At 38.5% G+C, this 72089-nt stretch overlaps 1 protein-coding gene across 2 annotated transcripts; it reads right to left on the reverse strand.

The window, feature by feature from the left end:
* Positions 1–4414: 4414 nt before the first annotated feature.
* GNAI1 (G protein subunit alpha i1) lies at positions 4415–37978 on the reverse strand. 2 transcript variants are annotated; one of them, XM_059471513.1, is made up of 9 exons: positions 37554–37978; positions 18429–18471; positions 18209–18350; positions 13651–13808; positions 12011–12139; positions 8879–9008; positions 7519–7672; positions 6313–6527; positions 4415–6213 (listed from the first exon to the last, which is right to left on the reverse strand). In XM_059471513.1, the coding sequence occupies exons 1-8, from the start codon at positions 37669–37671 to the stop codon at positions 6337–6339; spliced, it is 1065 nt and encodes a 354-aa protein (XP_059327496.1). In that variant the 5' UTR covers positions 37672–37978; the 3' UTR covers positions 4415–6213; positions 6313–6336. The 2 variants fall into 2 exon arrangements, with proteins under 2 accessions (XP_059327496.1, XP_059327495.1); XM_059471512.1 differs by having other exon boundaries at positions 4415–6527; positions 37554–37975.
* Positions 37979–72089: the final 34111 nt, after the last annotated feature.

The raw sequence follows: 72089 nt of genomic DNA on the forward strand, positions 1-72089 counted from the left end.
GCTGCATTTCAAAACTTCTGGTGGTGAAGACAAAACTCATTCAAGACTGGCAAACTATTACTCTGCAGCTCTACTTGCATTTTTTTCGGACACAGCTTTTAAGCAGAAGAAAGATCTTGAAGGACTGAGAATCTGGATAAGACAAGATGCTCCAAGTTTAAGTGTACAACATACCAACAACTGTCTCCTAGCAGCACCCAAATACATCATCTCTACTTGTAAAATTGTATTAAGTACTGATAGCATCTAAATACAAACTTAATAGACATCAGAAGTGCACCTGTGTCCCTCCTCCTCCTCCACCTCTCTTCACTGCTGAAGAATGCTCCCTGTCTCCTCTCTCAGGGTGCCTCCCGCCCATTTCTTTTTGCTGAGGAGCTCAGACCCTTTCCCTCAATACGGAAGATCAGGCTCCATGGGCCTTTACACACAGACATCAGCAGCCTCACCTGGGAGAGGGATAAGTAGTGAGCAACTGCACATACCTCACTGCTACTGCCTCACTAGAGCTCCAGACAACAAAAGCAGGTGAGAATATACCCAGAAACAACTTTATGCCACAACACTCTCAAAGCTGCTTTCTTCAAATGTCGGACAGAGCTGCGAAGATCATCACTGATTATTTTCTTTAATGCTTTCCCAGAGCATTTATCTCATACATGCCCAAACAAGCAAAAACATTTTGAATTTTTTTTTTTTGTCTCAGTAGATAATAAAATTTATTACTTTCTTCCATTCTTTAAATTGAACCAGAGGTCCAAAGACTGAGAACTTTACAAAGAATTAAGTTAATAGGTAGAAAAACAAGGCAAACTAATGACATTTAAGCTAAACCAACATTATTTGGCTATAAAAGATGTGGGCAGAATCTATATGCAACAACTTTAGAATTTTATCAAACACATTCATATCTATGTGCAGTCCCAAACAAATTCATTTTTTTTTCAATAAACTGCACAGAATTATGAAGGATTAAAATCACATTTTTTGTTAAATGCCAAAAAAATAGTAGAAAGGCCATCATTAGAAACTGGATGTAACAAAATATCCTTGTTGACTTCCAGACCTACAGGCCAAATTCACATCTTCAGCATATGTTCTAATGTTTACAACAATAAAACCGCAATGTAATTTTTTTTTCAGGTTGTTGTGTTCAGTTTTACATTCTAAATTATGCAGTTGATAGCTACAGTTAGGTTTTTTTTTAATAAATTCACCTTTAGTTCTCATTAATAGGAATAGAAATATAAGTTTTGGCAATTCACATCAAGTCAAAGTTAATAGCATTCTCAGAAAAAAATTCTGTGTTTTAATAAAGCTCTTGAAAGTCAGACAAAGTATTACAAGTTTGTGATTTATAGAATCAAAACAGGAATAGCTTTGTTTTAATCTACCAAAAAAAATTCCTGACTTACAGGACAAGTATTAGCATTTTTTAATCAAAACTATTTAACATTCTCAGGATGACAGTTTCATAGCGTTTTTAGAATAGATTTTGTGGGTTGGGGTTTTTTTAATCATAATTCAAGAGAATCATGACACTGAAACAGAGGAAGAGTGAAAATTTGTGGCCGTACCACCCCATATTTTTTCCGTAGGAAGATTTTATAGCTCCTGAGACAAATTATTGTGAAACTATGTACAAAATAGATGGTTTATTCATTTGATTTAGTCTAGAAAATTGTTCCTTTTTTTGACAAATGGAGAAAACCTAGAGGTATGTTTCTATTGGCAATGTGTTTCCCTCTCAGTCACTTGTACAGTAGTGTCTCACAGTGCATTCGCATTCTGATTCTGTAGAGAGGAGCACACTTGTAAGAGATATTTGAGATGTGCTTGGTGTGATGCTGTAAAGATTTCTGACCAGACTGTGGATCACTGTGGAACTGTAAACTACAGAACTAAAAAGCTTCACCTGCTCAGGTTCCTGGTTTCCTAGACTTTTATTCATGCTTTTCTATACAAAACCATGCAGTTTTAAGTGCACTTATTTTCTAATCAATCTGCATATTCTCACATTACCATACTAATAATAATCTTAAATCAGGCATCTGCATATTCTTTATCTGCAAAAGAAAGTACAGATCAGCATATCTGTAGCAGGTTCCTCAGATGTCGACACAAATAGCACAACCTGTGAGGGAGAGCACAGTGACACTACCTCTCCCCAAACTTCTCTTAGTGGGAGGATAGAAAAGGAGGAAGACTGAGGTAGCTGAGAACAGCTAGTTCTGTGAAGCTGCAGTGACTTCCAGTGACTTCCAGTGTATTTGATTTTAAATGCCTTTTGTTCCACTGCAATTAAAAAGGATCAATTTTCAGATGGCACATTCTTATCAGTACATCCTTGCATGCATAAATCTTTCTTTTGTAACACATGCTCTGACATTCCTTTCAGAATTTACACAGTTCTACAGACATGCATTTCTACACTGTAGTCTCAATTTTTCCTGTCCTAATACCCAGAAGGGGTATGCTATATCAAGAATGGTATAGCATTACACTGCCCTATATAGATCTCACCTTACTCACTTTTGAAAATAAGCCTAACTATGATTAGATCAAATAAATTACTCCTGCAATAAACTGCTCAATAATCCTGACCTCTGTTGTGTCAGGTAACAGTCAAAGTCTCACTACCACAAAAAAGAAGACACAAGCAGAGCAAACCAGACAGAAGCACCTGGACCAACTTTGAAAAGCACTGCTTCTAAATACACCAAGGACAAAAAGCTTGATAAATGCAATTTAACAGCCATTTTTAAGTACATCATATTTTCATTATTTGGAAATACAACTAAATAAAACTCTGGTCCTAGTTCCCTCCATGTCAAGCCAGCTTCTTTGCAAGAACTCCAGAGGCAAAACCACAAAATGGTTTTCTTGCACCTATGCAACTGAATTTTCAATATTACTGTTCATTAGAGTATAAAAACTCAACAGTTTTGCAAAAACTACAAGCAGTGCTTATAGTCCATGACTGATTAAGCTCCACTTTTACCAATCTCATGCTCCACATGCATGGACCGTGAGTGCACTTCCACAGGCTATGAATTATTCAAGGCTGAGGTGCTTAAAGACTCTTGTTGTACCTTCTACACTTTTTTAAAAATGAAATATAGTCAAGGCTTTGAAGCTTACAACCCTGGCATTACTCTTTGACCCACAGGATCTTAGGTACTAATATGAAGTATAACAACTTCAAGACACATTCACACAGTAGGATAGCTAGTATCTTGGCAGGGTTTCCTTTTTGCTTGATTTGAAACAGACAATTATCCTTTAATTCTCCCCAGTTCTGAATGAACACCAGCCACCATGCTGTTCAGCATGCTGGAGATGGATCTCTTTTGCTCCCTAAGGTTTAATGTAGACTTTAAATCATGAAGCTGCTAATTGCCTACACGAAACCAGAAACAGCAATCTAGAAAATCTACACTGTTCCCATGCTGTGATCCTCGACCTTGTTTTACTTAATGAGAGATTACTACATTTAACACCAAATTAACCTCCAGATTCCATAGGTGGCATAATGAAGCCAAACAGCAAATTTTCCAAACCACCCTTCCACAGTGTTAAGCCTCTTAAAAATAACTACATGTTTAATGACAGCTGCATTTTACTGAGAGACTTCAACCACACGGCCGTGCATAAGACCATGGGGCTGGAGAAGTCTCCACAAAGGACTGGTTTTTTTACATACAGTACATTTACAATATCCTGAAGGAATTTCTTAGGTAATAGAGAGAGCTTCTTTGTGTCATGCTACAGAAAGCAGTTTGCCTGCACACTCTGCATGACAAAGTCAGAGGAATGGGGAACTGAAGAGAGCAGAGCTCAGGCTGCTGAGGGCCAAGACTGTCCCCCTTAGACAGTGGTGTACCTGCAGCATTTCCTCCATTCTCTGCAGGGCTCTCACAGAGAAGCAGGCTCCTGATGGAACAGAGATGTGGAGCCTTACTACAGCTGCAGTGAAAACCAAGTGCGTGGCTCCCACCACAACTGCATGGAAATCTTCTTGGAGCGTTTCCTAGAGAAGAGGCCTAGGCTGACAACTTCATCTCTGGACAAAGACTGACCTACCAGTGCAGCATCTCTACAGGGAAACATCCCTGCTGACTATGCATCAGGTCAGTAAAAACAAGCTTATCTGTGGACTAGCAAGGAAAATTAGTTCGCAGTTTTGTTCTGTGCTAATATAAGAATACTTGATAAACCACTAGTTAGAAAATTCCAAAAATTCTCCAACTGAAGGTGCTAAGAAAAAAATTATTAATTAATAAAAAAGCCTAATGCTTCTAACACAAAGGTTTTTACATTTACTCTTGACTTTCTATCTTCTCATTTTTACTACCTAGTTACCTCCACAGAATGGATGCAAAAAGATTTCCATCAGCACACTTAATGAAAAACATTTCTTTCAAGCAAGGCACAAAATTTAGATTTATTTAATTTGATTAATCCCAATTTTTGTTTTACATTAAGTACAAAAACCAGCTGGAATGTAGGTGTAAATACAATTCCACAAAGTAGTTCAGTGAGATTTAAAATCATATCCAAAACCATAAAGCACACTTAAAAGCAGCCCAGGATATACAGATTGCTTACCATAACTGCTGAAAGAGCTCATAATGTATCAACATATCTAACAACCTCCAGCAATAACTTCTCCTTTCTAATCTTTCACTTAAAATGCATTTAGCAATTCTGTACCTAACAAAGAAAGCATTAAAGAATGAGAAGGGCAGGTAAGTTTTACTCAAGCAGAGGCCTAACTTAAACACATACACAATCAAAATTTAAACAACAGAACAATGACTTCAATATTTTGAACATTCTAAGAACATAAATGCTAAGATAATATAGAAAAATAGCCACAGGCTCCAAGACTTATTTACTTCTCAAAGAACTTACGGTGTACTGTAGCTGCCTGAAATATTTTAACAATTATAGAAAATTTTATCTCCAGGTTTGGTATGTTTGTGTTTTCTAGATGACAACATACATTTAAGACAACCATCAACTTATTTACATTTAGAAGCTTATTCCTTTCAAAAACTGTATTAAAAAAATCAGTTTTGGCACTATCCCTAAGGCAATGGATGATAGGTACCTAAGACAGCAAATCACATAATGAAAGCATAACCAGAAGAAAATCATCCTTAACTTATAAGAAATTCTGAGGCTATAATTAAAGAGGAAATCAAAAAATCAGCACTTCTAACTCACTAAAACATCCTACCCAAAACACTGAAGAATCTTGCTATATGCAACAGGAATTTGCTTTAATCTGTGAAGCCCCCTTGTCTTGTGGGAGAACACAATCTTTCTATGATTATTAAGTTATCCAACTAGGTTTATTACCAGAAAAGAGCAAAAAATTTAAGGAGAACATGAATTTATGTTTAAAGTAAAATTACTCTGAACTCCAGCCTTTGCTGTCTATTTAAAACACCCCAAAGGTAATTTTTCCATTTAATCCACTCAGTAAAGACCACAGTATAATTTTTTATTGATATGAATAGTTTTAACAACTTCCTTTTTGCATTTCCATCGGCTTCAGTTGTAGCTGACCCTCAAACAAAAATTTCCCAGTGTTGCCACATTTCCACTGCAAAGACTGCAAGCCTGGATTTCATAAACTGTGGATTTTATTTAAATTTTAAAATAATCTTTGTGTTTATCCTAAATTTATAAAAAGATTTTTTTTCAAAACTTAAGGCAAAAAATAAGTTTATTGGTTATGTTTCTTTAAGTCTGAGAAAGTGTTATGAGGCTGTTTAAATATCAAAAAAGCTAACGCCATATACAGTATTACCAACAAAAGTAAAGAATAAGGCAGCATGCACCCTTAAGATGAAAAGAAAATTTAATTTTACAAGATGTTTAAATAATCCAAAGGCAAAAAGTGTCTGTCTCCTCTAGAAGTATCTTCATAAAACATGGAAATTTTAGAGGAATGTTTTAGAGGACAAGAAGTTACTAAAATATTCCGTTCAACGTTTATACAAATACATTACTACAACTGTAAGTTTACATACAATCAACTGACATCTCAGTGTTAACTAGTTACTTAAATTTACAAGACAAACATAAATAAAGCTGTTAAAACAGGCAAGTACAGTACTGATCTATCATTGAGCACAATGCATTTTGTACTTCTTTCACCTTGAAAATAGTCAGATTAGAATTGTGCGAAGTCTATCTCCAAACCTAAAAATAAAATAAAAGAATTAAGTATATCTATGCAGGTTTTACACAGCGTGGGCATATTCCAAATGTTTAAGTCCTGTTTTCAGGCATGTAATTTACCATTTAACAACCTTTTGTCTGTTCTCAGAAGAGGCCACAGTCCTTAAGGTTATTTTTAATAATGACATCAGTTACAGCATCAAAAACAAACTGCACATTTTTTGTGTCTGTGGCACACGTGAAGTGAGTGTAGATTTCTTTTGTGTCTTTCCTCTTGTTCAGATCTTCAAACTGACACTGAATGTAAGCAGCTGCTTCTTCATAAGTGTTTGACCCTAGAAGAAGAAAATTGCTCAGTAAGCAGATTTCCAACAGAGGAAGATGCACACTGTCTTTGAAGGAAGGGGTTCTTTGGAAACAGTTAATCTAAACCTGAAGAGGAGAAATTCCACAGCTATTGCTTTAAGATACCATTAATAAAACCTTGAAAGGAGACCTTTTGGATGCATTTGTAATAACAAAAACTTAGCACTCAATTCAGTTCCAGGTGCAGGAATAGTCTTTCTATTTACTCCAGTGCCAGAGGAACAAGTCACTAACGAACCATCACTTTCCCAGTTTAGGACATTTTGTCTCCTTCATTTAAGTTACTTGCTTTAAATTTTTATGTTTTTAAAAGCTTTGGGGTTTTCTCACACTCAGTTACAGACACCTGGTATACAAATTTCTCCCAAGCTTTTTACTTCCAACATGCTATTTTCTGGTTGAAGTTACAATGAAAGTGATAAATAAAAATGCTAAGGCTTGCTAAATGAATAAATGCTCTTTTGCTGAGTATTTCCTGAATAAGCTACAATGTCAAAATGTATGTATACTCCCTGTCCAAAAACTTCTCATGTATCTCAGGAATTCCTACTTATATCAAAACACAAAAGCAGTTTGTTATTTTCTTAGAAATAACTGGCTAAATAAATGAGCCTGAACAGTTGCAGCAGTAACATGTAAATGCTATCAGTGGACCAGCATATTTCACCTGGTTTAAAAGACTTAAGCACTGTTTATTTGTAACCCATCAAAACAACCCCCACCAAAATTTTAGGTCATATAAATATTTTAGATGCCTGAAGTTATACAACTCCTCATGATCTGTGCATGGAAAATTAGGTATTTAACAAAAAAAAACAAAAAAAAACAAAAAAAAAAAAAAAAACAAAAAAAAAAAAAACAAAAACAACAAAAAAAAAACCAAACCAAAAAAAAACAAACAAAAAAAACCCAAAAAACAAAAAACAAAACAAAACCTTGACATCTCCACCCCTCCAATACCTGCATATTCAGGGTAGCAAATAGTGAGAGGACTTCTTTTGATTTTTTCTTCAAAAAGATCTTTCTTGTTCAGGAATAGAATAATAGAAGTGTCTGTGAACCATTTATTGTTGCAAATACTGTCAAACAATTTCATGCTCTCATGCATCCGATTCTGTAAGTGAAAAAAAAAAAGCCATCACTTTCTATTTTATCAGACTTCAGTAGTAAAATAAGGAGACATATTTTTAACTGCTTACAAATGAACCAGTTACAAAACTAAGTTTTTAGCAAACTAAATCATATTTTACTGCAAGGAAACACAGAGAAGCCAAGACTACCACAAAGATCACTTCCACAAGCAGGGTTTAAGCAACTACTTTTTTCTCATTTCCAGGTTTAAGTTTTCAATATTTCATAAATGTTTTGTGTGTTTTGACATTTTGCAGTACACATATTTTACAGGAATTGTTGAGTTACCTGTATTTGTCTTAACACTGATTAGATCTTCTGGAAATTGAAAATAAATTCTGCACCTAGCTGATATTCCAGAATAAGGAAGAAAGTTCTACAAAGCTAGAGAATCAAGTAAGCAGGTATTTTAACTCTTACCATAATATTTAACTCTGTAGAAAAATTATCCAACATGTAAGTACTTTGGCCAAGTTCCCGTCATTTAAGTAGCAGGATGCTAGCTACGACCTTCTTTGACACTATATTTGACTTGAAAGGTTTTCTTATTTCTCTTTCCTCCCCAAATTATATTTTATAGAAAGTTGCAGAACACAAGGAAGAGCACAAGAGTCTGTTAATGATTCACATACAGAGGTAAGCATCACTTCAGACCACTCAAGAGTAAAATGCACCCTGTGCACAGTGACACGGAAGGAGTAAACTCTTGAAAGAGGAGAAAGGAGCCGAGGGTGTTGGAAAGGAAAAAGAAGAGAAAGATTTCTGCAACTAAGACAAGAGATTGGAGAAACACAGTTAGAAAGAAACAAAAACTGAAGACTGAGGAAGGAAAGGAAAACAAAATGTGGCAAAGCAGATACAGGTAAGTAAAAAAATTTCTTACTATATACTTCTAGCTTCCATAAAGAGAATAAAATGTGTATTACTGACAATGTATCTTCATTAATTTATGCTTCCTTTAAAACACGAAAAGTTACATGAATACTTATCTCTTAGTATTCCTTATGAGAATGTGAGGAAATTCTTTGGAACCCAAAAGCATGAATTCTCTCACCATTTCTGAGACCTTCTGCACAAACCCCATACATCTTACAAAGCAGTAATACTTCAAAAGACCCATTTATAGCTTTCCTTCAAAGCTTAGCTTCTCTGCAACAATTATTCCCTTCTTCAGCATTATAGTACTTGCCATTTCCTCGTCTTCAGCCAAGACCAAGTCATAATCACTCAGTGCCACACAAAAAATAATTGCTGTAACACCCTCAAAACAATGAATCCACTTCTTCCGCTCTGATCTTTGGCCTCCAACATCAAACATTCTGCAAAACAGAAGCAAAAAGGAGAATGAACTTTGGAATTTTTAGCTTTCTGAATATTAACCAACAACATCTGGAATTATCAGCTGTGTAAGTCTGATAACAACATCTTAAAAAGAAGGCAAAAAGCCCTGTATCTTATATTTTCTCAGTATACACCTCAATTTTAATAAAGCTTTGAAAGCCTTCCTATACATTTTAGAGAACATGAGAAAGTATGAGATGAAAGACAAACAAAATTAACTATTTACAATACTATACTTCATTAACAAAGTTAATTGTAATCTGTATAAAATAAAAATATACAGTTAGCTTTACTAAAAAGTCTACCATAATAAAAGATACTGATCAAAAATATCCTGGTGAATTTTAGCTCCTCTCTCTTCTAAGTCAAATTACAACTTAAATCTGTTCTTCAACTGGCTATATTTATATGGGATATTTTAAAGAGATTATCTTAGAAGACAAAATAAGCATTATATAGTAAAAAACCCTTCATTTTCCTAAGAATAAATGCATTTTTTGAAATGCAATTAAGTCTCACATATGACACTTACTGAAGCTGACTTGTGTTTTTTATTAGCCCCCTTTTCTGTTTTCCATGAGTTGTAAGGTTGCAAGTACAGAGCAGGTAAAAACCCAACTGATTTAATGTTAGTGCACTGCAGAAACACTGTGAATTGCATTTGAAGGGATTCAATTACAGTTGTTATTTTTAGATATCTTCAAGTGTTCCAAGTTGCTAGGTTTTAATTTGAAAAAAAACCCACAGTAAAAGTAAGTGGAGAAGGAAACAAATTAGAAGAAAAAAAAAAAACCCTTTGCTTTCTCATGGAAAACTGTCAGAAACACTGTAACCTCTAACAAAGTCTTATACTTGGAAAAACTGCAGAAGTGACAATTCTCACTGCTGTTTTAAGGTTCTACATTGAGATAATGCCATGTCAAAAACACTTGAAAGATAATTCCTGCTGAAAAAAGGATTCATTAGAGGTGTTCCTTACTTTCAGAAAAGTCTTTGAAGGGAGGTCTTTGGATATCACTCTATACAAGTGTGAGCCAGCCACCTACTACTCAGTTCTCAAATAACTAGCAATGGCTGTACCCATAGAATATATTTTGTACTTAATACTGTACTTTGTACTGTATCTTAATAATGAATCCCTTAAATTTTAGTAATTACTTCTGTTAATTCTAATGCTATGCTTTGTAACTTTATACTGAGATCTGATTTTCCATAAGAATTAACACTTCTACAAAAAAAGTGTTCTTTGAAAACAGAACTAGTAAATAATCAGACTCAACTTTTGGATTAGACTATAAAACAGGAAGAAGATGACTTGCTATTTGCAATTCAGATTGAATCAATAATCAAAGCTATGTTAATTGCTTTATAGAGAAGGCTGAATTGAGGCCCAACCTGCAGGAAAATAAACACAAAGAGCAGAAGAGGAAAGAAATTGATTCTGTGCAGCTAGTCATACTTATGTACCCTTGTCTTAGTATAATCAAGCCTTCCATGTGTTTGGATGATCTTAAAAGTTCATTTCAAGGTTATGTAAGAGTGTACTGCACGCCCTCCCAATAACTCATTAAGCCTATTGATTGCCTAAGGCACAGGTACAGATGTTTGAATGTACAACATGGCAGCTAAACAATTCCACAGGCCTGGCTCAAAGACACATTCTGCAGAAGTGTAACCATATGGTCCTTGTGACAGCCCCAATAATCTGTGAAGACTGGACCCATCTACAGCAGGGAACAAGAAACATGTAAACATGTAAAGTAAGTGAGAAGCTGGAGAGCTCCTGAGATAGTAAAGTTCTCTCTTCAGGCTTGGCTAAGGACTACTCTTCTTGGGTTTGCAAGAGATTCATTACCATTTATCAGCTATTTGTTTGTGGATTAATACAAATTTTATATTCTTAAACCCTAAAACAAAAGATTTTTCACAGTCCTGAAGTATCCATATTTCAGTATTTGCCATGCATTTCCATAGAAAAAATTTCTACAAAGATACTAAACAAATATATAATACAGACATGCTGAACAATTTCTGCAGAATCTAAATCCATATTTAAAGTGTTTTTTACTGAGTTTTCTTCTCATCCTTCCTCATCAGTAGGAGGTAGAGTACACTGATGGTTGACACTATCATGTGTTTTCACCTTGAACGCTGTACACGCATCAGGGAAAACTTTTTCCAAGAGCATTTTGTGAGAGGACAAGGGGGAATGAGTTCAAAGTGAAAGAGAGTAGGTTTAGATGAGGTATTAGGAGGAAGTCCTTTATTAGAGGGTGGTGAGGCACTGGAACAAGCTGTCCAGGGAAGTTATGGATGCCCCATCCCTGAAAGTGTCCAAGGCCAGGCTGGATGGAGCTTTGAGCAACCTGGTCTAATGGAGGGTATCCCTGCCCACTGCAGCAGGGTTAGAACTAAATCTTTAAGGTCCCTTCCAACCCAAACCATTCTCTGATTCTGTGTGTTTAGACATAAAATGCTCAGAATATTACCATTATTTTCTAAATCTTGCACCGCAGAAAACGTAAGTTACATTCTCACTCCTTCATCTCTAAAATACTGCCTTAGAGTATAGGACATATTTGAGTTCACCTCTTTTGGAAAACGGATTTACTCTTTCATACAACACCACGAAACTCTTACAAGCTTCCAGTTCTCCAACAGAATTTAAAACAAGAATCCAATAGAACAGCTATTTAACATGGCAGAAAATGCAATATTTTGTTCTGAGATTTAATTTATATCAAAAGTATCCTTGCAAAACTTTTTCAAAATGACACAAACATTACTGGAGCTCCAACAACTCTCACATGCCTTCAGAAAATTGAGTCAAGCAAAAGTTGTTTTTCTTTTCCATAAAAAGTGAAGGGAAATAATCAAGCTTGTGGTTAGACAAATTTGTTAAATTACACCATTGAATGCCATATTCCATTATTTTACTGAACTTTGATGGACAGATAACCATGCAGCATGATTTACATACTTAAAATGAAGATCCTTGAAAGTAAAGTGAGTTTCCACTATTCCTGTAGTTTTCACTCTAGTCCTGAGAACATCCTGTTGAGTTGGAATGTAGCTGGTTTGTGCTATCCTGTCCAAGTCATTCAAGTAACTAAAGGTAAAAATAAACACTGCTTTCAGTTATTCATAAAACAGCAAGAAAATAATTACAAAGAATTACATAAGTTTTAAGTCCATTCATTACACTGTCCTTGAATTTTATAAAAGAGTTTTCTCTGCGAAACAAGACACAGTACTCTACTCAAATTTCCAAATTTCCAAGTTTTTTCAAAATAAGCTTTTGAGACACAATGAGATTTCATCCAAGATGAAAGGAAACTTTAGCAATTTATTCCGTTACAAAGAATTCTTCTTTAGAAAGTCCTACATGCAAACATGGCTCCATAAACATCCATGTTATTGGCTCTAATTAGAACATCTTCATCTTTGCAAGCTACTGAACTGCAGATTACTTTGAACCATAAACAAAGCCCAAAATCACTCTACTTGATAACAGATATGAAAAGAATAACTCAGTGTTTTGGCCAGAATTGATGTGTCTAAGAAAGGGCCTAATACATGACAATTAACTTTCTATTGAAAATTCCTAATTGCATGTATTTTTTAGAATTAGTATGCTTTCACTGCCAAATTCCTTGCAACATAGGCCAAGTCCAGTTTTTCCAAAAAACTATACAGCTCTTACTTGTACTTTTCCCACAGTAAATAGGGAAGGCATTGTATTCTATTTTCTGTGTAACAAGATGTTAACAATTTTACCGATACATTTATATGTCCAGAAGAACAGTTTTCTTAAGAAACTTGAGTCACAGTGGTCTAACACAACAAAACAGACCACAGAAGGTTAGCACAGGAGAGTACGTGTGTCCCCAAATGAAGTGTTCATATGGAAAAAAATTTATACAACTGAGAAACAGCTTCAAGTACTACAAAATACTTCAGAATCATAAAAAATGGCACTACAAGGCACTATCACTGCTATTGCCACTCTAACATCTTACATTTCCTTCAGCAGACTCTTTTCCTTGACTGACTTGCCATTACTTATTGCCACACCATCTTATTTTTGCCTTCCTAGTTCCTTAATGTTTTCTTTTCTTACTTAAGTGCCCTAGCATAAAAGATACATTTAATTGCTTCTTGGCTCAACACATTTCCAATAGACAATATTAATTAACAATGAAAACGTAGCAATGTTGAAACAGGGAAAAACTCTATTATGCAAAAAGGATAGTATCCTTGGTAATACAGATACAGATCATGTAATCACATTTTTTTGGACACATTCAGATACTAAAAAGGTACTTTAGTCATGCTTCTGTAATGGAAAACCTATTAAAGCATCTTAAATCAATCTTTGTCTTCTTTAAGGGAGTCAAACACATGGTCAGAACATGACAAGTTCATAATTACACTACACTTTTCCTTTCCAACCTCAAAGCTTTGCTGCAGCATTTTGTCCCAAGCAGACACTATCTTTGTCCAGGATACTTCTGTGGTTTCCATCTATGTGGGAGCAGAACTTGTCAAAACCTGACAGCTCACAGGGCTTTATCTCCTCGCTAGCAGGCAGAGAGAACCCTGTCTGTCCCCTGTACTCACTAGGCAGCAGAGTCATTGAGCTGGTACTCTCGAGATCTGTTGAAACAGGCTTGAACCCCGGTGTCCTTCCACAGCCTCTTGATAACTCCTGCAAGCTCTGAAGTCATAAACCCTTCTTCTGCTGCTCCAGCCAACACAAAGAGCTGACGAGCATCATCCTTTAGGATGGAAACACAGGGTGAAGAGAAATATTGAGAAATACAACAGAAGTATTATCACCTAAGAACTAGATTCAGCAAATGCATTATTTAACCTGATAAATGCATATTAATCAAACAAAATGTGAAATAACACAATTTATTTTAGTGTTCTGCATTAGATATTAATTCCCACATTTTTCAACAACAGAAAAAGACTAGTAATGGAATTTATCATTAGCTGACAAAGTTTCTGGTCTGTTTATAACCTGAGTGAGGCTTTTATAAACAGGACTAGTAACATATTTTGTGCTCAAACCTAAAGCTAACCATATATGCTCATATAATACCACATACTGGATAAAATGCTTACAATACAAACTAGAACCTTCAGAAGGGTAGCTGCATACTGAACAACTAAAGAAAACAAATTAAATGCTTAATTTTAATTAATTATACAACTTTGAAAGTGACAAATAATCACTTCTTCCCAATCATACATCAGGAACTAGAAAAACACTTCTAAAAATCTTTTCAGATGAATCAGCTACAAATACGCAAATTATTCTACTGAGACCAGGTTCTCTTGGTAATGCAATATCAAGCAAACATCAAGATTTTTAAGAGCAAATGCTGGATTTTAAAACTATGTACAATAACTGGCTTTGAGAGTGAAGCTAATGGAGTACAGGATGTAAATCCACCACTCCCCTTTTATCAGCATTTGACCAGTTCACCAGCGACATCCAATTTTGCCTGAGCAACAAAAGTTAGTATTTTATTTTCTAAAGTATTTCTCTTATATTTAGACCTGTAAGGCACTAAAGGGACAACAGCAGATGGGTATAGGGAAAATCCACATTAGTACTCCCCTGTGGGGAGCTGCTTGACCTTGGATATTAGGAGAACATGATCCAATGCCAAGGTACGTGAGCCAAAAAAATCAGCTTGTAACAACTACCCACAGCATGCACTGTTTGTCCAGTAGTTAAAAGAAAGAACAATGAATTTGGAAAGGAGGAAGGATAAAAGGGAGGCTTGGACATGTCAGCTGGGAACTGAAAGTGTTACAAGAAAGAGGAGGATTTAAAAAGGCAACATATGACGTTATTCTCACAAAATGTAAGTGAAGACACATATGCAAATCTGTAGAAAAATCTGTCACTTTGCTGTTCCAAAACAAAGCTGTGGGGAAAATAAAGCCCATTTTCAGGATAAGCACAGAAAGCAGTGATTGTTCTAAAGATACTGTCCACTGCAGACTTAAATAATCAAAGACTGTGTAAACTGACAGGGAAATTGTTTACAGATGGATTGGGTAATACTGCATTTCAGAGGCTGAAAATGAAAGGCTTGCAGTTCAGTGAACTCAAGCCAAACTTGAAGAGATTCAAACATATATATACACATTTGTAGGTATACATAAGAAGAATGCGTTGTTGATGTATTGTAGAAAGTGTCTTTTGAAAGCTAGAATAAGTAGAAATCTAAAACAACATTCATCAAACAAAAATACTGATTACTATACATTCACAGAACAAACTGTGAACAAATAATAAAAACTTAACAGATTGCAATAATAATTACATATAAAACCCAGAGCTGCGAAGATCAAAGGGGTGGACAGTCAGATTTAATTTGAGCTTTAATTTTGAACACTACACCTGCATAAAAGAAACCTGAATGAGAGTTCTGGTCTTGAATACTGTTTGTGGATGCAAATGCAAGGACTCACAAAAGCAGCAAATCTTTAAGAAGGGACAATATATAAAGACACATGATGAAAACGTGTCATTTTATGTGTCTACAGCTTAGAAACTGACAGTTTTGTCACAAAAGATGATGACATTTTATACTTAAGATGGTCTGACTTTCATGTATCTCTACATGCTCTCAAACAGGGGAGTGGGGAAAGGGAAGGTAGAAGAAGATAATTGATTTCAACTTTTTTAAAGGCCAAACATTAAAATGAAAAATGGTCTCTGTTACCCCATCTTCCTTTTGCTAAAATGGCAACTACCACAGACACCACATGTGAGGCAGTATGAAATGATCAAGTTCCACTTTAATTATTAATCAATGCTAGGGACTTTCCTTCAGTTATACTGAAATAGGGAAACTTCCTCTACCGTGTCATTTTTTTAAACAGATTCCATACATAAGGTCATGTAAAATAACCCATTTAACAATCTCTCCAACTGGTGCAAATCTCACTTTCAGAAAGTGGTCTACAGTCCTTAGAAGCACATTGACTAAATGCTTCTACTTAAACTATCCTGTAGCACAAAGATACACCAGATTTACAACTGACCTGCTGGTGTTACCTGTGCTCCTTTGATTGAATAACTTGAAAAAAGAGAACATTCAACTCACTGCTCTACCATTAGTCTTATGGCAGAAATAAGAGTATGTGATTTTTAAAGACACCTTACCCCATTTTAGAGCAAAACCATCAGAAATTCACCTCATAATTTTAAGAAAAACAATCTGAATGTAACCATTTATACCAGGAGTTACAATTTTGAGCTATTTTGTCTGCTGAAGACAATAAAATTAAAATAAAATTTAAAATAATTAAGGTATGAACACAGTACTACTAACATCTAATGCTAATGTTCCATAGCAATGTTCCTGTGAAAAAAAAAGATTTTGGACCACCAAGACCTGACTACGTACAAAGGGATGGACAGCTATTTTAAGATTGTTCCTGACAGCACTTCGCCTCATCATTTATACAGCTCTCTGAAGTCGAAAAACTCAGATGACTTAAAACTGACATCATATATAACATGGCCCTCAAAATCTTCTTGTTAGTCATTTCATCTGCTAACACCTAAATTTACTGCTCCTCCGTTTTCTCTTACTACGCATTCAGTAACATGAGTCTACCATCTGCCTCTTCCAGCACCAACTGCCAGACTCCAGAGAGGATGCACAAACACCAACTAACAAGTAGTGAAACACTGTTGGTGCTATAGACAACTTTGGTCTCAAGGGCAGACTACAGCAAACATGAGAGCAAATGTAGAGAGGAATAACCAGTGAAATTGAAGCTTTTACTAGTTATGCTTACACCTGAAGAGACATCAGGTAGAATTAACATATGTACATAAAATAATGGCCATAATTGGCTTGCAATCAGATTTAGATTTCAGATACAACTTTATGACTCACTATACATCATTTTACAAGCATCTTCCTTATGACAACCATACATACTGCATTTCACAAGGTTACTGAATGAATACTGTCTAACATTTATAAACTGCTTTTCAAACAACCAATAAAATCTTGAAGACTGTCAAGAATAAAGAATCTACATACTGCTTTTTTTAAAAATCCTCCTTTCCTCCCAAACTGTAATTCCACCTTAAAGTGATGGAAAGAACTTATGACAAATATTCCTGACTACCTTACATATACTTATGAACATGTTCATGAACAACAAAATCCTTCCTCCATCTTTCCTGTGAGATAGCCACAGTGTGGCAAGTTCTGGCTTCCAAACCAGCACTGGTGAGCATTCTGCACTGTGATTTCTGTGGGGAGGAGATAAAAGCACATGTCCTGAACCAAGTGAAACTGCTGTTCAGACCAACAGCTCTGGGGATCAGTTTCAGCACTGCAGCACAGACTGTATAGAGTTTTGTAATGAGAAGACAAGCAAAAAAAAAAAAAAGATAAACTGAGCATTTTACAGAGATATTCCAAACATCTCCCTGCCTGACCAGATGTGGATGTAATCAGGATAACCATAGGTAAGAGCACAGGATTAGGACTGGAGATACCATTAGGTGGGATGGCAAACAAACTCATCAGAGATTTGCACATGGGACATTAGATGAAATAAGATGGAAAATGTACAGAAAAGCTTAGGAAAAGGTCTCATTTCTTGGGAAAAATCCCAGGATTAGTATAATGAAAAAACGGGATCCCAGCAGCAGGTCCATGCCCATGTCTCTTTGAGCAAAACAAAGACCTCAACACTGGAAATCAGTATGAAACAGGACCCAACTCAAAGGCTGGCAATGTTCCAGGCACTGCTGTGTCTATGAGCTAATAGAGAAGTGCAGGCAATACACTGCAGAAGTAGCTAGATGCCTCCCTATTTAAGCTGTATTTTTCAAGGTGCCTAGTTTGAATTACCTCCTTAGTAGCCCCCAAGTCCATACAAATAGAGACATGACTGTGGACTTCTTAAGATTCAAATGTTTAGTTCTCCAAATTTAGACAGAATTCAGAAAATAGTATCTAAACCAAATAGTTGCTGTGAATCAACCCAGTGCTGACTGCTCCACAGGTAACCTTGTGTGTAAAAACCAAAGGTATTTAGTTATCAAACACTGTAACTCACAAAGATTTCTGAAGGAAACAGCATGGATATTTCAGCTGTATGTCTGTGTGTGTATTTCAATACTCACAGCCCTGACTGGATCACCAAAGTCTATCTTCAACCTCCCCATTGCTCTTATGATAGCGATAATGGACTGAATGGTGTTACTGTAGACAACAGCTTTGTACTGTTTACATTCTTCTTCTGAATAACCAGCTTCATGGATAATCCTATGGAAGATAAAAGTAAATAAATTCTCTATTCAAATTTAAAAATATTTATCTATCACAGTATTTCACCACACTTACTTCATTTGCTTGACAATTGTGCTTTTCCCCGATTCACCAGCTCCTGAAAAATAAACATATGAAAATTCACCATTAGGCTTTTACTAATCTTTGAAAATACAATTTAATTCTATCCTTCATGTATTTAACCAATATAAAAATCTTCAACAGGTTACAACATGTTGAACATGCTACAAACTGATTTTTAATATAAAAATGTACCTTCATCTGATAATTTCAAAATCACGCCATTTTAAGAACAAATCTCAGTTCTAAAAGTCTTTTCTTACAGAAGTGAGCATAATCTTTACACAGTCTGCTGGGGTTTCTAATGTGAACAGGTGATAAGTTGCTCAACTTCAAAGGGATCTAAAGCTTAATTCCTCTGTCTTTTTAACCAAAATCCACTCTTCACACTGTATTAATGGTCTTTCAAAATTGCAAATGAACACCTTACAATTCTTCAAGGCTTCAGTCCTTGTAACGAACCGTCTTTTGACCCTAGCATGAATAAACCAACAGTCAGCCTACTTTTTGTTAGAACAGATGGCATGAAGTTTGCAGTCAACCTGATATAATTTTAAGTGCTTAATAACAACAGAAAACAAAAAGCCATGTTAAAATACAAAGCCTAGAAAAACAGTATCTGTTAACAGACAGGGAAAAAGATGCACTTTTTGCTGTCTCAACAATCGATCTTTAGTCTGCTTCTTACCCTAAATACATGTGGAACTCTTACAGCTGCGGTCTAATCCCTTTAGATAGCACACTCCCAGCTTTTCTGTGACTTGTGCTGAATTCTCCCTCTCACAGTTCCCCTTTCTCAATATAGCTTTGCAGAAGTGAGTACAATCTTCATACAGTCTACAGGTATTTCTAATGCAAAGAGATCACCCATTGTCCATCTCCAAAATAACCAAAAGAAAACTCTGACCATAGAAAGGCACTGACAAAGGCTGTACTTATTTGTCTCCAAAAAAAGTGCAAGAACCTGACACATGACAGTCAACCTCATCTTGGATAAAATAAAGGTCATTTTAGTGCCAACACACGTTTACAAAGCACAAACTGTACTAAGTTTTCATGAGGAAACAGGGTTTGGGGGGGAAGGACACTTAACAGATGTAATTTACTTTGACTCCAGTAAGGCTTCCAATGCCACTGTCCATGGCAGCCCTTGTACCCAGCTGGGTAAGTACCAACCTCAGGGTGTCTGAAAATCTGCCTAGACAGCCACACTTAAAGGCCTGCGTCAATGGTTCAAAAATCCAACTGGAACATCTTTAGGCAGTCTGCAGCAGACAACACTGGGCTAGCACAGTTTAGCATTTTCACCAATGACCTGAAAGCAAAAGTAGAATGCTGACATCAAGGTTGCAGCTGACATGAGCCTGGGAGGCCAGGAAGTGGTTACCAGTGTTAGATGACAGGTGTTGTTCAGAGGGTTCTCACATGCTAGAGGACTGAGCTGAGGCATCTCAGAACACAGGCAATTGTGAAGTCCTGCAAGGGACACACAGTAACACATCCAACACATCAGATTTGGCACCAGTGGGTTAGGAAAACTGTGGGGCTCAAGAAACTGAAGAGTCAGCAGTGGGGCCTTGTGGTGATAAAGATCAACCACATTACAGGGTGCTGCACTGGGTCTGTCTGGGACAAAGTTAACTCTCTTCACAGCAGCCCTTATGGTGCTGCACTTCAGGTTTGTAGCTAAACCAGGGCTGGTAACACTCATTAGTAAGAGAAAGTGATGGTTCTCTTATAGCTGAAAAATGCATGCACAGCATCAAGGCATTTTCTCTTTTCCACCATGTCCCCAGCCCTAGTGAGTAGGCTGGGTGTGGACAAGAGCTTGAGAAGGGACACAGCCAGGACAGCTGACCTAAGTCAACCAAAGGGATATTCCACACAACATGATGCCATGCTCAGCAGTAAAAACTCAGGGGAAGGAGGAAGAGGAGTAGTCATTTGTTGTTACAGTGTTTGAACATTTTTTTGTTATAATCTTCGGAAGTGTGGTTATAGTGAAGGGTCTGGGACATAATTCGTACAAGGAGAAGCTGAGGGAACTGGAGGTTTTAGCCTGGAGAACAGGAGGCTCAGGGGAGACCTCAACACTTTCTACAACTACCTTAAAGAAGGTTTTAGCCAGGTGGGGTCAGTCTCTTCTCACAGGTAATAAGTGACAGGACAATAGTAAATGGCCTCAGGTTGCATCAGGAGAGGTTAAGACTGGCTATTAGGAAAAAATGTCTTCATCAAAAGCATTGTCAAGCATTGAAACAGGCTGCCCAAGGAAGTGGTGGAGACACCACACCTGGAGGCATTTAAAAACTAGCTCAGGAACCTGGGGACATGGTTTAGTGGTGGGCTTGACAATGCTGGGTTAATGGCTGGACACAATGACATAAATTATAAGTTTTTCGAAACTAAAGGATTCTATGATTCTTTCCACACAGCCATTATGCAAGCCAAGGCCCTGCCTTCCAGGGGCCAAACACCAGCCTCCCAGTGAGAAGGGAGGAATTAACTCTGCTCTTTGCTCTGCTAGTGTGTGCAAGCCGTGGTTTTCCCTATTAAAACATCATTATCTTGATCCATGTACCTTCTTGCCTTCCTTCTATTTTTTCCTTATCCCAAGGGAGAGGAGAGTGATCACACAGCTGTGTGGGTGCTGGGGTTGATCCTGGCCAACAGCTTCCACTGCTGCAGTGGCAACAGCGCAAATAAGTCACAGGACACTGTTCTTTCCCAGCAGTCAGTATTCATTATGCTGTATCCAAGTACTGTACACAATTCTCAGCACCCAGTAAATGAGATAAAACAAAAAAACAGTTGAAGGTCACTTAGATGTTTAGAGGGCACATGACATTCGAGGAAAAGTTACAAGGAGCTGGGCATTTTAATCCTAGAAAGACTGGTGTGGGGAGAAGGTTTGATATCTGTAAATTTCTGTCCTTTCCATAACACCCACTTAAGACAGCTTAAAGCAGAAGTAAACTTGTCAGACCTACACAACAAAGAGGTGTGAGGCAATTAAGAACCTCTAGCACAGCCAATGGCAGAGAGACAGGGGAAGGAGGTGCAGGGAACCTGCTCAGTGAAGAGGCTGCACTGCCCATAGAGGAAGTAAAAACTGAGCCTTGGAGATCTTCAAGGTTCAACTGGACAAGGCTCCAAGCAAACTGATCTATTTTGATGTTAGCCTGGCTTTTGTTTAGCCAAGGCCTAAACTAGAAACCTCTAAGAGGTTTCTTCCAACTGAAGTATTTCATTTCTGCAGAAACTTCTATACTCAAATACTACAAAGTTATGCTTTTAGGATATTCCTCTTATTAAACCAAATATGTAGCTTCAGGACAGGCTCAGCCCAATTTAAGACTGGCTGTCAAAGGTTGCCCCACTGATGTGGTTACACCTCTCTTCCTCCAACAGCACAGAGGAGACATTGAGCTCAGAGGAACAGAGCTAAGGAAGAGAGCAGGCCTGCCAGCATCAATCCAGACTGCTTAATGCCATCTTGAGCTCATGTCAAAGCAAAAGACTTAGTTCTTTATAAACCTGCAAGTTTCTTTATAGAGCAGCAATAGTTCTCAAGAATCTGAGAATCTGGCCATGGGAGTACATTAATATAAACAGAAATCAGACACCAGTACAAAAGTCAGTTGCTATTTAGACACCTGAAGCATTTATAAACCAAATAATCTCAAAATAGCTAATTATGCACTTAAGCACAAATAGGTGACACAAGTTTAAGATTAGCTTTATTAATGAAATTACTATAATATGCTTTGGACTAATATTTTCATTCAAATAATCTGAAGATGTTATATTCCCTTCATTCAACAGCAATTTTGGAGATATTAAGAAATATACTACAGCATTTAATTTACATAATCTCATAAAATGTTCAGTTAAAAATTCATCACATTTGACTAACCAAGAATGTCAGTGTCAGGGCTAGTTACAGTTTAAAAATTTAATTATTTTTGTCATACACTTTGTACTCCATTTTCTGAGTCAGATATGCATGATTCTCCATGGTGTTAGAATTCACATGTATCAAATACCTACAATTATCATAAGAACATTCTCAGTTTATAACCACATACACCCATAATACACAAAGAATAATTAAGTAATTTATTACAGAGCACCTAACATCAGCAGTGAGTTCCTGGAAGGTGCATTTCCCTACGTTATTTAATGGAAAATAGAAATAGTTACATTTGGTTTGGGTTTTTCCTTTAACCGTGCACTGAAATGACTGCAGCATTCCTCATAATCTTTGCAAAGTAGACAGGAAAATTCCACCTAACTCATTGAACCATACTGAAAGGAAATTCATTATTTTTGCACTCCTGAATGCAGAACTCTGCCAGGTTTTCTGACAGATACACTGTGTAAAATTCCCTCTTTTATCTCAGCATAAATAAGTTGCTCATACAGCAAAATGAGAACTAACTGTGGTTTAGGAAGTTTTGGACAGAAGCAAGCAGCATTAAATATTACATGTGACAGCTGTGTATGAAATGTCAGAGCTAGCTATACTGTCACAACCAAACACTATCTAAATTTAGACAGATTTGATTGAATATTCCTCAAGCATCTAGTAAATGATGCTATTTATTGCTTGCTATTTAAGTGTGATACTTGATTTTAGATCACTACTATCAATAATTTGAACAGTCTTACTGGCTCTGCTACTATTTATTTATAACAAAAATATTATTTAAAAGACATGACAGTTCTGCTTAGACTATAAGAACAGCAGCATGTAATTTCTGAATTTAAAAGAGGCATTTATTTGTTTGTTTACTTTTAAATGGAAATTTAAGTTAAACTGTCAGGCATCACATTAATGGAAGTTTTAATAACTGATTAGTCCTTTCTTCCCCTTGCACACTTTGTCTTTGGTTGCTCCTCAAAGAGGGCTACACAATCTACAAAAATCTAATTAAAAGAATTTTAAAACTTTTGTTCATGTAGTTGAGTAAGAATATAACTTGAATTAAATCTAATAATCCTCTTACACCATCTTGCCAGAAAGCAGGTAGATCCTTATGCTTCCTTATGCAGACACCAAAGCATGGGAGCAAAGCACATGAACTTAAATAGCAAAATTTCCTGTTATCCCCATAGATTCTACTAGAATCTGAAGGGCTTCTGCATCAAAGTTTAATACCTTCCCACACCATTATTTCCCAGCTAGAACTGTGCTATCCAGAGCAGTATTTGCCTGGATGCCACATGAGTTCTGACAGCACTCCATGAACTCAGAGCCAGCACTTAAACCCAGGCCTGTGACCGACCCCACCGCAGCACCCACAGCACGGGGAAGCTGACACTCAGCTCAGGAGGGACTGAGCTCATATTATGATTTTTCTTTCGAGGCCAGCTCTCTACTTCAGAAATAGAAAAAAAATCAAAGCATGTTCATGTTCAAAAAAAACACCCAAACAATCAAAAAAACTATTTAACAGATCAATCTCAATGAATCTTCCTCTTGCAGGAACCTAGTAAGACAAGCAGAGCTCAAATAAATTTAAGAAACAGCTAAAGCAATATTTGATTCTCCAAGCTGTGAATTGGTCAATTCCAAAAAGAAATTTAAAAACAATTAAAAAGACTGGGTTGGACTCGATCTTAAGGTTCTTTTCCAACTTAATGATTTTATCATTGACTCATTACTATGAAATTGTAGCAAACACCATCTTAAAGTCAATATTCTTTCCAAATGGAGCAAATCTGTGTTTAAAATGAACCGAAACATTTAATAATTTGATTAAAATTAACAGGTAAGCAAAAATGTTACTTTAAACTACTTAGAATGTCTCATGACTCATTATCCCACACACTGCCTACATAGGAAGCATTCCAGAACTACTAATATCTGGAACAAATGCTTTATGCACCCGTGTAGCAAAAGGAATGAGATCTTAACAGTAACATTTCTAACCTGTGACACATTTGCTAATTGGTCACTGAAGAAACCAATCAAATACCAAAGCAAAAAGCAAGGCAAGCTTCAAGTTCACAGTATCCCTCTTTGGACAAAACCAACTCCCAACAACTATTTCTAATAGAATAAATATAGTCCTCGTATTACTAACATAGAAAAAAAATGCAGACTAAATAAAATAACGGAAGCATTAGATAAAAGCTAAAGAGAAAAATTGGGCTGGCTTTGAAATAACACCAAATAAGTCAGACTAAGGAATAGAACCCACAAAATGTATACAGCCTTGTATGTTACTAGAAGAGAGTTCAAACAGGACAAGAGTAATTCATTTAAAACCTTCAACAGATGTTTGCCAGCTTTTCTTTCAGCCTGTAGAATAGGACACTTAGACCAGACTGACTTAAGCATAAAGACACACATGAAATTTAAAATAAAATACATGGACTTGTAAATTTTTGGATTCAGGTGCTGTAAAGCTCTCTCTCCACAACTTTCCTATCCAATTCTGTCAGACTTGAACTTCACAGTAGAAAGCACAAGCTGAATTGTGCCTGTTTCTCAGCTGCCACTGGTCACAGCACAAACTAAATACCCAGTGATTTCTACTCTTTCTGCTATGGGGTCAGGAATCTCTTGCAAAAATCAAGTGGCTTTGTACCTTGGAAGTGTAATCTCTTAAATTTATCACTTCATGACACATCAGACATGAGATTAAAATTAGAATGCAAGCTGCCAATCCATGCTACTGTACTCAAAATACATCAAGGCTAGTACAAGAAACCCACAGTGGAAACTTTGCTACAAGACACTGGACAGGTTGAACAGCAAATGAAGCATTCTCCAAAACCCATACTGCTCTGCCTGAATTTTCTTATTTTGTCCACTCCCCTTTTTGAAGTCTCCCAACAGTAACAGTTACCTACCACCATCTGGTGTTCTTGTTCTGGGGCAGCTGCTAGCCCTTGCAGTTTATGTCCCTTTTCCCCTTCCCAACTGTTTTCATACAACCAAAGGGAGATATTACTCATTACTTCTAAGGTGGCATTAGTCTTGGAATTTCCACAGCTACTGGAATTTGAATGTGCCAGGAATCTTTCAATGAATTAAGAATCTGTATGATTAGTGTCTGGCAGAAAATACTTCAGTAAATTAGCCATGTAGTAATAGTGTGAATCACAGATTACGTCACTGATTTAAACCAGAGAAGTGACAGATTCTAAAATTATGGCACCAATCTCTTTTTAGAGATAAAAGAACGGAGATAATTCTCAAGGTTTCAGCAGCTGCAGGCTTAGTTCTACAGAAGCAATACCATTTATACCCAAAGGCCACTGTCACTTTTGTAAATTCCCTAAGAAATCAAAAATTAATTACAACTAAGTATTTCTTTCCTAGGTCTTCAGTATTGCTCTTATTAGATATTTGAAATCAATATTGTTTCAAGATGTTTGTATATAAAAAAATAGTCCATCTATTGTACATAAAACATAATTTAAGAAAACTGTTAAGATAAAATGTCATCTCAAGAAGCAATCAAGTATAAACTCATGGTAGCATCCTGTATGTTTATTCAGGTCTAGGTATCTAATACTAGATTGCTCTGAGTTTCTTAAATTGATATTTAGTCTGTTACTAGAACAAACACTTAGGCAAGTGATAAAGACAGTGTTAATTAGTTTAGTATTGAAACAACAAGGACAAAATATGAGTTTACATTTAATATAACCTCTGGAACCCAATGAATTCTAAAAATAAATCTTATGGTGAAACAAGGAGGGCACAGACTCCATTTTGCAAACCTTAAGGTAACTTCTATTCACATCTTTAGAAGTATGAATTGAGTTTTGAGCTACTTGCAATCTTCAATTAGTGCTTCATATCTTTTTATGACAAAGTGTTATGAAGTGTTCTTTTTGCTTCGAATTCAATCATGTGATAAGCAGACATCTAGCAGAAATTATGTGCAATTTTATGTACCATACAAAATTAAATGCAGGCAGCTTTTGAATACAAATTCTACCCAGCTCTTCAAACACATTTCTATGTTCCTCAGGTGTTTTAAATTACTAGCGCCTGCTACTGCTACATAGTAGGAACCCTTTTATGTGCATCACTTATAACTGTACAGGGAGTCATCTCACTATAAAGGAGAGCACCAATACAATGCCAAGTGTGAAATTTCAGAAATTTTGTGAAACATTCAAAAGGAAATGTGGTACCTTGGAATTGAAGCTACTTTAGAAAGGTGTATCTGTTCAGAACATACAGGAGATCTCTTAAACACCAGTACCACTGCCTTGGACAGGGACAGTGCCATTGTACTTTTTGGTTCAATTAAGACAGAGGTGTAGCTTCCTTCTTGTGAAGTGCCAAACCCAGCAGGACCATGACAAGCTGAGAGTCAAAGGCTTGGAAATAAACCTCTCACTTGTGCCAGAAATTAAATACAGGTGCTAATGCACCTTTGGAGATGCAAACCACTTGGTAATCGTGCTTGCTGCCTGACAACTACATGGCACATCACCAGCAGCTAAACATGCATGGCTTCAGGTTTATCTAAGATGCCAGTACTGACAGCAGCTTGATAAGATTAGCAGTTGGCTATTTAAATGCATCCACACTAATGTCATCTAAAATACTTGGAAATCTCTCTCCAAAATTCAAAGCCCAAAAACTTGTTAGGATTTTGAATGGAACTTCAATATAGCAAATAACTATCTGCTCTACAAAACTGAAGTAAGATTTAAATTTGCTACTTCAAAAAAAATCAAGTGGCCTTTTTCTCCCATACTAAGTAGTGTGCTCAGAAACAATTACTACCTAATTTAAAATCATGGTATGAAAGAATTTGATTAAAGATCTTCTTGAACACGAGTTTCAGTGGTTGTTGTATGTGAGCCCAATCTAGAAGATCAATGCTGACTGCTCCAAAACACAGAACCAAGTCCTTTACTCTTATAATGTCTACCAAGAGAGTTACCATCAATTTCTGTCAACAGAGTACAGCATGCCTCATCCAGTCTTTCAAATGTATATCTAATAAACCTCCCAGAAAACCACAGTGCCTTGACATTGCTCTCCACAGTGTGCTTGGCCTTCATGGCCTTTTACAATGCTCCGTGCTATAAATACGGCATGCAAAGACCGGCAGGTTCAGAGGTACCAGGGCAAACTTACTAAGCAGGCTACCATTAATCACAACCAAAAATGCTTTATAAAAAATTCTCCTCTGCAACAAAGGCACACTTTATGGAGGTTGTTCTGGCAGAAAGATACAACAAAACAACTTGAAATAACAATGTATTTTCATTGCAAGCCCCATTTCCAATTCAGAACAAAACTACTGTTGCTCTATCTACAATTTTGACAGAACCTACTGTCCCAGCTACCACATAAAACTATGTAACTGCAGAGCTGGGACAATCAGAAAACTGAGTGTGCATTTCTAGCAAAACAGGAAAAATATCTCTCATGTAAATATCAACTGATTTTATTCAAAGCTCTACTTGTTACATAACACCAAGGCATTCGTTGCAAATGTGATAAATGGGTACTGTCAAAGTTCATATCAGGGAAAATGCAATTACACTAAAAGCTCTCCCATTCTTGTAGAAACAAAGCAATAAACTTCAGTTCATGTAAATTTTCAATATTCATCCACACCTAACTTAAAAGAGTTTTTCATCCTGTAGCTCAAAGACTAAGATCTACAAAAATAAGGAGAATAAGAATATTGATAATTGACCTAAATGCACTTCAATGTCACCAACTCCACCAGAACTCAGATGGACTGAAAGTGACAGAGATTCAAATGGAAAAAGTTCCTAGATATCAGTGGACAATTTCTTTCAAATACAAACATTTTCATAACTCCTATTTATATCTGAAGCAAGAAAGAAAATTCATGAGCATAGTCCACCTTATTTTTTGTTACATGCACATGCATTTTACACATAAAACTGCCCTGAAGTAGGGTGAACAGTACTTAAAAATACAGCTTTTTTTAGGTTTTGTTGTTGTTTAAACAGAATTAGTATTTAACCAGTCTCACATTAAACTGAGACAGCTTTGAAGTATATAAAAATTTCAACCCCCTCTAAGACACCCAATAATCCAGAAGCAAGGAGTAAGACAGACACCTACATAAACAGGTGCTGGGCTTCAAACAAGAACGTAATCAAAGGCTGATCTAACCTAACCCCAAATGCTGCTCTTTCCAGAACAGCAGATAGAGAAAATAATATAAATAGACCCTCATCTGGGAATTAGATGACAGCTTTTGCTAGCTAACACTGCAGCCCTAAAGCATATTAGAAGGGATCCATGTCAATGATTTAAGAGCCTTATGCTTAAGCATTTATATGCTTTAGAAAGAATATAACACCTTTGCCAAGAGTTTACCAGACTTATTAAGGATCTGCACACAGCTGAGAAATCCACTTTCAAAATGCTTCAAGACATATTTAATGCATCAAGAATACAGTCAGCACTTCAATGAGACTTCTCAACTTATTTTCAGTCCAGCACTGTATAAACCATTACTAGCAGACATGAAATCAAGAGGATTCAAAATAACATTTCTTTAAATAAAACCTATAAATACTCAAAACAATTGTCTGGTTTACTCCCAATTTGTTTATTGCAAGACCCATAACTCCAGCAATAGAAAGTTTTAAAATTGCATTCCAATACTGCATTCACACTGTGTTCTATTTTAATATTACTACAACTTTCCTGTTGCCTCCATTCTCTTCTCTGCTGTTTGACACTGGGCTGGCAGTTGCACCTCTTGCCCACAAGCATCTTGCATTCACCAAGTGCTAGGTAGAAGAGGATTCTTCCTAGTCAAGCCTACAACCTACAAAAGAGAAGAGCATGAAGAAGCACAGATCTGATGCTCCCTGTATTTGGAACAAAAAGAAACTCCTACCTCTAACTGGCAATCAGCACATTCCTTAATGTGGGCTGCCTCTGTCTCCCATTGTAGCAAAGAAATCTTTAAAAAGTGGGTTTTGAATAGACTTTAATGTGTCTACCAAGTGGACCTTGCAGGTCCTGCAAATTTCACATTATTCCTAATCAAATTCTACAGTGAACTGTGACATAGAAAAACAGAAATTTAAAGCATCCTATTCTGCATCAATTTTCCCCTCCACCTGCTACTCTGCATTTCCAGCACATATCTCTGCTCCTCATTATGCTTTTAGTCAGGTCCTCATCAGACCATTATGAAATACCAGTTGAATTGACCACTCCAGCAGCAAACTAAGTCTAATCAGGACAGCCAGTCTGAATACTCAACCAGCAAAAAACCCCTGAATTAAACATTTAAAAGGGACAGGGACAGGGCAAAGCTACTCAGCCAGATGCTGCAAAAGCACTTTCCTTTTTAGCAAGACAGAGCTTCTAGAATAGCTCTGCTGCTTGTAAGACAACATCCACTGCTTACTTCCAGCATTCCAACACAGATTTAGAAAGCAGGCAAGAACCTCTTTAGTTTTGTTGGAAACTATTGAAAACCCCCAGAGATTCAGAATGTCCTTACAACAGTGACCAATAAAAAACTTGCAGCATGATTCAAACAACTACAACAGCTTTGTCATGTAAAAAACCCCAAGTCATATGCAAAAACATATTTTATCAACTTTGCAAAAGGCAGATAGGATTACAAGTAGCCATTTGATTGCACCAGTACTTTCAAGTCAAGAAACAGGTCATATTAAATTCTAGACTATTAATTATAAACCCACTTCACAGTTTCAACAGGAATTTTCATTACAGTACATTGATTACTTCTATAAAAACAATCTGCTTAGAGCAATGATTGTAAAGCCCTCCCATCCATTCTGGTTGCCCAGATATTGTTAAATTTCACTAAATATTTAATTTGGTACCTTTGCTAAGTGTATTACTCGCTACAAGGGCAACATTACATTTCTAACCAGAACGTTTGAAAAAGTAATGAGGTCCGGTCGATTTCAGAAGTTGAAGCACAGTATATATGAATGTGTTGACTCCTTTAAATAAGTTGCTTCACAAAAAGAATTTTCTAATTTCAATACCAATTTTATAGGGACATACAATATTGAAGTTTACATGTATTGGTAAATATAAACACCAAGTGCCCATGTAGGCACACACCTATCAGTCAACACAGCAACTTGATTATCAAGTTGTAACAAACCATACCAGAGGTGGTCTTATTTAAAGCATCAATGACTCTTAAATTACCAAAGCCAGAAAACCAATTTATTTACTTATCACATATTTAACAAGAATTTACTTGCAAATCTCTTATTAAAAGAATTGGTTCTTAACTGCTTCATGGCAATTAGCCCCATCAGCTGAGATCCTGAAAGAACTATACTAAAAGTAACTTTAAAAAACAACAGAAATATGTTTCAAAGGAATTGAACCAAAATGAAAGGAAGTCAAAATCTAACCTCAACAGGTAACACACTTTCAAACCAAGGACTGGTGCAGACAGGTATCTGTGACTCGAGGTGATAGCCAGGCCTATAAGTTTAAAGCTCCAGAGTTTTTAAGAGTGTAAGTTTTTAACTTCAGAGACCTTGAAGCTGGCTCCACAGCTTTGCAAACTCTAAGGGCAAAACCATGATGATGGGAAGCTTCTTCCAGATCCCCAACTCTAATACTTCTTACACCTGTACAATATAATGACTATAAGCAGTGACAAATATGGCTAATTACTCTACAAAATCACTCCTTTACTTCCCATTCTTGCTAAGAAATCTTATTTTGTCCTGTCTGTTCCTACTTAATGCTCAAGAACAAAATATCTAGCATTAAGAAAAAGATGAGTTCAAATCTCTTCTTGCAGAGGCCTACAGTCCTGGTACACAAGTGTCCCAGCAAAACCAGTTTATTTTTGTCCTAATAGTCTAATTTCAAAATCTCAGTTATCCTTCCACTCAGAAATGTCACTAAGTTAAGCCACTAAAAGAAACTGAACTTCTAAGAGTGAAAAGTTTTGAGTGAGAAAAATCCAAAGTTCTGATTTTTCCAACTACTCTATATCCCTTACCAACTTCAATACTTTGTCAATACAGAATCTTTCAGGTAAAGCCAACCAAGTTCCATTTACAGAATAATTATGTAATTTACACAAAGCCTGAGGTAACAGCAGGGCACTGAGCAAACAAGGGGAATGAATAGAACAACAAACCTAGGTAAAAGCTGGACAATGACTAAGATTCAGAATTGGAAGGTTTTATTAATACAGGTTCTCCTATACATGTCTTGGGAAAAAAACCACAAACTTTTAACAGCTAATTATCAAATCAGTTAAGATCTTTATTTCAGTGTTTCCATGGCAAAAAAAAAAACAAAAACAAAACCCACCCTCAGACTTAACAGAACATCTTAAATATCTATTTTCTACACCCAGTTTTGCTGTACCACATTTGCCAGATAGCATGTTACAGGAAACACTGCTAGACAGCAAAACTGACTTCAGAATTTTATGCCCTCTGAGCCAGACTCGTGGCTTGGTTTCAAATTATTTAGCCAGATTTATATGCTGGCTACTCAATTATTCCTTCTCAGAGGATCAAAACAACTAAAAGGTTAAATGTGGCAGCAAAAGAACCCACTTTGGCAATATGAGTATTTAAATCACTGCAGCCTAACTACAGCACAGAGCCCCAAGTTCAAGTTGTGCCAACACAACCATGCAGGAGCTGCGCTGCAAAGTCTGGTTCTGATGGGAGTTAAAATTAACTTCACAAAAAGAAGCTAGCTGAAATCCACAACAACTTTGGGAATATAATACATAGGACAGAATAAACTGTCATATACAACAATGATGATACAATAAACTGTGCTGCAGAGAAAAAGTAAGAAGACACTAATTACATCATAGTTTCTTACAAAATTTATGAGTGATCTTGAGGTAGCACTGCTGCTGGGAGTGGACAGCTTACCAAAAGTACCTTACTAGAGCCTCTAATTCAGAAGGAACACAGCAGCAGCTTTATGCTGTTTTTGAATGAAAAGTTCAAAAAAACCCCATTTCTCAAGCTTAAAATGTTTTCTAACTCTTAAAATATTTTTAAAATCCTTAATACTTCCTATAATACAACTAATGTTATGTATACATGACTAGACTTTTAAAATCAAAATTTTATAAAAGTAAAGTCACTGTTACTAGTACCATAACAAAGCACATAATGGACAGTTTCTCTTTAACTCTTTCTAAAACAATAGGCACTAAAGTAAATTTTGTCTTAAGAATGCTAAAGAACTCACATCATGATATAATCATAGTGACTTTATAAAGTAACTTCCAAAAAGAGGAAATACAATAATGCAACAGAAGACCTGATATCACTAAAGATAATTTATACTGAAGTCTATGCACACATTAAAGACCAATATGATGATGTGAACTTTTACACCAACATTCAAATAGACTGAGACAAGCACAAAAGAACTCACGCTGCAGCAGTACAAACACAACCATAACTCAAGTATGAGTATGCTTACTGCACAGCCCTGAGTCTCCTCTCACAAAGGCAAGGGGGATTATTACACTGTGAGAATCAAGTCACTCCACACAAGCAACGTCCTGATTGGCAGAGTCCAACTGCACCATAATATAATAAAATGCAAGAGAACCCAAATAAAATGCAAGAGAACCCCTAGTTCAGAACTCCTGCTAAATCTAAGGAGACAGGCAGGAATGGGGGGCAGGGGTGCTCACAGTGACACAGACAAGACCAACAGCAACCAACCAAACCCAAACATTAAACACTTCTTTTAGGTATCAGAAATCAGCTGTAAATAAGAGGCGAACTTCGTAAGCATCTGTAGATGGTTGTCTCTGAAGGCACGACAGGAAATAGTTTGGTAGAATGGTTTTAGACTAGGCTGGCATAATTTATGAAGATAAGGTCAACAACTCTGAAATCTGCCATACTTGTGAGAAAAAAGCTTTTCTGAGAGCTCTCCTAAGTTCAGACTCCTAAAGTCTTTCTTGTCTGCAAGTGTGGAGACAAAGAATATTCTGGAGGAAAGGCAAAAGAAGCAATGGTACAAGCAGCATAAATGTATTTTTTCAGTGCAATGTGGAAGAAGCCAGGTACTGCCAAGCACTGTGAGGATGATGCTGCTGAAAAGATGAGTATGCAGCAGGAGTCAGTTTGGCTGAGCAGACAAAGATGCAGGTCTGGAACAAAAGAAAAGCAGACAGAAAAAGATGCCTGAGATGTGAAGAACTAGAAAAACAATTAAATAGAATTGTTCTAGTTACCATCTTAAGGAACAGGAAGCTGCAATGGAAAAGATTAAATGCAGCACTGCCTGCTAAATGTCACTTATCTTTAAGAACATGACATGCACACGTTCCAGTATGAATCACAAGGATCTATTCAGGAACAGAAAGTGGCTCTGCTAGTCAGGAGCACAAAGGTATCCACTGAACTCACATCTACAGCTGTGATTATCCAGAAAGGAGACACACAATGGCAGCTGTCAAACACATGGCCTGTGACTTCCTGGAGCCCAGGAGCTGCTCCTAAAGAATGTTTAGGACATATCTATTGCCTGTTTCATCCAAGATAAAAGAACCTAAACACCAATTTGCTAAGCTTGGTGAAGGATGTGATAATTCCAAAGACAAAGTGCTAATCCTATAAAGTCATGGTGCCAGTTTGAATGTATTCATAAAACCTGATGAGTTTAACCTCACACCAGAAGGCATTCCACTAAATGAGGACTGCCTGTTCTCCTGCAGTTGGCACAAACTCAGTCTTATGTGCTCTAGCTAATTCCACAGAAATGTGCTTGGGGATGCACACCTGACCAGGATCACATGTCCATTAATGCAGCCCACGGACTGGTCACTCAGAATCACCACCTCCCAACATAAGAATTACATTCATTCTGCAAGCATCACTACAATTTTTATTTGCTGAATATTAAAAGTTAAGATGAGGAACCATGGAAGAAAAAAAACAACTTGGATCTACTACTTTGTCTGGAAGACAGCCAAAATATAAACTGCTTTTCAGAAATCTTACACTAAGTATATGAGTTTATCTGTTAATAAAATAGAAAAAAAGAAAATATTACTTCAATTAGGACACAAGTTTTGGAACTGTCAATTTGTCACAAATAAACTGCTTAACAAAAAGTTAAGTATACACTTTAGTATGTTGAACTTTTAGTGTTGGTCATATATTATATTGCACTTATATTTTTTGTTCAGTTCTCATGAAACTTAAGTTACACATTGATTGAAAATAGTATTAAAGTAAATAAGCTTGTTTATGTAATGGTTTTAAAAGATAAAATCATCGAATCCCATGTATAAACAAGCATTTTCCATCTGGCTTACCAACTACAAGATCAAGTTCAGCTTATTTCTAAGAACGATGGGTCTCAGAAATTTTCCAGGAAAGGCTCTCCTGCTGTTGGGATAGCACATTGAAGTGCACAGAATTACAAGGTTCAAATAACTATACATGGATAATGCTTGGAATCCAGCATTTTTATTCCTAATAGCAGCACTGAAAATTTTATGAAGTGATGAATCAATTTATAGATAGGACAAAAGAAGGAAGACAATCCAGTTCAACAGTATTTTGTGCACATTCAATATATCTGCTTATTCCTAGAGACAAGAAAACAAAATATATATCTAACATGCATCAGTGATATTGTTCACAGTGATGGTTCAGGTACAGCAATGCCACATCTCTCTCAATTAAATCCCTGCAATATCCTGCTTTAGAAAAAAAAAAATTAGAAAATCATATGATGGAATAAATTAAATTTCCAGTCTAGAAATTGATTGATTTTATGAACACATCTTCCCTCAACTGAGCGTTCTAGCTCAAACTTCAGCAGGATTCTCTAATCACCATGCAAAAAAAAAATTTATATATGCTGGAATAAATCCAATTTAATGGGTCAATTATAATAATAATAGGTGTACAGCCACATGACCTTTTTCTACATATACAAGGTGTCTCAGATGCCACTTGCACATTGCATTTTTCTGGCAGCAGACCACAATTTTTACTTTTCCTTTTCCTTCAGTGTCTTTTTAGCAGAACAAACCCATAAATAGATGCAGGAGTACAACTGAGTAGATGATAAACTCTGACGTGTGGGCTGAACAAGCAACTGGGAAAGTGAGTGGTGAGAAGAAAGTGACTCTAGTGGAAATAACTTTAAATACTTTTGCCACCAGATAAAGCCTTCACTTCACATTCAAGACACCTGACAGACTTGCAAGGAAGAGGAAGGGAAAATGCTTTATCTCCAAAACACGTGAAATACATATGAGCATCCATGGGTGTATGCAAAAACCTCATCCAGAGTTCACTGAACATTTAGGTAACCATTGTTTAAACAATCATGCCAGCGCTGGTCCCAGCAGAAGCCAGGCTGCCTTCACACCTCATTTTAGCAGGGGAGAGGGAAACGCTGACCCAAGAGAGCTGCTGCTCACAACACCCTGGGAACCCACATGCATTTGACCATTTGTTCCATGTCCTCAGATCTCATGGGAGCCCAGCAGAGAGGCTTTCCAGCCTTAGAAACAGAGAATTTATAAAATTTAAGCTCATAACATAGGACTTAGTACATAAGAGCATTAAAATAGTGACAAAATCCATTCTTAAGTTTAAAGCATCTTTAAACAGACGTCATCTGTACCCAAGAATTAAAATGAAAAATAGGAAAACAAGTACCAAACTACATGTACTAAAAGTTCCATAGAGAACACCAAAAAACCTGAAAATTAATTTCAAATGCCAGATGACACAAAGTGTTATATTGCCACTTTTTAAAAAGGCAGGAACATCTGCAGTATTGCTATTATCACACACAGGAAAACCTTTCCATACAACAAGCTGAGGATTCCAAAGGTGTTCAGGACTAGGCACAGTATCAGCCCAAAACCTGGCAGATGCAGGTTTCCACCAATAGGCTTCCACTTCCATTTCCTGGAGAACAATTCCGGCTTTTGTTTCTGGCTTATTTCACAAGTTAAATTTTAAACCTAGAAAAGCATTTTAGGATCTTTGTTTTTCCCATTCTAGGTTTGTTTCATTTCTTCATCTACAATACAATTCGCTCTGTCTTTTGTCCTTTTCTGGAGCCATCTTAGAATTTAGCAACAGAAAGTTATTTAAGTGGTCTACTACGTTTGTAGTGAATAGAGCTCTACAGGAGAGCAAAATCAATGTCGAGGGGAGTGAGATATTGGGCATCATTTAAAAACTTTGCCTGAAACATCACCCCTGAGAGGGGAGCGGCAACTCAACAGCTATTTTAATTCGCTATTAGACCCAGTCTGGTGTAGCTACACAGAATATACTGCGAAACTTCCCACAACATTAATTCAATGCAAATCTTGCAGTATTCAACTGTCCCCAGCCTACAGTAGTTTTAGTCCTGAACAAATGTACTCTACGTACTCAAATGTACTTCCTTTTTTCTTGCAATTCTAAAAATAACCTTATCTTCACACACAAAGTACATCTTAAAACACACAAAAAGGTAAGCTTTAAGTACTTGTGAGCAAAACTGAAGAATACACCATGGCACGCTATAAGTCATTATGTTACCCATGTAGTAAGTCCACCAAGGTGGTACTTCCCGCCGTAAGATCCCAGAAACACAAGCAAGTTCCACAAAATAAAAAAAAAAAAAAAAAAAAAAAACCAAAAAACCACTCAAAAGCTAAATGGTGCTCTGCCTTTTGTTCTTTTGACACTTTTCTATACTTTACTCTCGCAGCAACAGTTTAGGAGTTGCTCGGGTCTACAAGAAATATTAAGAGTAAATATCCCCCCAAGGTAACGTTTCCTTCCTTTCAAAAGGGGAACAGAGAATCCAGGTCAAAAGTTCCAGGCGTTATCCCTTTGCGATAGGAGCCAGGGCCCGGACAGCCCACGCCGTGCCGCTTCCCGGGGCGCTGCCTCCGATCCTCCCTCCAGGCGGCCGAGGCGCCCACCTGCTCCAAGCGGCTGCAGCGCCTCCCGCGACCCCACAACTTCCGAGGGGCCCCGAGCGATACCCCGGGCTCCGAGGACAGCACGCCCCCCGCCCAGCCCGGAGGGCTGCTGTAAAACTCTTACCACCCTCGGTGGGCGAGGGAGCTTCGGAGAGCGGCTGCCTCAAGAGGAGCCTCCCCTCACGGCATCCCTTACCTAAGAGGAGCAGCTTCACTTCCCTGGCCGCCTTCTCGCCGTCCTCCCGCAGGTTCCTGTCGATCATCTTGCTCCTCTCCACCGCCGCCTTGTCCTCGGCGCTCAGCGTGCAGCCCATCTTGGCAAGGGGCTGTTTGGCTCCGCCGCGAGAAGTGAAGCAGGGAGCGGCGGGGCTCGGCGGCGGGGAGGCGCTGAGGAGGGAGAAGGAGCGAGTGCTCCCCGCTCGCTCTCTCCTTCCTTCCCCCGCTCCCTCACCTGGGGCGCAGCGGCGTCGCGGGTACGGCGCGCCGGGCTCGGCTCACGGCCAAGAGGGGAGGCAGCGAGCCCGGGGGGGCGTGGGGAGGCTCGGCCGGGGCAGCGCGGAGCGGGGAGAGCGGGGCTGCGGACGGGCGGACCGAGGCCGCGCACCGGGGCCGCCGCTCCCGCCGCCGGCCCTGAGGCTGCTGCGCGCGCGGCACCGCCCCCGCCCCGCCGGAGGCGCGCGACCGCGCGCGCACCGCCCACGCCGGGAGGGGAGCGAGAGAGAGAGAGGAGGGGCGCGCGTGCACGGCGGGAAGAGCGGCGGGCGCGGCCGCGCGTGCGCACGGCGATGCCCAGGCGTTTTGGGGCGGGGGGCGGGATGGGGGAGAGCGCAGCGGGAGCGGAACGGGGCTGGGAGCGGGGACACAGCGGGAGCGGAACGGGAACGGGGCTAGAAGTAGAAGCACAGCGGGAGCGGAACGGGACTGGAAGCGGCGCGGCCCGTGACGCCCCCGCGCGCGAGCCCCAGGCATTTCCCTGGGAGGGGCTCGAATTTAAACTGCTCGCGCGCGGGAGGTTCCATTGCTCGGCGGGGCGGGGGAGCGCCGGGCCGGGCCGTGCCAGTGGGGTACTCCGGGGGGGTGCTGGAGCAGAGCTCCTCGTCCCCCTGTCCCGCCCTGTCCCGCTGTCCCGCTGTTTCCGCTGCCGGAAGCCAGGGAAGCCTCTCGGGGTGCAGCCCCGCCGCCGCTGGGGGCTGGCAGTCGGCCCTCAGGAGGGGCAGTAGTAGGGCTGACTCTTACCTGGGCTGATCTGTCAACTGTACTTTACCTCACGAATCCAAAGCCAAAGGAACCGTCCCACCTCACGACTCAGAGCTGCGCATCCCGCTCTTTTTTGATGGACCTTCCTTCATCCGTGTATATAAGTGTTTAAATGGGGGAGGGGGTGCCAGGACCCTGGAACAGGGCTGTTCCCGGCGGTACCAAGCAGTAGGACGAGAGCTAACAGGGAAATTAGTGCACACATGGTTGTACCCGAACATGTGAGAGAGCTTCGCTGTGCAGTGCCCGAGCACTGGGACGGGTTGCCCAGGGGGGCTGTGGAGCCTTTCCCGCTGGAGATACTCCAATAATTTGGATGCAGTCCCGGGCCATGTGCTCTGGGATGGCCCTGCTGGAGCAGGGAGGTTGGCACAGATGCCCCACTATGGTCCCCTCCAACCTGACCCACTCCGTGATTCTCTGCCCTGTCTCAGAGCCCTGGCATGGGGCTGTCTGCACATCTGTGACCTGTCAGAGGCTGTTTTGTGACTTGTTTTGCTGTTTATTATAAAAGCTCTAAGGAAACTATGCAATGTTTACAAGTCTTTCCCCAGCACGCACATGTTGCACTTGGATTGCAAAAGAGAGATCCCGTTACCCGATAATAGGATCACGGAACAAATGGGGTTGAAGGGACCTCGGGATAATCCAGCTGAGCTGCAGTGTGACTGGGACCCACAACCCCGTATGGTCAGCGCTGATAGGGCGAAGCACTGATTGCACTGAAATTTGTGGATAGAACTGTGCACAACTGATAAAACTTTGTGAATCTCAGGAAAAACTTCAGTCAAAACGTAAGGCGCAAAAGCCTACAAGGCAAATCTGTTAAAGTAAAATTCAACTTTCTAGTGAGTCCTTAGGATTTTTTTGTTTCTATAGAATCTCAAGAACTTCTGCCCCCAGAATGAGCTCAAAAAGAGCAGCACTTTACAGCACAGAAGGTGTTTTAGCATTAGAGTGCAAAGACTTTAAGTCAGACTCAGCTATTACTATACATAGCAAATTAAAAAGATGTTTTTCCTGTAATACTCAATGGAAAAGCGTATCAAATGTTTTACTTTGATTGGATGTGTTGGTTTTTCTTCTTTGCAGGGATCAACTATAACTTAAATATTTTTCACATCTTCTGATTGGTAGGCATGCTCTCAGCCCTAGCAAAGGATGGTACAGAATTCTTTCTTAAAGAAACCCCAAAGTACATTGGTTCTCAAGACTTTGTAAGACCTCTGACATTTTATTTGGCCATCTTCATTGTCCTGCTGCTATGGAGAATGCCAGGGCACCTGAGAGGTGTTTGTTGCTTCTCTGCCCTCCTGAGTTGTTCAGGTGCTTAGTTTATTTTGTGTTTTCTAGGACAGGCTTCCACCCTGGTACTGTGTGGGATAAAAACTTTTACAAAACAGCTCATCTCACATATGGAAGCCTAGTCTTGTTTTAGGGTTCCTGGACTCTCCTGTGGTAGAGGGAGCAATGTCAACTGCTGCTCAGGAAAGAACAGAGTCACTGGAGATGAAAATTAATAAGCTTAGGGATACTTTTCTGATTTGGAAATCAAGGCTAAAGAATGATTTCTGAGATAAACAACACGTGGTTAGGGTATTTGTAAGTGAAAGTACAGATTAAGGGATAAGAAAGTTGTAAACAGAGATTATGGTAGGTGGAAATAATGTGATAATAAGAGTGGCAGATGTTACAGAAATGGAGATATTACAAGTAGGACACCTCAACTTTGCATGGATTTTGTTTCATTTAATCATGTGCATAGAGCATACATTTCTATGCTTTTGGCCTAGAGTATTTGTGAGGGTGTTCTCTCTGTCCTTTTTCCCCTTTAACACTGTCACTACATTCATTGGCAAAAAGCATGAAACAGACCCAAGTTCCTTTTCTTTTTATCACCCTGTATCTGGAAAACAGAACTGGATAGTATCTCCTCTTTTGCACATATAGCTTAGTCTTAAAGATTGACTTCTTAGTTCTATTTAACCCAAGCCCACTTTATTTCATAATTAGGACTTTTCTACTACCTTTTCCTATTACAACCCTGTGGATAAATTGTGCCTGGTTGTACATGGACAATATTACAAAAACCAGGGCAACTCCTGAGCATTCTAATGTGCATTCCTTTAAAAATTTGAAGCCAGTTGGTATCAATTTTTAATTTTTCAGAAGTGGAAGTACTACATGGCACAGGTTCACTAATATTATTTCCTTGTGCAGTCTTCTTTGAAACTATAAGAGATCTTTTCAACAGTGTTCAGCAATGTCAGTTGTTTAGTTCTACTTATGCAATGATGGTGCAGGGGATAAATTATTGTATTCTAGTGTTACTTCACACACATAGCAGCTCTCAGGATCATGGAATGACAGAAACTCTTTTTACAGTGCTCAAGAGGGCTGAGGAATGATTGTGCTAACTCTGTTGTGGCCAGGAAACTCCCAATATTCAGAACAAAGGTTGTCAGTGCAATGCTTTGTAACAAATAGTGTCTTACATGGTGCTGTGCAGCAGTGTAGGCCTGAGTCACTACCTGGAGCTACCACAGATCTGAACCTGATGTCTGAAAGTATTTTCTTCTTAGATAAAATAATCTACTCCATAGTGAGAGAAACTATAGTTAAGTAGATAAATGCAGCCTGTATTTGGACAGTACACCAATGGTCCCTATGTGTTATTTGAAAACACAGGGAATGTGTAAGCTCTAACTGATGGATCAGCATTGCCTCACAGCAGTGTGGTTATGTGAGACTGTGTATTTCATCCCTGCAGTTAGAACTGTACAGCTTTTTCTTTCTTCTAACAAGTTGGGAGATTGCTCAGGAGCTGTGTGTTTCATGGCCTCATTCCTGAGAGGCGATTATTTCAAGAGATTTTGTTGTTTTGCTTGGTTTAACAACAAATAGCTGTTGTTTGATATGACCTCCTTTTGAGTCTGCATCACCAGCTCCTGGGCTCATTTTTCTGTAAGATTATCTTTAGCTGCTTGCTGCATGGGCTTAATAGATAAATTTCTTGTGTTTGGTATGGAATGCACAGTGTTTTATGGGGATAATGATCAGCCTTCAGCCTTCTATTTTGCTGTTTTTCAGATTTTAATTTAAATTATCTGATTTAATCATCCTTTGCTCTTGTCTTTAACCAGACACAGTACACAAAAACATATATGAGAAATTGAATACAGCTGTTACAAAAGAAATAGAGGAAAGTGGGCAAGAATTTGAATTTCTTCCTTTGAAAAAATAAATAGAGCAAGGTAAAATGCTTTCTGAATAAAGCATGCAACTATATGCATAATTATATCTCAATACCTGAACTACAATATTTTTTACTTAAGTTATTTAATTTCTTTTTGTGCTGAGAAAATAAAATGTTCCCAAAGTAGAACATTCAAGGTATCTTCTTCCATAGTGCTCATTCCAACCCTTCTGCCATGGGCAGGGACATCTTCCACTAGGCCAGGCTGCTCAAAGCCCCATCCAGCCTGACCCTGAACACTTCCAGGGATGGGCATCCACAGCTTCCCTGGGCATGTTGTTCCAGTGCTTCACCACCCTCACAGTAAAGAATTTCTTCCTGACATCTAATCTAAACCTACTGTCTGTCAGCTGGAATCCATTCACCCTTGTCCTGTCACTGCATGCTCTGGAGGAAAGTCCCTCTCTGTCTTGCTTGCAGGCTCCCTTCAGGTACTGAGTCCACAATGAGCTCACCCCAAAGCCTGTTCTTTTCCAGGCTTAACAAACCCAGTTCTCAACCTTTCCTCGTAGGAGCAGTGCTCCATGTATCCAATCAGCTTGGTATCCCTCTGAAATTGACCCAAGAGGTCCCTTGGTCTCCCTGTGCAGGGGAGCCCAGACCTGGATGCAGTGCTCACCATGGGGCAGAATCCCCTCCTGACCTGCTGCCTATGGTCCAGATGCTGCCAGGACACAGCTGGCTTTCTGAATATAAAACAACAGCTCTATTACACCATTTGAAACTTAAACAGATGAGAAAATAATTAAACAGCAAATACAAATCCTCCATGTGAATTAAATGCCAAAGACCCCTGTGCCCCATTGCTGAGTCTTCTGGCAAAGTGCTTGTAGTCCACCTTCTCTCAGCCTTTCCTCATAGAAGCAGTGCTCCATCTATCCAATCAACTTGGTATCCCTCTGAAATTGATCCAACAGGTCCCTTGGTCTCCCTGTGCTGGGGACCCCAGACCTGGATGCAGATTCTCAGGTCAGAATCCCCTCCTGACCTGCTCCCCACGGTGCTCCAGATGCTGCCCAGGACACAGCTGGCTTTCTGAATATAAAACAACAGCTCTATTACACCATTTGAAACTTAAACAGATGAGAAAATAATTAAACAGCAAATACAAATCCTCCATGTGAATTAAATGTCAAAGACCCCTCTGCCCCATTGCTGAGTCTTCTGGCAAAGTGCTTGCACCTTCAAGAACCTCTGGATTACACTGTATGCATACACAACGCTGATTCTTCTCTCACGTTACTGTGATTAATTAATGGATAGTGGATACTTTAGATATTAATTAGCTAGGATAATGTCCCTGTTCAGCAATGTCACTAATGACAGGGCAGAGCTCATGCAACACCTCTGTGAAGGGCCTTTCTGACTAAGAGATTTTATATTCTTAATTCAATATGAAATTTTTTTTGGAACCACAAAACAAGTTTGGCTTTAAAATTTCCCGACACTGCAGATGAACAACACTGAATTGATTAAGCTGTAGCTCAGTAGCATGCTAACATCTAAAGTGTGCTTGTTAATATGGATGCAAATAATTATTGTCAGCACCTTGGAAGATTCCAAGGTGTATATTGAGTGCAGGAGGTGCTGCTGGCAGAGAGAGGAGATATGTGCTGTGTATGCCAGCGAGTGCTGTGCACACCCTAGTGCTACTGTTGCCTTGAAATAAATAGTGAGAATTCTGTTAATTTTAATGAAGGCAGTGTAATTACAATGATGTGGGAAGAAAATCAGCTTTGTGTATGCACACTGTGTAATGCAGAGGTCCTTGGAGGTGAACTGCATGTATTTTGCTAGGAGAAGGCTGAGAATGGGGAAGAGGGGAATTTGACACTTCATTCGTTTTATGTTAATCTTTCCAAGAGACCAGGTTCCTAATGAATTGTGCAAATATCTAAGTGGATGATTTCAATGTTCAAAACACTGTAGATAGGTCCTTTCCTAGAATATGATAGAAACAGGAGTAAATGTTCAGCAAAGGAGATTTCTTTTTGTGCAGTTGGCATGTTTTTGAAATAGTGCCGTGTTAGATTTAATTCTGAGTAGTTACAGCAGAAGAAGCTACATAACCTACTGTCTCTTCTACCCCTGACCTGCAAATAAACTAATCATGGTACAGATTTCATAGTATAAATAAACAAAGGAAAAACTCCTTGAAAACACGAGCACTTTATTAATGAAGATTGTATTAATCTATAAGAGAAAGACACACACACACACACACACACACACACAGATAGACATTTGTTTCATTTGTTTCCAGAGTGCTAAAAGTCCAGCAAAAAAATCCAGAATTAAAATTTCAGGACATAATGTCTTTAGTACGTCCATAGCAGAAATGGATTGTACATAAATTAAAACACAAAAAATCATGTAAACCTGTAATATTAAGAAATACATGGCTTTTTGGGATGCAGTCTGGGTAGTTATGTTATGTTTTATTCCTTTGTTTGTATTAGTAAATTGAAATTATTTCCCAGTTAACTTGAAACACCACTGAAACACTAAATGTTGTATTTGTAAATGTTATTGCATGTTAATAAAAATTGGATACATAAATATGTACATTCATGTGCAATTGTCACACCAGCAAAAATTAAAATCATAAAGTGGAAATCATTTAACTGTCCTGTAGACTCTTTTTTATAGTGCCTGTATCAATTTTGAATTGTAGGAGGTAAACATCATCATATATAAGCAAAACTATAAACCAGTATAATATTTCCTGTTACAATGCTAAGTCTTCATAAATTGGTGTCTTTTGAAATGACTTTACAATGATGTATATTTATTCAAGATTCATAAAAGTACAATAAATGAAACGATTGCATAAGAAGTTACACTTAATGGGAAATTCAGGAAAATTGCTGCAGGAATGGTCAATTTTTATCTCACATAAGCCCAACATAACTATAAGACAATAAAGCAACTTTTTGACTGTCATATCTAAGTGTCTTCACACAGGCTCTGAAAGGTAGCTCATATCAGTAGATACCTTGAATAGTTGGTTTTGCTGCATATGAAAATATTACTTATTATAATAAATTAATTCTATAATGTATTAATACAAGCATATAATTCCAGTTATAGTATAAATCCAGCAATGATTTTGCTGACAAAGCATATTAACAAACCAAAGAATAGGACTGATTATTTACAGAAATTCAGAGTTTTTCAATAATTGCAATTTTAAAATAATTTGTAGGTAAAGTGTATTGATTAAAAAGAGTAGATTTTGACCATGTTATCCATTAAATGTTATTTATTTTGTTTCAAATGAAAGTTGAACAATATTTACATGGAAATGAGAAGTACTTTTTTATTAAGTAGTCCTTTTTACTTTTGCAACTCTTTATGTGTGGGCTATGGCAGTAGTCTTTCCATTTTAGAATGCTGAACAACTGTGAGTGCTGATTTATAAATACCAAGTAAAATATTTATCAAAGTGGGTTTGTCCTCCTTCCTAGGCATGATGACAGACACCCTAACACTAGACCTTGGGATTTTTGTTTTATAACTCTAAAAGATTCTCCTGATTACAAAAGATGAAGAAGAAATAAAGTGCTAAAGCTGCCTGCCTTCTTCTGTGATTGTTGTGGAGCAGAGGCATGAGGCTGGTCTGAAGGAAGGCCTTTGCTGTGGTTTTGTGTTTATATGTTTGCTGAATCTTCAAAATGTTCCTCTTCATTCTCAGGTCCCAGATTCAGTGCAGAGTTATACTTACACCTATAGATTCTTTTACTCTCAGCTTGTAATTACCTCTGAATTCTGCAGCTTTTGAAGAAGGGCTTGTGTATCCCAAATCTTTTCTTTTTTCCTTAGCTACACCAGTTAATCTAAATAAACCAATAAGCCTTAGTTTTAGGCACTTTATTAAAAGTAATGAAGCTTGTGGTTCTGGGTACACTGGAGTCAATGGAAATGTGACTATTACTATTACTTTATGTCAATTACTGTATGTAAATACAGCAGAATTTCTCTTTTGGAGCTGCTCAAGTGCTTCAAGTTACACATGTGTTTAAGTGCATTCCTGATCTACAGCCAGACTCCTCAGCATCTTTCGAAATTGTTTTGTAGTTAAAAAAATTATGCTGACACTGTGTTGCAAAAACATTGTTTTTACTGGGTGAATGAAAAAGGTTACTATATTTTTCATCTAAAATCTGATCCTAAGTTTTTTGGTAGGAAAGATACAATTCAAGTTTAGAACTTGAAATAGGAGCATCTAAGTTTATTTCCATTCAAAATGTTGTGGTTTTGTTGACTGGGTAATTTTCTCATTTAATTTTCCTTAAATGGCCTGAAAAAGGCAGAACACTTAATGTCACCAGAAAAACCTAGATAAATATTCAGGGTATTCTCTAATGCAGTGACACGACTGGTTACATCTTGTTTATTTATGTGAAAGTAATAATTTCTCAGAGCAAAGCAGGTATGAGCCTTATTGCAGGAAATAGTGGTTTTGAATGTAACTTCCTTTGTCTTGCAAACAGGAACACATAAACCCAGCACATATTTGGTTATATTCCAGTGCCCCTTTGTTTGTTTTGCCATTTGCTTCGCTTTTATTTAAATTAGTAGAAGTTGCCTGGGTAATGTTTTTCATTTTATTGTTTGTTTACATGTCCAGTGTCCTTAAAGCTTGTTGAAGCCTTTTTTTTCTCAAGTAGAATGTAGTTCACTTTTCTCATATCTATGCAGAATACAGAAAATCAATGGTTACAAAGTTATTAATTTTTAATTTTTATTGTGAATTGGGTACTATTTTGGTGTTCAATTGAATAATACATTATGTCTAATGGTGCCTGGGATTATAAATTACATTTTGAACATATATTTGCTTTGAAAGCTAAGCAGTTTTGCCTTGGAGTACTCTGTTTATCTGTTTAAATCTCGCCCTTCCACCCCCACAAAAAATCCTACATGTGCCAGAAGAGGATCCTGAAAGAAGGTTTTCTTTTCTTGAGTAAAGTTTGTAGAGTCAATTGTGTGAACAAAATAAAATCAAGAACACAAACAGTGTTTTTTTTATAAAAATGCAAAGGTGAAACTGTCATGACATCTATTTGTAAAAAACCATGAAAATATGTTCAGAATTTTTTTGTCTTAAAAATATTATTACTAAAAACAAAAAGAAAATGCTTTAGCTAAACACTGTCAACATTATTAATACCAAATCCCAGGTCTACTGTAAGGAAAGATGACCACTATCAACAATATCTGTAAGACTTGCTTGTAGCTTTGCATTACACTATGTTGGAGACAGTGGTAAAAGAAGCTAGAAATAAAAACTCTGTGTAACAAAATAGATTCTTCTCTCCAGTTTGCAAAAATAATTCTTCCTGGTCTGTCACAAGATCACCTGATTGAATAATCTGGCAAACTACACAGTTTACTCCATCGTGTTGAGTTCTGGCTAGTACATTTAGGATTTGTTCCCAAGAAAATAGATGCTGTTGTCAGGCTTCTCTCACGAGGGATATTTGGAAGATCCAGATATTTCCCTGGCTGAGCAGAATTATGAAACTGAGTTGTGAGCCTCTGCTGCAAGAATTTGGAGAACCCAGATTAAGAAAACTATGTATTGATAAAACTGTCTAAGGGAACAAAAACAGGAAATGTTTTTAGATGAGAAAGAACTATCAGGAATTTAAACAGGAAAGGCTGAGTACTGTTTGTTGCTGGAGAATGCTGATGCTGTGTGCAGAATGACCATTGCCCTGACTATGAGAGCTTGACAGACACTCTGTCCAAGGATAGGCAGTCCAGATCAGCAAAGTTGCTCACAAGGTGCTTCACTGATTACAAAAGCTTAAAATGGGATTAGAGTCAAGGGAGTCAAGCATCCAACTACCCCCTAAATTAGCAGGATCAAGCTGCAAACAAGAATTATGACCAGAAGAAAGATCTTGGGCATGTTATAAAAGCACAGTGTTGCAGCTGAGGTCAGAGGAGTCAGAAGCAAACTGAGGGAACCAGACAATCAGTGAGCTCCAGCTGGAACTGAGTGTTTGAGTGGGAGAGAGCAATCCAGAGCTGGTCACAGATGGAGATACAAGCAGGTACAGTGCTGGCACTCAGAATGGTTCGTGCTCTGCAGGCCAGAGAGCCTTGGAGAGCATGGGGAGGGCTCAGTGCCACCATGGCAGGTGCTCTGTGGCGGGAGTGCAGAGCTGCCCTGCCCGAGGCTGTCACAGGCGGGCTATGGACAGGCCCACCTGGACCAGGGGCTCACAAGCCCACTCATCCCTTGTGGGCTCTGAAACTGGCTGGCTGAGACAGCTGTGCAGGGCTCAGTGGTTCCTCTGATGATGGATCAGGATGGTTCTGCCAATGAATAGCTGCAGTTCTCAGGTTTCGGTTCCCACAGCTCACAGCAGCCTTCCTGGAGTGAAGGGCTGCGGCAGAGATCTGGTTTCCCAACAGACCTCAAGAACAGTCTTAGAGTGAAAGTTTCCCCCCAGAACAGTCTTAGAGTGAAAGCAAATCAGTGCTGTAGGAAGTGAGCAAAAGAATTTGGAATCCATAAAACTGCATTTTTACCAAAAAATCCAAAACAACCAAACAAAAAAAATCAAACCACAAACAACCCCCAACACCCACCTTGCAATCTCCCCCTCGACTCTCAAATCATTCTCAGAAGTTCTAAACTGACTTATTTGGTAGGTTTCCTTCATATTAAATAAGCCTTCTCACTCACTGATCTATGCATCCTCTTTATACTGGAGCAAAATAAGAGTAAGTCCAGCTCAACTCTTAGTTTTGCAAGACAAAGTTGACATGAGTCTGTGCTATTCCATTTCTTTTCCATTTTTGAAGTATTTTCAATTAATGTATAAAGAATAGATCTCTACAAGAATCTGTTCCTACAAAACCAGATCTGATGTTATTGTATTATCAATTTTAAAAGCAGCAATGAGATTATACATATAGAAAAATTATTTTTTTAAAAAATATGGTAATAACATTGCAATAGTGCTGCTAAGATATCCCCTACTCTACAGTAGGCTGGTCAGTGTGACCAAAAATAACAGAAAACAGATACACAATTAACTTCTTTATGAAGTAAAATGTAGGAACAAAAGCAATTCCAATTTATATTTTACTGAATTTTGTTTTCCAAAACTGAATCTTTTTACTTTTGTGATGAAAATGTTTAAGGTTTTGACTAAATATTCCACGACATTCAGACTTCAAATGCAGCAAAATGCTTTTTCCATGATTCAGCAGTGAAGTGAGCTGGCAGATTTTTAAAATGCATGTGAATTTTTGTGTCTTTATATAGGTATGTATTTCTGTTGTTTGTGACATATATGTAAATAGTTTGTCCAGATTTTCATGGATGGATGGAATTTGTAGAAGGGTTCTGCAGAAAGCAGGACTCATTTCTGTTCTGTTCAACATAGTGTATGTTAACTTCAAATTAGTTATCATACCATATCTGATAAAATGTGCAGATGACACACAGGCCAACAAAACATTGACTAATGATGAGGGTAAAGCACTTATTTGCAGGATCCTAAAATTCTTGTTCTGCAGGGCCCTGGGAAGGGGGGGGTAAAAGTTGTTTATATAGGTAAACAAAGAGTAAGTGTATGAAGAGGCAGTTTTATCTTTCCTTGAGGTTTTAATGAGACCAATATTGAAGTACTACTTGGAGAACTAATGTGGATGCACTGAAAAAAAAAAGGAAATTGAAAGTCTACAGTATAAATCACCATTTAAATGCCCAGGGATAATTCTCTAATAAAAAGGATGAGGAATATGAGCAGCAGCAGCAGAAGGAACTGGCTGCCCTGTATCTGACAGCAGTTTGGACAGGCTCTCAGAAGGTGTCACACATCCAAGTGGTACCAGGGAACAGGCAGGGATGGATGGGAAGTGGCTGCCTCATGCCAGGCAGGGCACTGAGGAGACCACTGAAGCTCTCTTAATGACAATTTAAGGGTCAGTGAAAGATGGAATATTAAACTAGATAATCCACTTCTTATACTTCTTTAATGTCAGTATGCTGATAAATAATAAGTAAAATAATTTAGGAATAAACTGTAACAAATCTCTGATTAGAAATTTCTTCAATATGATCTTGCAAAAGAAGGATCCTCCAAATGAAGCAAATTCTCAAAGTGGCATGATTGTCCCCTAGTTAAAATAGAGTTGTCTGACTTGCCACAGAGAGCTGTGATACAGAATTCTGTAATTTGAATAAAAGGAACCTTTTAGTTCTTTCTGAAACATGGTGGAGATACCTGGCAACTTTGATGTTCCTTTGAACTCCCTTTTAGCTCATTGCTAGCCAAATGGCTGCTGGGCCTTGCAGATACAGTTCAAAGCCTGATTTATGTTACTGATTAAAAATAATGTAAAAGTCTCTGGAAAAAAGGAAGTCTGGGCACATAATAATGCAGTATAGGGCTATCCACCAGCTTTACTGAGCCATTTACTGGATCTGGCTGCTGAGTTTTGGTTCTTACTTACTAGTTTCAGGTCTTGGTGAATGGCAGGAAAAAGAAGTTGGTGCTGGCACAAAAAACCCACTTTGGCAGTGTTGTTATTGTGCAGAGTGGTCCAACTCCTCAGTTTCTCATCTGATACCTAAACAGGATAGGGTATGTAACTGAATATATGTGACAGTGGGAAGAGCAGAGAAAGTGCTTTCCTGTTGTGCCATCATGGGTGAACCTGTGATGTGTGACTTGCCTGTGGTGGTGACAGGCACAGATGGCACTGTCACCAGCCCTGCCAGGGAGCTGGCTTTGCCCAGGAGTGCCCACACTGTGCAGTGCAGGAGCAGGACAAGTTCTGAGCTAAGGGGGCTGTGAAAGGAGAACACTGCAGTGTTGTTCTGCAGGGAGGGCTCTCAGGGCCAGGCAGTGCTGCCATACCTGGCTGCACTGCAGAACTGGGCCCCAGGCCCCTCAGCACGGTTTGAAATGTCTGTGTGACCTGGACACCCTCTGCTAGTGTGCACAGCACAAACAGTGATGAATGCTCATGGTGTGCCCTATTTAAGGCCATAAGACAGCAAACAAGGCAGATTTCAGGGATGAGGAACTACAAAGATGTCATAGAACCATGGCCTTTTTCTTAGGAATAGGTGTTCTGCAGTGCTGCCTTGGCCACAGCAGCCTAGCCCAAACATAAATGCTATTTAGCCCAAACATAAATGCTATTTTTCACACCAAACTTTTTAATTTTAACTTCCTCTTTATGTATGTGTATATATTGTTTATTCACAAGCATGTCACAGCTTCCAGTGGGTTGAAGCAGGCAGTGCGGTATCTCTATTCATACATTTCTGCTTTTTAATAGGATCTATTCAGAGCAAGACAAAAGGCTGATTGAATGCTGGGGGAAATTTTGTATCGTAGAGTCATTTAAATGTGAACTAGGACATTCTCTGGAAAATTACATAAAAATGGCTAGTGACCCTGTGTACAATACTTGCTTTCAACATTATCCAAAGCCAAGACAGCCTTTTGACAGTTACATAATGCAGATGGGTCATGATCAGCCAACTCAGAAATGTTCGGCATTGTGCAAAATGAGAATCACATTTGACGAAGTTGAAGCAAAAAAAAAGGACAAAAATCCTTTCATTTTCAGTATGCTGATTAATTTTCTAATTTATAATATCCAAATTTAGAAATATTTAGAATCATAGCATCATTAAGACTGAAAAGACACCCAAGATCATTGAGTCCAACTTTTGAAATTTTATTTGTTTATTGTTTGACATCTAAATACTGGTAGAAAGACTGATAAAGGCTCAAAACATAAAATCTGGGAGGTCTTCAACCTTCAACACACCTGTTTGCAAAAACATCTGCAAAATATTGTAAATGGCTCGTGAAGCTACAGATGAGGGATCGTATCTGCTTTTGATCTCCATGAATCACATATATTTTGATTTAGAGAAATTTTACTCTGACTCTGAAATAGCCATAGACTGATTTAGTTACAGAACTGATTTCCAGAATTCACAAATCCAAATAATTTAGCTCACTGCTAAATCTTCTTGCCACCCCTGGTTTTTTTCCTGCTTTCTTCACTGAAAAAAAATATGCTTAGGACTTTGACTTAATGCTTGTTTGCTCTTTCTTATGCCAAAACAGTAATTTTACAGAAAAATATCAACAAAATATCTGAAAAACTGCACTTACATCAGTAAACACCACATAGCAGCAGTGTCAGTTTTCTCCCAGTGGAGAAAATAAGGTCTTAAACTACATAGAATTGTGGTGTTTCAGTGTATGTCATTTGTACTCTGTAAGCCAAAGGCTTTACATAGAGATACAGATATATAGATATTTAGATATGAATATATAAATAAAATTAACTACAGCAAAAAGTTTTATAGGTATATATATGCATTTTCTGCAGGGATATTATAGCACAAGCTTCTTTGATATTTCTGCTAATATTTTTTCCCTGTAGCCTGAAGAGAAATCTGTTGATGCTGAAGGATAATTTATGGTCTTCCTTTGCATTCTCTCTTTCTCTTCCAGCATGAGACTGTTAATTACTTACATGCAGCAATTGTAATATTATCTCAAATTAGTTATACTTTTGTGGCATTCCTTCCTTGAGAATAGCTGGCTCTTAATGTAGCCCAGTAAGTATTCCAAAATACTGTAATGGACAATCAGGTAAGAACACATCAACATGGCAACCTTTTTTAGCTGAGACTACTAAATGGTTTGTTTATACAAACTGGTGCTGCAAGTATTAGAATCTTGATTTTGTGTGACTAAAGACAATATTTTATTATTCACTCTGGCCTATTTTCCCCTCCTTAAACCTTCTTTTAGTCACAAAACTACTTTATAGAAGTGAAGAAGTGAATTATAAGTTGCAGTGAAAACAAGATTTCCTTATCTGCCTTTAGGTTTCTGATTTTAATATGTATAAACTGAGTTAGAGTGGTGAATTTTATCAAGAAGTGGTGTTTTTATGTTAAATCATAAAAAAAGGCCTTTACTCCCTGTCATGCAGTCATCTAGCTAGTTTGGACTGCTCCTGCTTTTTGGAAAGATGTGTGCTGTCAATCTGGAACAAGTATAAAAAGGCTGAATGTAAGGAAAGTGAAAATTAAATTTGATTCAGAACAACACTGAACACTGAAGAAATTTTGTTTAATACAAAATGTCTTTGTAGCTTGAGTTGTCAATCAGTGCTTCTTACCACTATGATTGTCCTGAATTTGATACAAATTAATGTCTTGAGGCTGTTTTTGTTTTGAAGCAGTGCATCATCTCTGCATTTCACTGTGGAGTCAGGGCAATAACAAGCACAAATTCAGGCTGAGTGAAAAATGGATTGAGAGCAGTCCTGAGGAGGAGGTGCTGATGAAGCCATGACATGCCTGACATGACCCACAATGTGCTTTTGGAGCCCAGAATTCCAGTTGTGTCCTGGGCTGCATCCAAAGCAGCGTGGGCAGCAGGGAGAGGGGAGGATCCTGCCCCTCTGCTCTGTTCTTGTAAGACCCCACTGGAGTTCTGTGTCCTGGTCTGGACTCTCCATATAGAAAGGACATGGACGTGCTGGAGCAAGCCTGGAGTAGGGCACAAAGGGGTTCAGAGGGCTGGAGCACCTTTCCTATGGAGCAGACTGAGAGAGTTGGGGTCATTCAGACTGGAGAAGAGAGGTCTCTGGGGAGACCTTTTTGCAGTCTTTCAGTTGCTAAAGGGAGCTACAAAAAAGCCTACAAGAGATATTTACAAAGGGCATGGGAACAAGATTAAGGGGACTATAGTGCTTTACAACAGAAAGGATATGAAAATCTTATTTAGACTTTTATCTTGATCCCGATGAACTTAAAAGTAAGAGAATTGCAGAGAACTTCTGAAAATGCTCTTGCTGCACAGAGTATTTAATAGTGGCCGTCATCTACTTCAAGTCAAAGCAAAAGTACAGACTTATAAATATTTAATCCTTTTCATTTCACTTGGATGAATTAATCTAAGTACAGTGTTTAATAACACAGTACCCTTTGCTGTATTTCTCAAAAGCAGATATTAAAATGCTGTCTGAACTCACTTTGGGTCATTAAACTCCATTTAAATTTTCCCTGTGGTTCTTCACAGTTGAAAATGTTATACTTCACTAACCTCTTTAGGAGCTCAGCTTGACTTTTCCATATTAAATGTAGCTAACTTTTTAATCAATTTTCTGCCAGCCCTTTTTGACTTTGCTGCTCCACTCCATATTATTACATGTAAAACTGCCCACCCCTAGTGTAGTATTGTTACATAAAGTTTCGTCAAACTCATGCTAGACAGGAAACTAACCAAGGCAGAGCCTAAAGCCCACTGTGTTCCAAAGAACCATCCACACTTAATTCAATCTATAAGTAATAATACAAAATACAGAACACCTGGTGACAGAGATGTCATTTTTCTGTTCCAGCTCATGTCTAGCAACATTTCAATCAATGGTAATTGTGTACAATACTCAGTTCTTTGTAGTACTCTCTAAATATAGGTTGCCATTTCTGTTAATACACAAAGATTGTTTCAACATGGAAGCAGAACCTTGGATGAAACAGAACATCCAATTCCTTGGATGATGTTCTTAACATACCCATACAAAAATGTTTGGGTTTTTTCTCTCACAAGTATAGGATGAGTTGTGAAGGAAGGAATAATATCAAGGAAATAGATATTTACTGTTTTCAGCTGTGGAGAGAAAGTAAACTTTCTTGATATTCACAATAGGGATTTGTTGTAAAAAAACACATAAAAAATGAGAAAATATATAGTAAAGGCTTGTGGGAGAAAGGGTCCTTGTTCACCTGTTCTCTAGAGAATTTAACAAAGTTATTCCCCCCCATACCATGGGAAGGAAAATCTATAAAGGCCTCTTAAGACATATAGTGTAAATGTAAAATTGCATAAGGAAAGCAGCCTGATGGGAACGCAGTATCGTTAAATTTATATTGATTATAAAATGTGAGCAAAGTCAATGTTAAAGTCAGTCAAGATAAATGAGAATTTGCAAATGGTTGATGAAACATGAATATGGAAAAGAAAATAATGCACACAGTGATGATGTCCAAAAGTGTCAGAAGTGCTGTGTTCCCTGCTGTTTGCACTGCTGAAAGCATTAAAATAACACCTTGCATCTCAAATCACAATTACCAGGCCTCTTCTTTTGCTTTTGTGCTGAGGAGAAGAGAGAGATTGCTATGGAGACAATATATAGCTAATAGCTGGAGGGTAGGTGGAATAAATTCAATAAATAAACAGTCACAGCTGAAAAGAAGGAACGAGGGATGACAACCAAGTCTGACAAAAAGCTTCTGATTTTGTATTGAAAATTTGAAAAGGATGTAGAAATCAAATGCTGTCACTAAAAGCTGATAAAGCCATTGAATCAACCTGAGAAAAACATCAGGGATTGATCCAGTGTTCAAAATGAGAAGCTAGCAGAGAATCATAGGACCTTTTGCTAAACTCTACAGCTGTTTCTATGCCTTTGAATGGGCCATTTATATTATTACATTCTCTGAACATCAGATTACTATGAAATCCCTTTGGGTTTTCAGTCGGGGCATTGTGTGGACACTTGCTCTCTCTATTTAGCCAGTTCATTTCTTCCTGTGCTCTTAGAACCAGCATAAAGCTGGGCTGGTATGACAGCCCAGGGATACAATCAAACAATCTTAAAAATCACCTGCTAATCTTAAAAAGCAATTATATGCCTGAGAAAGGTCATTAAATAATGCATAGTATGGCAGGTGACAGAGTCACATTAATGGAAACACTTAACACTGTTACCATGGTTAGTGTGGAAAACATGCCCAAAAGGGGCTGGTGCTTTTCACTGCCACTATTGATTCCAGAAAACCTCATTAATTCTGCTTCTAATTAATTATGAAATACTGGAGAAATGCCTGTCATTGTTCTTCTGTCAATTAGAATTAAATATAACAAAAGCTTAATCTGCTTTTTGTTTCTGTATTTCTGCCATGTATAGAGCTCCTGCCCACAGTGTATTATTTACTGTTGATCAACAAAAATATTTAATGGTGGGAAAGAAAAGCTCTGACTGCAGACTCAACCTTCCAGTTGACTTTCTGGGTACCTGGTCTGGCTTCACATCTTTCATTGCACAGCCAGATCATAAATATTTTTCCTTCAGCGACTTTTCCCTCTTTCAATCAGATGTTTTTTAATCATTATCTTGTGCAGTTTTATGTTGCCTTTCCTCGGATTCACAGCCTGGTTCTGGTTCTTTCACTGGCCACATCTCACATCTCAGGAAAGGAGAAGGGTCATTTTGGTAGGCAGGAAGAGAAGGATGGAAAGGTTGAAGAGTTGTTGAAGTTTTTTTCCTAGAGCCTCCAATTCTCCACATCTCTTCTGTCCCAGTTATTCACCCAAACTGTAACTAATCAGGATGACAACTTTGTTAATTTTTGGTGTTATTTGTAAGAAATTAGCTTTGCACTTTTTATTAGCACAAAGATGGAGTTCTCAGAGTTCATTTGAGTTTCTCATTACTCCTATGTAAAATAATACAAATCTTAATAATTTGCAAATACATCTGACAGAACTATGGTTAGAAGATTGTGTTCGGCTCGTTTTTCTCCCTGTCATCACCCAGTATCCTTCTAATCAAACGTGGCTGGCAGTGACCTGTAGCAGTGGAGAAGCTGATATACACTGACTTTTGCTCCTCCTATTGCAGATGCAATAACCTGCTGCAAAGAAAGTGTACTGACTGCTGAGGGCAGAAATAGGCTGAGATGACTGGATCCAGTAAATACTACTAACCAAGGAAAGTGGTGAGCCTTTTGCTTCATTTGCTGTCATAATTGGTGGAAGTGGGTGTGTGGGGTTGAAGGAGGAAATAGGAGGGAGCCTGGACTCATACTGCTAGCACATCTTAATTTTAATGCAAAAGCTATCAGGAGGAGCTATATTGCTCAAAATGTCTTTTACAATGTGTCGGTATGTCGTGGATGTGAACATGCATTGTAGAATTGTTTACATAGAGAAATAAAAAGAATCCTCAAATTCTTCCAGTACAATGAAAGCTAGATGTGCTCAGTTCAGTGAACACTGATGTGCAGCAGTGCTCCTACTGTTCTCTGACCTATCTCAGCCTACACTTTCCATCTCTCTCACCTCTACACCTGGCTGGCACTACAGACACTGCAGCAGCACATGGCTGTTTACTTGCCCTGTGCTTGGTACCTGTAGGAGCACAGGGAGAGCACCCTGGAGCTGGCCACAGGTTTACTTTGCTTTTGGCTCAGGTGTGTTCACAGTGCAGGCTGACATCTGTGCTGCCATAGTGGTTAAAGGCAAACCACTTTGTCTCCAAACTCCCCTCCCATGACTAATGGGTCAAGGCATTTTTTTTCTTCTCATTTAGCTGTCTAGAAATGATGCATCTAATCCAAGCTATTTGTTTTGTCAGTGTTACCTGGATTTAAGCAGTGTGAAAGAGACACTTCTGAAAGACATTTTGTCTCCTATTGTGTTCAATCATTTGGGGATTAGATGAGTCACTCCTCAGATTTATCAGACCCTTTACAGTGATTACAAAGGAAACCTGTATGACTAACCTAGATTGTGACACTTTTCAGGTGTTAAAGCTTGAGCACAGGAATTCCACCTAACCTGAATGGCAGGGAGATTGGTTGAAGTATTTCAGTGAAGGAAGCTGAAATATAGGGCAGCATTGATGGTAACAAGAAAAACAGTAGAAGTACTAAAAGAATAGATCCACATATCTTGTAGTAAAGTATTATAAATGAGTTTGCAGTGCAATGAAGCTTTGTTACAAAATGCCATACTACGTACCCCAAAAGTGTGGTATAATCATGTGCATGTTAAAACTTTTGTGTTTCCACTGAAAAAAAGACCCTCAAAGTTAATTAATTTTATTGTTAATTATTATTTATCAGCAATTTTAAGTATTGTTGATAATTAAAATTTTAATTAATTAAAGTGTAAATATATTTTGTATTTTTTATATGCACTGGTAGTGTTTGACAATATTTTAATGGAGTTGAGCTATGGAATGTCTAGGCACAGCAGCTGTGTGAGCAAATTATCAACTTTACAAATAAACAGAATTCCACTAAGCACAGCAAAACTGATTTATGCCAACTGTGATTTTGAAACTATGTATTTTGATGGAAAGCTTTGAAAAAAATAATTCCATTATTTAGAAGGTGTAAAGAGAAATCTGAAAACAGAAATAATTGCTCCATTTAACTGTCCAAGATGAAACACAATTGCATCTTTTCTTCTTTTGTGCATTCTTATTTATAGCACACAGTAAACAAACAGCATATTGTGTAGCTTTGAATAGTGGCTGACACTACTTCAAATAGATGATCTTGACAGCATGCCCAAAGAAATGTTTCAGCTTTAGAGCCTAAAAAATGTGGTTTTTTCTGTGAACTAGGTGCTCATATAGATACATCTTTTAAATTAGGAACACAGTGTTTATTTTGTTGTGGGTGCATTTTTCAAGCTCGTGGTCCTACAGGGAGGACAAGGAGATCTCAGAGAAATGAGTGGAGTGCTGGTTGAACCTCACTGCTCATCTGAAATAGCACAAAAACTGTTCATACAGCTGGAGTGGCTGACTCAGGGCCGTGTTTTCATCCCCAGGAACAGCATCAGCTGCCAGGGCTGAGAGCAGGAGGCATCTCCCAGTCCCCAGAGTCCCCACGTGAGGCTGTGTGAGCCCCTGGGTCTGCACCAGCACGGTGGCAATGTGCACACTGCAGCTGCAGGGTGACCACAGACCAGGCTCTGGGGCTGGCACGAATGCACGTGAGCACGTGTCTGTGAGTTCAGGGTGCATCAACTCCAAAAGAAAACTATGCATAAAATACATTCCAGAAGCCTGATTGTATCAGGCTGTGGATATTTTATATATATCTATACACATATAAAGTTTCTATCGTATTTATATGTTTGTACCAAATGTGTGAGAGGCACCCAGTTGGAAATGCTACTGACAGTAGAGTGAAATATTGAGGACTGCTAGACTTCTCTTTCTCATGTGTTATTTTACAGGTCACTGACTTCCTCTGCTGCCCAGGGAGGTGGTGGAGTTGTTGTCTCTGGAGGTATTTTAAAAAAGACTGGATGTGGCACTCAGTGCCATGGTTTCGTTGATAAGGTGGTGTTAGCTTGGACTTAATCTCAAAGGTCTTTTCCAACCCAGTCATTTCTGTGATTCTGTGAAATGTTAAATAGTTTTGTCAAATAAATCACGTTTGTCAAGCTCTATTAAAACAACATTTGCTCAAAGCAATTCTAATTAGTACAGAAGTGTGTGAACAGACCAAATTCTTCTGACCGTTTTCATCCCAAGTTCATCGGAGTTAACATTGATTCTCTTGGCAATATTCCCCTTCAGTAACAGGGACAAGGAATCCAAACACTGCATTGAAAAAGGCTGCAGCTCAGTCATCTTCACAGAAACCACGTGAGCAAGGTGTGGCCTGGAAGGTGCGTTGGGTTTACAGTAAACTGAGAGGACCAACAACAGGCTCTGCTCGTGACCTTGGACAGACCAGCAGCTGCCAGAGCTTGCGGTTCCCATCGGTTTTGTAAGAAATGCTGAGCCTGTGATATGTCTAAGTATAAATTTGACTTATTTTAAATAAGTAAATACTCACTCCTGTCAGAACGCTTAATTAAAAATAACTGTGAAATGGTGCAATATGAGACAGTCTGACATTCCAATTTTTGAAAGCATTCAACTGTTTAATAAAACACTAAGGAGCAATATTTTAAGTAACATACAATGTTACATTAGCTGTATACATTTAGTTATTAACACAAGTATATCTATTAAAATGATTTGTTGTGATAATTCAGACTATGAGTCACTTTCAGACACATGGGAAGTCTGTACTAACTGATGAGGTGTTTGAAGGGCAACCAAGTTGTCCATTACTGTGCTGAAGCAGGATGCATTGTGGCACATACAAAATGCAGCACAGCCTAAAGGAGAAGCTTTTAAGCTGCAGTTAGCTAGTTACTTCTGGCTTCAGTTCCACTACATACTGGATCTATGATTTCAGGATTCTTTCTTACTGTTTGACCAGCTCTGTTTTGTCACAAAACCTGCCTATGGCTGCTCTCATCCTGACAGCTCCAGTTTTGGCAGCAAGAGTTGGAACCTTTCCACTTCTGAGGCTCTGGTGACCACTGGCAGCTAAATCAGACCTGGGTCCTATAAGCCTGCTCTGATAGAGAGCTAAAACTCAGACAACTTCTAAAATCACCCAGTGATAATCATGATGCATTACATGAGACACTGAATTGCCCAGAATGCACCACAGACACTGTTCTTTGTCATTAACATAATTTCAGTATAACACACGTATGTTCTTCTGGCAATAAGAGGTCAGGCCATGTCAGGTCAGACGAATGAAACCTGAATTTTCAGCCTTTGTGAAGATATGGTCTGATTTGGATTGCAGGAATCAAAAAAATATTAGGCCAAATTGTAAGTTGGTTTTTTTTTAGAAAGGTCAGTATTTTATTTCATTCAAATTTTTATGTTCCAGGCATTTTTGGAAAACAGGTTTTTATTCAATATGCCCACTCAAGAGAGAACAGACTTTCCATTAGCATGTCCTAATTAAGAAGGTTTTCCAGTAGATTACAAATGGGACTTTTTAGCTGAATTATGTACAATAATATTGACTGATTCAGCTCTGCATCTGCCAGTGCAAGTCTTTATTGCACTCTCATTCCCTTGATTTTCTGTAATGTGAGTACTCTGCAAATAACAGCAGTCCCTTTGTTCCTGGGAGGGAACGGACCTGCCTGGGGTTTGTTGAGTTTGTCAATGTTTGGGTTGTTTTTCCAGAAACACACTGGCCTGAACATACTGGCAAGTGTGGCAAATCGGATGAAAATGACTTACCCACCCTACACAATCATGGAACCTCTCTTCATCTACTTGGAAAGGCTTTTGGGTGTATAATGAACTGTTAACCCTGCAATGATTGTATTTCTGCAGAAATAATGTGCATTTATCAAGCCAGAAGCTGAATGTTACTCATCTGGGTCCTGTACTCTGACATTTTTGCAAAAGACCAAACATGGTTCTTGTTTCTCTTCTGTGCAAATGTATATTTAAGCTTTGGAGTTACAAAATGTAGGAATTATAAGAAAAGAAAAAAATAAACCAAACAGAAAAAAACCTGTTGAGTGTTACTTTTAGATTCATTAATATTTTGTTCAGAATGTTTTGCCCAGAAAAGCTGCAGCTGCCCCATTCCTGGAAGTGTTCAAGGTGAGGTTGGATGGAGTTCTGAGCAGCCTGGTCTAGTGGAAGGTGTCCCTGCCCATGGCAGGGGGTTTGGAATTAGATGGTGTTTAAGGTCCATTTTAACTGAAACCATTCTGATTCTGTGAAAATGGTCTCTGAATGAGGCTTTAGCTCAAATTAAGACAGGCAAATATCACACAGCATACCTGCTAGTCACTAAGAGAACATAGAACCTCACCCCAACAGACATTCCCCCTCTGGAACAGCATTTATTTTCTATTGTAAATAGAAAGTGAATTTTCCTCTGAAGCCTATAATTACAGAATCAAATATTAATTTAAAAGTTCATTGTGAGATAATTATAGTATCAACTAAAGGCACAAAAGTCAGCCAACATATAACTATGATACCTTTGTGAGAATTTGAACATTTATGATCTTCCAATATCAAATTTAAATCAGTAAGAATAGGGAACTATTTAGAGGTTTGATTTTTTTTTCCCCATTTTCCTTCCAGTTCATGTTGATTTCATATTTCTGGTTTACATCTGTTCATCCATTAATAACCCAATTTCATGACTTCATGGACTACATGTTGGCTGTGACCCCGGGTGAGTGTGCACAAGGCTGACCAGCAGTCCCTGTGAAGGCTGCACTGCAGAGCTGAGGGTGTTATTGTGAGAGGCCCTTGGGGACCACACTCTTCATTTTATTTCCTCACTTGAGCACACTGTGTTGATTTGTCAGGGCACAGCAGGATGGAAATAATTTAGACAAGATGTTGAGGTTTTGCTGTCTGGGACTGAAGTTGCCTTTGAGACTGGGCCGGGTTGGTCCCAGCTGCTGCACATCGCTGGCTCACCGACAGCCAGGGAATGGCCCGTCCTGGAGCACACTCAAATCATGCTGTTTGCTTTAAATATTAACTTCTTGGGGAATGAAACAAGGCTCAGAGGCAAAGCAAGCTGTGCTTAGCCTCTGTTTGATTTGCAGCAGTTGTAGTAGACTTTCCCCTTTGCAGTTACTCTGCAGTTTGGGTGTCTGTTAAATCCTGTATTTCTTTGGGGAGCAAGGTGCTCTGCAGCCAAGGCGGGTTTATAAGGGCAAATTTATTTTGGGGAAGAGACAAAGGAGTGGTTCAAGACTAATACAGACTGAGAAGAAGAGAACAGACAAGTGTGAAGTGGACAGGGCACGCTGTAAAGGAGGAGGTGGGAACAGATTTAGTGTTGGCTGGACGACTGGCTGCAGAGAAAAAGTTATTCCATCACCATGGCAACTAAAAGCCAAGAGAAAAGAGTAAGAGGCAGTGGTGAGTCCTGTGGCCTTACACAAGGATGTGTGTTCAAGGATGTCCCACAATGGCTATTTTCATTTGAGGTTAGATATTAACTGCAGTGGTTTTATCCTTTCCTGCAGTGCAGTGTTTGCACTGTTTGCGCATTACAGGCCTGTTTCCGTGGGCTGATGGATGCTCACAGCAGCATACAGCACCATATCCCATCTCAGCTGGCAGGGAAAATCTCTTTTATCTATCTGGTAGTGCCAAAACTTTTTTATATTTTATTTCATAGCATCTTTAAAATGTTACCTAGGCTTTACTTTTACATGGAAACTGACTCTTCTCTCCATCTCACCTGTTTCATACTTGCACAATTCTAATGAGGTCAGAGTGGCTCCTGTCCTATTGTGTGCCAGACAAGATGAAATGTAAGAAAATCCTTCAGTCTGCAATGCTGTGCTGTGAATGATTATCTGTCTCACCAAACTTGGTATGTCAGATGGAAATGAAACTGAAAAGTGAGCTTGCATAGGAGCAGGCACTGACTACTGACTTCTGCCAAAGACTGGCTAGGAGACACCCTACCAGTAGCAGTGTGAAGTCAGGCTACAAACCCGTGGTTGTTTTCCAGCAAAGTGAAACCCACTGAGACATTACGATGCACTATTTATGTCTAACCACCGCTGTTTGGGCACAGGTTTCTAAAAACCGCATCAATGAACCCGGAGCCCATTGTCATTGCTTTTAAAACACCATTTTGCCACCTAGTGGTGGTTTCTCCTTTATGTCTTATATGTTTTTTTTTGCTTTTCCAACTTGCATCTTACCGTGCTGTGAGCTGTATATTGTTCAGGAAGGCAATTCTTCCAAGAAGACACATAGTAATTTTCCAGAAAAAATAGTCACATGCTCAGTAGAAACTGAAAGTTTGTTGGGATGAATTAGCCAACTTCTTTAAGTATTACCTGGCTTGGAAAGTTTCTTTATGTTCCAGATTTGCATTATTTTGTTAAAGACTAAAATAATTATTCTTTTAGCTCTGTTCATGGCTTTAGTTAAATGGAATTTTTCAAAGTTTCTATCTGCTATGATTTTCAGAGTAGATACACTCTGTAATATAGCTGAGCAGCACTCCCCACCAAACACAGTGTTTTAACTCTCAAGTTGCAGGAACAAGGCTGTAGGTGCACAGGTATTTGAGGGAGACAGATTGCTGCTCTACAGCCCAGAGAGAAACCCTTCTGAATGAGCAGCATCTCTGAAAGAAGTCTCTTCAAAACCATGCACTTTGTGTGTGATTTACTGCAAGGAGACACTCCCATCTGGGATGTATTTAGTTATAACAAAGCTGTCTTTTGTTTAGCATCACAGAAACAGCTGTGTTTGTCCATAAACCAGAGAGCAAAAATGAGAAATGAAATAAAGGTATATTATGGAGTATTATATTAGTTAACGTGGTTTGATTTTGATGTTTTCTCCTTGGGAGGTTGCATGGAACTCACTTCCTGAGTGTTTTGCCAAACATTTTCTTTTCATTTAAACCTCTGAATAAATGCTAGAATTCCAGTGCCTTTTTTTTTTTTTTTTTTACTATAAAGGCTCTTGTCTTACTGGAGAGGGCCAGCTCATTATTGCTGGTGAAATTAAACCTTCATGAGAACAGTATGGTGTTGGCTGAAACGAAGCACCTTATAGAAACGAAAATCATCCAAGATCTAAAATGCTAAGGAAATTATGTACACTCCTTCCCAAGAACATGGCCTGTTTCTAGATTTTCTCAGTCATTGGCACTGCTGTATGAGCAGATGAGAAATCAGATTTTTGTAGAGATTGTAGCACTGTGGCAGTGTCAGCCTGTGCACTGCATTGGCTGGAGGGGCTGAGGGCCCCTCAGCAAAGGGAAGCTCAGTGTGTCAGAGCCATCAGGAGAGCAACCACCATCTACTACACACAAATATCCACTCCTCATTTCTAATTGCCTTGCTGCTCATTCACATTGTGGCATCCTTGTGAATATTCCTTTACAGACAGACTGATGAGGGTTTCCAAGAGAAAGCAAATGACTCTTATGCATTCCCATAAAAATCCATCTAAAGTGGAAAAGCTTTTTTCAAAGGGACAAAATTCAGAGGGAAAGAAGACAAAGTTCAGAACTGGATGTGAATTGGCACAAGCAGAACTAAATTTTTTCAATTCCTCAATGCATTTCAAATTAAAATATCAAAAAAGATCCTCAGAAAATTATTTTAACCCATGCTGGCAAATATGAATCTTGAAAGGATTTATTGTTCAACTTCTAATATATCTCCTCTCTCCCAAAAATTGAATAATTACATTTATAAATAAAGTCAAAATCACACCTGACTTTACTTCTAGCAGACCTCATACAAAAATATTCATTTCATTGATGTTTTAAGCTTGGTAAGACTAATACAGATTTTTAGTCATCCCCAGTAAGGGTGCTTGCTCTATATTTTTTCAAATGAATTATTTCATTACATCTGTAAACTGTTAAACAATGGTTTCTTCCTTGTACATATGTCATCATGCACCAATTGACTGATATAACTCACTGTTTTACTGTGCTTTTGACCCAGGTTGTCATGGTGTAGAAACCTGAAACTATGACCCTTATTTCTGCCAGCTTCACCTCTTTGGTAAACAGACAGTATTTGGTTTGGCTGAGTGAACTGGGATACTCGTGAACTGGCTTTAATGATCCATCTGTGCAAGTTGTTTTTCAGCAAATTACAGGATCACAGGACAATTCAGGTGGGAAGAGAGCTCAGGAAGTCTCTAGTGTAACCTCCTACTCCAAGCAGGGTTAGCTGAAGGGTCAGACCAGGTTGCTCAGGTCTTGGAACCCTCCCAGAATGGACATTGAATCAATTATGAATTAATCAATCTCCCAATGAAAGCTCTGCTGCTGCTTGATGGCCTTCCCTGAACGCTTTGACCAAGAGCAGATGCCTGGGAGATCTGGTCAGCCCCATCCACTGCCTGTATTGAGAAGTTATGCTCAGAGAATGCTGAGAAAGCACTGACTGGTTGTGTTCCACAGCCTCCCACCCAGCAGATCTTGGGCTGAGTTCCCCATGAGCACTAGGGGATGTGACCAGAAATACCCTTAAGTTTTAAGAAATCTCTGTGCATTTCTTCACCATAACCACAGGGTCTGTAACAGCAACCCATCACAGTGTCTGCCTTCCCAGCCTGTTCCTGACCCACAGGCTCTCCACCAGCTGGGCATTCATCCCTCAGAAGAGCTCCATAAATCCAAGCTGCACCTTCACACAGTGAGCAACCCCTTCTCCCTGTCTTCCCTGCCCACCTTTTCTTGCTTGCTCCATCTTGTTGCTCCCTCCAGCTCTGCAAGCTGTTGCACCCTGTCTCAGTTATTCCAGTATTTTCATTACTCCATGCAGAGCTCTGCTTTCTCCTGCTTCCTCCGCATGTTGCAGGTCTTTACATACTCTTAAAGCTGATGTCTCTTTACCTTTCCAATTGATTCTGAGGCATCTCTTGTCCCTGTCACCCTCCCCCTTTGCCTTCCACCCAGTTCAGTGCTGTCTCCCATGGATTGTTATTTCCAACCCTCATGATTTCTAGGTTAAAGCACACCTCACCAGGTGGGGTCATCATGTGAGCAAACACCCTCTTGTCTGGCTTTGTCAGCTGGACCCCATCTCTCCCTAACAGTCCTCAATCCTCACAAAAGATCCTGTGTTTCTAAAAGCCAAACCCCTTTTGATGACAGCAGTTGCACAGGGTATTGATTGCAGGACCATCTGCTCCTTCTCATGTGTTTCCCCTTCACCAGCAAAACTGAGGAAGCATCGCCTGGGCCCTGCCCTTCACCCCATGCCTGCAGCCAGGTATTCACTTCTGCCAGCAATAGAAGCAGTTTTCATGGCTGAAATTAGGTGTTTGTACGTGAAAATACTGAGTATAGATTCCCTTAAACACACAATAATTTTAATTTCATGATATTAAATATTTTTCTGTTTGATCGAGCATTGAATCTTAGAAAATCAGTTGCTTAGAAGTAGCTACAATTATAGAAATCCTTTGAATTTCCATGAAGACATTAATCTCTATCACTAGTATTTCTTGATAATTTTTTTTTCCTTTTGGATGTTAGGGGTACTATTTCAGCTATCCCTGTAGACAACAGCCTGGAAAAGTCCATATATCTCTCTATACCTATAGGCTTTTCCAGTGATTTGTTTGTAGAATTCTGTCTTTCTACAAAGTAGAGAAATCTCTTCAAGAAATTACCTTCCTGCTGCTGAAATGTCTGTTCCTGTAAGAATCTAGGAAAAAATGTCTGTTGTTATTGAGAGTACCCAACAGGAAAGTTAAATGTTTCCATTGGAACTCACTTCTTTTATTGGATCTTGCAAAACACTTCTCAAAGAAATCCTCCTGACATAACACTTTGTTTTCTGTCTTAAAATACAGTTTCCAGTGATAATAATTTGCTAACAAATTTATTCTATGATTTCAAAACACCTCTGCAGTGCCATTCAGTAGTGTCTTGGCTTCCCCTTAACTTCAGTAGTGAGTGGGCTTTTTACAATAGCATTTGTTCTCAGTACTTTACCTCTGTTTTCTAATTACTTTTCCTGTCAAAATGGTCACATTGTCAAGTCTAAGTTAAAATATGCAAACATTCATTGTCTGCACAAATGCAACAAAATCTCAGCTACAAAATGCCTGTTGATTTTACAGCCTTGAATAAAACACTCTACTTCTTATTTTGCATTATTATAATTTTTACATTGTTCCAAAACATGCAGAACAGCTTATTTTTGTTGTTGTTTAGTATTTATATCAAATATTTCATATGAATTCCAAGTTATAAAATAAACATGAATTTTTTGTAAGTTTTAAGTTTAGAAAACCATATGGCAAAAAGTTAGCGAAGCAACAAGGGTGTCTAGCATAGAGAAAACGACACATTCTTCTGTAAAATGTTAATTTCATATTAATATGTGGGAGATATGAAAGAATAGCTGCAAGGAATAAAAAAGTGTGTTTTTCTTCTACCACCTCATCCCTTCATGCAAAAGCACATATGGATCCAGCTAGCAGTAACAAGTCAATAAAGTTCCAGGGGGTTTTTTGACTGGCAAATCTCTGCCTGTGTAAGGCTGGAGACAGGTTTCACAACTAATAAGTAATTATTTTAATGATTAAGAAATAGTTTAAATAGTTTAAATTGCACAGAATGAAGCTTGCTGCCCAGAATGGAGTTAAGTTTGGGTACAACTCTGTGTGTGTGACACCTACAAATGTAATGGAAGTTGTGTGCGTCTTCCTGCCCCCTCTGCAAGCACACAAAATGAGTGCCGAGATGGGGGAGCAAAATTCAGGACCAGCCACTTTTTCTTGCACATAGATCACTTGTTGATCTAAAATGAAAAAAAATTGGTACTCCATGGTTTCCAGAAGAGAAGTAACTAGCTGAACCTGTCTCAGAGCTGTCTGGGTGGAGATGAGAAATTCTTGTGCAGACAGAGAAGGGATCTTGGGAAAACAGCCTGGCCTGATGGTAAGGAGATTTAGAGAAGCCTATACAAGCAAGCAGGAATAGTTTTCTTTTCAGGGCAGAAAAGACTCTGCTTGCTTCAGGAGCAATTTTACCTCATCTGTTGCTAGCAGGATTGCAGTAGCAGTTCCATATTTTTAGCAGTGTGAACAAAATTTAAATTTAGAGGACTGTTGTACGTTCCCAGAGTCCAGCAGTACCAATGTCCTCTTGTTTTAGGTGAGGGACTCGTAGGGGCAGTTGGTGATAAGCTCTGGCTTTGCTCAGGAGTGCACTGAACTCAGGTGTTGGGTCCTGGGGCTCAGCCTCCTGCCCTCGCTCCGTCTCCATGCCCAGCCTCTCCCAGGCTTCCCTGCAGCCTGCAGCCACTGACTGCTGCCCCATGTTGGGATGCTCATGGAGACACAGCTCCTGCTTACACTTCCCATGTCTCAGCTCTCTCAGCTTCATGGCCTGGGGGTCTGATTAATGGGGATGTCTTCACTAGAAGTAAAGTAGGAAGATAAAAAAGACACTTAGGCTTGCTTGTTAAGTTTTTCCTTTCATCAGTCACCCTCTGTCTTTGCTATATGTTGTCACTGGACTTCTTGAGCTCTGATTATCCTTCATTTTTATTGTTTTAGACCTCAGTCATCAAACCCCCAATTCTGGCAAGACTAGTAGTTTGAAAGAATTGGTTTTAATTTAAAAAGCTGTTTTGCAGTAGGAATGCTTTATTTTAATGGCCATCTTTCTAGCAGCCAGCAACCTTGGAAAATGTTGCCTTTGCCCTCTGCTTTAAAAGCAATAATTTTTCATGAGAAGAATTGCCTATGAATGCTTAAAATGCAGGCTTTATAGAAATCAACTTAAAATGCTGAGCAGCAGAGAACACTGAGGCAGGATTATGCCACATAAGGAAAAGCAGTTGGAAGACCAAAGATTTATTTGAGCATAGAAGGTCTTAAGCTGTGACACAGTTGAACATCATTTGGCCTGTTTGTTCATCCTCTGCACCACTTTTTTCCAAACATCACATCTGCAGTTCCCCAATCACTCTGCAGCTACTAGAGGCAGAACTGGCTTGTTATAAGCAGCAAAGCAGGAAATGTTTGGGATCTGGCAGCTCCTTTTGAACAAGAAAGCAGCACTCCGAAGGTGTAGCTATAATTTTGGCACTCTGTTAGTGTACACTAAATCCTGCCTCCCAGAAGGATGAAAGAACACCCAAATCTCTTATCTCTCATGAAGTAGGCACCTGTAGCAGGTACATGGCTTTAAAACCTCACACTGCCTTCTGCTTGCTCATATCAGAGAGGAGTGAGCTGTGCCCTGCAGTGGGATGTTTACAGTGCCTCTGAACTCTATCTTTCCTAAATGACAGCCACAGAGATGATGAAATAAACCAGGATTGTTACACAGATGTATAAAAATCTCCTTAGATGTAAATCCACCCTCTCAATAAACAAACAGAAAATTTGATAGAAACATTATCTCAGAAATGTATATTTACTAAAGTTTATCTTCAGTGTTTGTGTCTGCATGCAGAACTATCAGCTCATTACTTTCCTTGCATGTTAATTCCCTATAGCTTTGAAATCTCACAGCAACAAGAATAATATTTTGAAGATATGTTGAGTTATGGGGGGAAAAATTGTCCAAGCAGGCAAGTTGGTAATTTAAGAAATACTTTACAATCTTTACAATGTGTGTATGTGTGTGTGTGTGTGGTTTTTATTTGCTTTTTTAAAAAGAAACAAACAAACAAAAAACCCCAAACCAAACAAGTCAAAAAAAGCCCCATACCCTCTGGTTATAGGAAAGAGAAACAGCTCAGAAAATTCAGTTATTCAGTTACATTAAGTTATTTTGGTGAGATAGAAACAAAATGGAAGTCTGAAAGTTCAACTGAATTCCTCTTTAATTGCAGGGTAGAAATGTTGCTGTAAATGAGGAACTGCTTATATTGCCATGTGTACATGTAGTACGTATATTACAACTCTTTGTGTTAAAGTCACAGGTATGTGTTGGAGAACAGCTCATCTCATACAGCAGTTTTACAGATGTGAACTGAAGGACTTTCATCACTCAAAATGCTCCCTTCCCTTTAGTACAATACAAAAATAAAACTGCTTCCTTTTTTCATTTACCAAATTGAGCACAAACACACACACCTCAACCCCACATCAAAATACTGATTTTATAAATTACATGGATATTTGGAAGTTAGAGGTTTATTAGACTGAAGAAAAGCTCATAAAAATAACTGTTCTTAAAAGTGAGTGCAGAAATAGGTGTAAATAAATTTTTCTATTTCATGCATAAAGTAGATGCTTTTGGAAGAGTTATCTCAAGAGACCACCACACTGAGACAGGAAATATCCCATAAGCTTTCAACACCCTTTGTATTTGATGAGATTTACTTCATGACTGAGCCATAAAGTATCAGTCTTTTGGGACTTACCCTTTCTCATGTTTTTAGTTTAGCAATAGTTCTACTTGAAAGCAGGGTATTTTTCTCTCCTGTAGTTCTTTAGTGGCAGCTGTGAATGTTTACTTGGAGAGGCATATAAATATGGGTATCTCTCTGAACTGCAGAGTAAAAGGGAAACAGAAACTGGGGACCCCTCACTCAGTGTAAGAGAGGATAGAGGCCAATGTATCTCAGTTTTAAATTGTCTGGATCATTGCAAAATGCTCTTGAAAGATTGCAAAAGATATCTTTTTGCCTTCTGTCCTCAGCTGCACGCAGCTCTCACCAGCTATTGTTGATAATCTCTCAGACCAAGACAGATGTCACAAGAGAGCATTTCACCATATTTGCAAAAGGAGTTTATCTCCAATAAAATACAAGACAGCTGCTCCAGAGCACTAAAGCAGCTTTCTCAGAGAGCAGTCTGAGTGTTTGAATTGCAACTTTCTGCAATGTGATGTGTTTGGAGCCCAGCTTTGCCCTCTCACTTGTCTCCATCTGTCATTTTCCCATATCTCAGGTCTGGGTTTCTGAGCTCTCAAGGAAATGGGCAGATTGGCCAGGCCCTTGGGCTCTGCACACCTCTGTGGCACTGAAAACCCTGCAAATGTCAAAGTCCTCAGGCTTGGTGGCATCCTGGCACTGCCCCATAGCCCTCAACACAGTGCTGCATCTCGGGATAATTTTAATTTTTGGGGACCCATATTTCTACCCTGATCTATGAAAACTGTCTCCTTGCTATTCACATGGATACAGCTGTGTTGGCACAATTGTTCTGTATGCACTGCACTGGAGTGCAGAGATGAGATGTAGGGATTTCAAGTATCTTAGAATATTTGTGCAACAGTGCAAAAACTAACAGGCCTTTTAAAGTTCTGCCCCAGGATCAATTGCAGAATGTCACAGCTGACTCACAAATGCAGGATTGCAGTGGTGTGTTGTAAACAGACAAAATCCCACCCATCAACTTGTTTGCATATTTAGAGAATACTGATCCAAAACCTTTTTGATTGCAATTGAGATAAGAAGGCAGATGTTTAAAGGAGTATTTTTTTTGTGAAAATACACTTCAGAATAAATTTACAACTCAGTAAACTCCAAATGAAATCATTAAACCCAGAATTGTTAAGCTCAAGATCGATCAACACTTGAGGTTTCTAAGGTATGTGTAATTCTTGCCTCTGAACATCTGAAAAATGTTTGATTCAGAAGGGTAGAGGTGTATTTAGGATGAGCTGGTGAAAACTTTTCTGTAGAATGAAGCTGTGAATGTAGGCTGACAGTGAATAAATCCAATGTGTTGAAACCAAACTGCAAAAGATACAATATTTGTTGTCTCTTTTCACAGTGGCAGACACTGCTGTGGACTCACTGCTGTCCCTTCAGGGTGACAGCCACCCCCTCCCCATGGCACCCCAAGCAGTCAGCCTCACACCTGCCAAGAGTGGCTGGAGCTTCTCAGCCAGGAGTCCAGTCTGTGAAAGACAAACATCACACATGGATGTACATAAAATAGTACACCATCCAATAAAATAGTGTTACCGTCGTATTTTCTGAAAAATCCTCTTTGCCCAGGATTCTTCTCCTGGGAAGCTGAGAAACCTCAGAGAAAAAGGGAAAACAATATTATCTCATTTGCTTCTCCTGTGTTTTGCTGCTTTGGAATGTGGTTGGA

This window comes from Ammospiza nelsoni, chromosome 5 (genome assembly GCF_027579445.1).
Source record: "Ammospiza nelsoni isolate bAmmNel1 chromosome 5, bAmmNel1.pri, whole genome shotgun sequence".
NCBI classification, from domain to species: domain Eukaryota; kingdom Metazoa; phylum Chordata; class Aves; order Passeriformes; family Passerellidae; genus Ammospiza; species Ammospiza nelsoni.

What these genes read in the sequence shown, in the direction of transcription:
- GNAI1 (XM_059471513.1), bottom strand. Translation starts at nt 37,671, where the DNA reads ATGGGCTGCACGCTGAGCGCCGAGGACAAGGCGGCGGTGGAGAGGAGC. An exon ending in TTCAAGGATCTTCATTTTAA is followed by an intron (nt 9,009 to 12,010) that starts GTATGTAAATCA and finishes TCTGTTTTGCAG; the next exon opens with AATGTTTGATGTTGGAGGCC. An exon ending in TTGCTACCCTGAATATGCAG is followed by an intron (nt 6,528 to 7,518) that starts GTATTGGAGGGG and finishes TTCTTCTTCTAG; the next exon opens with GGTCAAACACTTATGAAGAA.